General features: G+C 51.4%; 5 protein-coding genes across 10 annotated transcripts in view; 4 read left to right on the plus strand and 1 right to left on the minus strand.

Annotated features, from left to right (window-relative positions):
- The first annotated feature begins 801 nt into the window (after positions 1 to 801).
- Positions 802 to 4543, plus strand: DNAJB1 (DnaJ heat shock protein family (Hsp40) member B1). The gene is made up of 3 exons (XM_045853079.1): positions 802 to 1112; positions 2298 to 2878; positions 3155 to 4543. The coding sequence occupies exons 1-3, from the start codon at positions 902 to 904 to the stop codon at positions 3383 to 3385; spliced, it is 1023 nt and encodes a 340-aa protein (XP_045709035.1). The 5' UTR covers positions 802 to 901; the 3' UTR covers positions 3386 to 4543.
- Positions 4544 to 14942: 10399 nt separating this feature from the next.
- GIPC1 (GIPC PDZ domain containing family member 1) lies at positions 14943 to 25808 on the plus strand. 3 transcript variants are annotated; one of them, XM_045853082.1, is made up of 9 exons: positions 14943 to 15154; positions 15474 to 15519; positions 19973 to 20061; positions 21994 to 22314; positions 23129 to 23314; positions 23386 to 23566; positions 24308 to 24420; positions 24788 to 24869; positions 25002 to 25808. In XM_045853082.1, the coding sequence occupies exons 4-9, from the start codon at positions 22027 to 22029 to the stop codon at positions 25151 to 25153; spliced, it is 1002 nt and encodes a 333-aa protein (XP_045709038.1). In that variant the 5' UTR covers positions 14943 to 15154; positions 15474 to 15519; positions 19973 to 20061; positions 21994 to 22026; the 3' UTR covers positions 25154 to 25808. The 3 variants fall into 3 exon arrangements, with proteins under 3 accessions (XP_045709038.1, XP_045709036.1, XP_045709037.1); XM_045853081.1 differs by lacking the exons at positions 14943 to 15154; positions 15474 to 15519 and adding exons at positions 16169 to 16309; positions 18467 to 18522; XM_045853080.1 differs by lacking the exons at positions 14943 to 15154; positions 15474 to 15519 and adding an exon at positions 16086 to 16309.
- A 145-nt stretch (positions 25809 to 25953) lies between these two features.
- PTGER1 (prostaglandin E receptor 1) lies at positions 25954 to 31231 on the plus strand. 2 transcript variants are annotated; one of them, XM_045853074.1, is made up of 3 exons: positions 25954 to 28058; positions 28878 to 29838; positions 30434 to 31231. In XM_045853074.1, exons 2-3 carry the CDS (start codon positions 28897 to 28899, stop codon positions 30698 to 30700), a joined length of 1209 nt encoding a protein of 402 aa, XP_045709030.1. In that variant the 5' UTR covers positions 25954 to 28058; positions 28878 to 28896; the 3' UTR covers positions 30701 to 31231. The 2 variants fall into 2 exon arrangements, with proteins under 2 accessions (XP_045709030.1, XP_045709029.1); XM_045853073.1 differs by having other exon boundaries at positions 25954 to 29838.
- A 154-nt stretch (positions 31232 to 31385) lies between these two features.
- PKN1 (protein kinase N1) lies at positions 31386 to 53905 on the minus strand. 3 transcript variants are annotated; one of them, XM_045853053.1, is made up of 22 exons: positions 53666 to 53905; positions 49257 to 49560; positions 47728 to 47879; positions 46273 to 46408; positions 43682 to 43827; positions 43178 to 43391; positions 42191 to 42385; positions 40190 to 40299; positions 39956 to 40099; positions 38159 to 38234; positions 37938 to 38079; positions 37753 to 37846; positions 35156 to 35235; positions 35004 to 35079; positions 34826 to 34917; positions 33306 to 33482; positions 33044 to 33106; positions 32840 to 32916; positions 32545 to 32687; positions 32172 to 32279; positions 32006 to 32086; positions 31386 to 31658 (listed from the first exon to the last, which is right to left on the minus strand). In XM_045853053.1, the coding sequence occupies exons 1-22, from the start codon at positions 53684 to 53686 to the stop codon at positions 31455 to 31457; spliced, it is 2835 nt and encodes a 944-aa protein (XP_045709009.1). In that variant the 5' UTR covers positions 53687 to 53905; the 3' UTR covers positions 31386 to 31454. The 3 variants fall into 3 exon arrangements, with proteins under 3 accessions (XP_045709009.1, XP_045709008.1, XP_045709010.1); XM_045853052.1 differs by lacking the exon at positions 53666 to 53905 and adding an exon at positions 50359 to 50480; XM_045853054.1 differs by lacking the exons at positions 47728 to 47879; positions 53666 to 53905 and having other exon boundaries at positions 49257 to 49436.
- A 9475-nt stretch (positions 53906 to 63380) lies between these two features.
- The window catches only part of DDX39A (DExD-box helicase 39A), an 8035-nt gene continuing 4179 nt past the window's right edge, over positions 63381 to 67236 (plus strand). The window contains exon 1 of the mRNA XM_045853075.1: positions 63381 to 63513. The gene's annotated coding sequence lies outside the window, so the exon portion shown is untranslated. The remainder of the gene's footprint in view (positions 63514 to 67236) is intronic.

Consider the following 67236-nt stretch of genomic DNA (forward strand, 5'->3'; position numbering starts at 1 on the left):
GGAAGCAGATACATTCAAAACAGCTAGAAATATTTAGGAAGCATCCATTACAACTGGGTGGCAAACACTGTTCAAGGTACTAGAGACCCAGTACTGACAGGACCCAGTCCCCGCCCTGGTGGGGATCACAGGCTGAGAGACAGGTGACATTTAGCATTAAAATCAAGGGACAAGATAACTTCAGATTTCAGTGGCATGTGTTCTTGAGAAAACGGTAAAGTGCAAAGCCTGAGGAGCAGCGGGACTGGGGAGATCTACTTCTCTGGGAGGTGAGCTTTCGTCCCAAGCCCTAACCTCGCTTTACAGGGACCTGTCTGGTGAGGACAGAGACAGTTTTGGGGTCCCAAATTGCCCTCTCCTCACTGCCGGAAGAAGAGGGGGGTGGGTATTTTTATTCACAGAAAGGGGAATGTGGGGTAGAAGGAGTTTAAGCAATTTGCTCAAGGTCACCTGGCAAGACCCGACCCTGTGAGCTCCCGACGCGCAAGTTTACGTTCGTCACAGCAGCTTGTCGTGGCAAGGTATGGGAAGGTGTGGGAAGCGCTGCAGACCCGGTCACCGAGGGCGGCGACACAAGTTCGCGACGGACTCCCCGTGGAGGAGGGGCGAGGCCTCCGTCGCCAAGCGCGCGCGCCCAGGAGAGGCGTTGCGGACAGTGGTGCGGGAAGAGGTGTGGCCACACGAGGGCGGCCGTTGGCGGCGTAGGCCCGCCCCGGATGTCGCGCGCCGAAGGCTGGGAGACGGCGATTGGTCGTTGCCGTATGGAGGGCGTGGCGGAAGGTTCTGGAGAGGGCTGGCGGGCTCTGGAAGCTTCCGCCGGACGGGTATATAGAGTCCGGGACGGGGCGGCGGCAGCGCGGGGGGAGGTAGACAGGTTGGCGGTGGGCCGCAGGCGGGGGCCATGGGGAAAGACTATTATCAGACGCTGGGCTTGGCCCGCGGCGCGTCGGACGAGGAGATCAAACGGGCCTACCGCCGCCAGGCGCTGCGCTATCACCCGGATAAGAACAAGGAGCCCGGCGCCGAGGAGAAGTTCAAGGAGATTGCCGAGGCCTACGACGTGCTCAGCGACCCGCGCAAGCGCGAGATCTTCGACCGCTACGGAGAGGAAGGTTCGTGCGCGCGCGCCGCTGGGGGCGCGACCTCGCCGTTTGACAGGCGGGGAAACCGAGGGTCCGCAGCTTGGCCGCGGAATCCCGGGGGAAGTGGGAGTGGGACGCCGGGTGCGGCAAGCAGTCCCCGCCCTCAAGCCACGCGGGCCTACGCCCTCGGGTAGGCGGCCGCCAGATGGGAGGAGGAACCTTGGTCTGGCAGCTCACCCCGAAGCTTCTAGCATGCCTGGGGCTGCCCCTCCCTGGGCGCCTTCACCCGCCTCCTTGGTTGTGGGTGCCGAAGGGGAGGGGGACGGACGTTTCCTCGGGTGTTGGCGCTGCAGGCCCAAAGGTCCCAGTTGGCTTGGGAGAGGTTGAGGGCCGTGCTGTCCAAGAGTGCAGGCCAGGGATTCTGGCCGAGCACCACCTGAGTGCACTGAGCCTGCAAAGGGTAGGGCCAGTTTTCGTCCACCTTCCTCTCGGGCTCCTGGGAGGGTGGAACGAGCTAATCCTTGTAAAGTGCTTACCCAGACAGAGCCAGGCATGTAGATGGCAGCCAGCGTCCACTTCGGGCTGCCCAGGTAGAGAGATATCAGGGGCCTGCCTCTAACGCATCCTCCCTGGGTAGCTGTCCTCAGGGAAAGAGAAAGCAGCTTTCTTGTTTGTCCAGTTGCTTGTGGATAATTCAAACTGGTTTCGGGGCTTGATGTTAAGAAATTAATTGATTTTTTTTATATAAGGATGATGGCAGTTTGTGCCAGGATATGAGAATATGAAAATACACGTGTATGGTTTTACCAACATTTTTTTATTCTTCCCACACACGTCTCCAGCCCTAAGGTACTTAAGAGTGAACACTAAAAGCTGACCCTGGGTTGGGGGTTTTTTTTTTTATCTTTTTTTTTAGTGAATTCTTTTAATTTGTTGTATCCTTGCTGGAGAGTGAGTCAGTGAAGAAGTGGCAGGATCTGGGTGGCCCCTGGAGAGGATCCTCACGGAGCTTGAGGCCCCTTGCTACCTTTATGCCAGACTAAAGTACCTGGATGGGGAGTCTGCCTCTGCTACTGTAGTGGAAGGCAAAAGCTCAAGCTCCTCCTTGTTCTCTAGCACACTAAGTAAAACTCATCGCTTGTGGCTCCCAAGCTTTTTTTTCCTTAAGGAAAGTCCCCAGGCAACCATCTGACTTCTTTCAATTCTGCCTTTCAGGCCTAAAGGGCGGTGGCCCCAGTGGTGGGAGCAGCGGTGGTGCTAACGGCACCTCCTTTAGCTATTCATTCCATGGAGACCCTCATGCCATGTTTGCTGAGTTCTTTGGTGGCCGAAACCCCTTTGACACCTTTTTTGGACAGCGGAACGGGGAGGAAGGCATGGACGTTGATGACCCGTTCCCTGGCTTCCCCATGGGCATGGGTAGCTTCACCAACATGAACTTTGTCCGCTCCCGCCCTGCCCAAGAGCCCACCCAAAAGAAGCAAGACCCCCCTGTTACCCATGACCTTAGGGTCTCCCTTGAAGAAATCTACAATGGCTGTACCAAGAAGATGAAGATCTCCCATAAACGGCTGAACCCTGATGGGAAGAGCATTCGCAATGAAGACAAAATCTTGACCATTGAAGTGAAAAGGGGGTGGAAAGAAGGGACCAAAATCACCTTCCCGAAGGAGGGAGACCAGACATCTAACAACATTCCAGCTGACATCGTCTTTGTTTTAAAGGACAAGCCACACAATATCTTTAAGAGAGATGGCTCTGATGTCATTTACCCAGCCAGGATCACCCTTCGGGAGGTAAGGCACTAGGCAGGGCAGTGTCTGTGGAGAAAGAGGTGGTTGCTTTTCGAAGCAGTTTGGTATAAATCTGACAGATGTTTCTGCGCATTTGGTGCCTGCTATACTTAGAGGGTGCAGCAGGAACAAGGCTAATCAGGACTCCGTTTTCCTAGAGTTTCTGAGCTGGTGATTCGGGTAGGTCTGGAGCAGGGTCCTACTTCAAACAGCCTCTGGACAGGATTGGAACTTCCTAAGGTACCCTTTATCTAATACTGTTCACTTTTCCTTTCCAAGGCTCTGTGTGGCTGTACTGTGAATGTCCCCACTCTGGACGGCAGGACCATACCCGTCGTGTTCAAAGATGTCATCAGGCCTGGCATGAGGCGAAAAGTTCCTGGAGAAGGCCTCCCTCTCCCCAAAATGCCCGAGAAACGTGGGGACCTCATTATTGAGTTTGAAGTAATCTTCCCCGAAAGGCTGCCCCAGACATCAAGAACCGTACTTGAGCAGATTCTTCCAAAATAACCATCTGTGTTCCCCCAAGGACTGACCAGGGACCTTTCTAGAGCTCAAGGATTTCTGGACCGTTCCACCATTTGTGGACCCATGAGAGGGCGGGAGGGCCCAGGGAGGGCTTGCGTACTGCTGAATGTTTTCCAGAGAATATATTACAATCTTTCAAAGTCGTGCATTAGACTTCAGTGGTTTTTCGAGCGATAGGGCAACAGGTGGTGGTGATAGCAGGAGTCAGCATTCCCGTCTGCTCCATTGGGTCCTGCAGCCCTCCTGGGATGGGCCCACCCCTCCTCCTCTAGGCCCCGCACAGAGCCGAGAGGCAGCCCTGCAGCTGGACTTGAGCCCTCTGTCATCCCTTTGCTTGCGGCTGTTAGGTGATGTCAGTCTGCCATCCTGGTGACCAGGCCTTCCGTGTGTACTACTCAGTTTCTGTTGTGTGACCAGTTCGTGTTTTATTCTGTATTTGTCTCCCATGTCTTGCTCTTCCTCTGAAGAAACCCATCTTTCACCATCTCAAATTGAGAACCTAGACTGTTTTTGCAGACCTGCTGGGCCAGTGACCACAAGCAATACCTCTTGTTCTAGCAGGACAAGGGAGCCAGCCTCAGTGAGTGGGAGTGACTTGGACAGCCACCTCTCTCCCTCGAAAGTCAGGAGCCCTTTCAACCTCTGGCTCTGAGGCCAAGTGTGCTCACTTAAGGTCCTTTCCTGTAAGGCAATCTCTGGCACACCAGGGCTTCCTAGTAGCCTGGGTTATTTTTTTGACTAATGGACTCTGGACTCTTTTAAAAGGATCTGATCCTTTTGAATTTTGCACAGCCCTAGATATAATCCCTTTTGATAAAAGGGTCTTTGCTCCTGATTATAGGAGCACTGTGGAACGTCTGTAAATACGTTTTTATAATTCCTTGTAAAGTTGGTGTACACCCAAATGAAACCAGTCTACGGCAGCTGCTGCTCTCTGTACAGACCCATGATGGAATTCAGAAGGAATGGTGGGGCAGGGGTTGGGGGGGCAGGGATTGGAATGAGTGTCTGTTCCCTGAAGGGCAGTCTGGTGCTCAGACCTTTAGACTCATTGTTAAGTTGCCACTGCCAACACAAGACCAAAGTGTGTGACTTGTCAATGTGCAGCGTGACAGCATTAAAGACTGATGCTAAACCTCAGGGGAGCAGTCTCGCGACTCTGTTTGAGGGCTCTGCTGACTGGGGCTGGGGTGGGAGCTTGGCCATTCCTCCAAAGACAGCCAGGGCTGGAGGTGGGGCCTGCGTTGGAAGCAGGATTCCTTTGTGAAACAACATACCAAACCAGAGTTAGCATCCAGAGACTCCAATGGATTCAGAGCTTGGGTTTTTCGTGTGTGTGTGTGTGTGAAGGTTGGGGCCCAAGTTAAGCAGTTCCCCTTCCTATATTCCGGGTCCCAGAAGGCAGTGTGTGGTCCACCCTCTTAATTATCCTTCACTCCTCTCTTGCTGGAACAGGCTGGGTGTCAGGCAGGTCCTGGCCACGCCTGACCAAGAGTCTGCCAGATGCTGGCTGCCTGCCCTGAAGAAGAACATTTCCTGCCCTCGCTATTTGCAGGCCACTGAAGCTGCTTTTACTTTGTAACTTTTTAATAAGAAACTGATTTTACTACAAGGTAGGTAATTATACAGTCTGGAAACAATGTATTGCTACTTTGCTACAAAAAGTCTTAGAGTAAAAATTTAACACCATATTAAAGTCAACTTAGGAGTGGCTTTTACTTCCCACTGAAACAATTTAACCACTGATAACAGTCTAGGAACAGCACTGTCCAAGAAAACTTCCCAATGAAGTGAATGTTCTGTTTTTAAATGGAAATTGAAATTCAATTTCTCAGTTGCTCCAACCACATTTCAAGTCCTCAATAGCTACATGTGGTTAGTGGCAACAATTGGATAGCACAGAGCTAGAGGGCTTCTCACCAAATCTAAGACAGTTCCTCTTGAGCAGCCACATCAAGCCATTCTGTGGTTCAGAGGTGACTCCAGATATCAGAGCCAAAAAGGACCTCATCACAAGCGATTTTACTGAACTGCCTCAGGCACCAAGAAGACATTTAATGAAAAATTGAACATGGCCTTGGATGGGGTCACTATCCCCAGGGCTGCCAACCCCCTGCCTCCCAATCTCCATTATGTAGCAGGTCCCTGTGAATTTTATATCCAAAAGTGCTCAAAGGCTGAATGAACACAGTAATGGGAACTTCCAAAAACCTACAGTGATCATGGTGAAAAAGACAAAAGGACTCAACTGGACAGAAGGCCTGCTTCTCGGGTGTGTACTGTTTTACCCATGCTGGACCTGGCTGTATGTTGTGTCCAGAGGTGCTTAGTGGGTCCACTAGCAGACTGCTCCTCTTCCTGGGTTGCCCTTTAGGGATTTTTGGTTTTAATCCTCACCCAAGGACCTGCTGATTAATTTTAGAGAGGAAGAAAGGGAGAGAAATATCCATGTGAACCCACAACCTAGGCATATGCTCTGACCAGGGATCGAAGGTCAGACCTTTTGGATTAGAGGACAAGGCTCCAAACAACTGAGCCACACTGGCCAGGGCTCCAGATTCATCTTCCTGTTCCTGTGTTGCCTCTCTGAGCACATTTTGGAGTTCCTTTGCTGTCAGTACATGCAGAGCTACCCCATTGACCGACCTCATTTTAATCCACTGTAGCAGCACTGTCACATTTTTACATGATTTAAACACAGTGCAACACTCAAAATGTCATCCAGCCTACCCTGAGAAGTTGAGTCCCCTCCCACTTCTGAGCCTGCAGCTGCCTTTCCCTCTGCCACTGTGGACAAGCCGTGGCATCAGAGGTTTTTTTAAACATTTTTTGTGCATCCTAAGAAAGTGCTTATGTAAACTTATATAATTTCTAAATGTTCAGTTCAATTGTTGGCTGTGTAACCATAGTACTAAACTTGCAAAGGCACATAGAGTGAGAATCCTCCCACCCTCCTATTTGAGTCCACCCCCAGCAAATATCTCCAGTACCTCGTGTTTTTTCTGAGATGCTATGCAAATGCATTTTCTGTTTTCACACAAATGATACATATCATATACTCTGCATTTTTCCTCTTGCGTAGTGTATCATGGAAATAAAGAGCTTCCTCATTCCTGCTACTCTACACCTTTATTCTGCCATGCCTACTCACATGGGTGTGAGTACCCAGGTCAGTGTTTGATGGCCACCTACTCTCCCCTAGCCATTTTTTCTGCTTCCAGATTTGAGTCTCAGCTCAATCACTTTCTAGCTGTGTGACCTTGGACAAGTGACAACCTCCCTGTGCCTCAATTTCTTCAGCTGTATAATAATAGAGTAGGTCCCCTCCTTATCCATGGTTTCGCTTTCCACAGTTTCAGTTAACACCAGTCAACCACAGTCAAAAATGTTAAATGGAAAATTTGGGAAATAATTCATAAGTTTTCAACTGCACAACATTCTGAGTAGTCCAAGGAAGTCTGCTGCCAACCCACTCCATCCAGCCCATGGCTGCATCATCCCTTTGTCTGGCGTGCCCACACTGTATATGCTCCCCCCAGCCCGCTCATTAGTCACTTAGCAGCCAGCTTGATTATCAGATCAACTGCCATGGTATCACAGTGCTTGTGTTCAAATAACACATTTTATTTAATAATGGCCCCAGCATGCAAGGGTAGTGATGCTAACAATTTGTAGATGCCAAAGAGGAGCCATACAGTGCTTCCTTTGATAAAAAGGTGAAAGTCCTCAATGAGCGAGACCACGTTCACATAGCCCTTATTACAGGATATTGTTATAATTGTTCTAGTTTATTATTGTTGTTAATCTCCGACTGCTTAATTTATAAATTAAACTTTACTGTAGGTAAGTGCATACAGAAAAAAAAAACAGTATATATAGGGTTTGGTACTATCTGTGTTTTCTGATACCCTGGGAGTCTTGGACTGTATTTCCTGTGGGTGAGGGGGTGGGGGACCACTGCAATGCCTCTTCTAGGGTTGTAAAGCACTTTTAGATACAGATGCATACACCCCAAGGCCTAGCATAGAACCAGCACCGTGTGTCAGTTATTAGCATGACCATATCCTTCACAGCTCTCTTAGTTCACAGCCTGTGACCCAAAGGCTGAGGTGTGTCCCAGGTCTTACAGGTTAAGTGCTCTTCTTGGCTGAGCTTTAAAAAACAAATTCCCAGGCAAGTTGCTGAGACCCTCAGCTCAAGCCCTGGCCCCTGCCCAGCCCGAGGACATTGTATCTGCAGCAAGCTCACTCCCCTGCTCTCATGACAACCTGCTCAGTCAACTCCTGGGCTGAGCCACCCTGGCTCCGAATCCAGGCTCTGTCACTCTGCTGCTGTGGGTCCTTGAGCAAGTGACTTCACTTCTCTGAGTCCAAGTGGCCTCCTTTGACAACCAAGGGCAATGAAAGTACAAACTTCATAGGGGTGCTGTGAAAACTGGGCGAGGCAATGCATCAGGAGGCAAAAGGACACAGTGTGAAGAACTTGGTTTCTGGAGGCTGGCTGTGCTCAGGCTCAAGTCCTGCTCACTGCATTCTCGAAGAAAAATGATACAACCTCTCTGAGCCTTGATTTCTCCCCATGTGAAACAGAACTAATCATAGAAGTCACTCGCCCCTTCTCACTCCCCCAGAGCCAGAACTCAGCTAACTACAAGCCTGGCACAGATCAAGGGTATAATTAACATGGGCAGTCTTTCTAAAGCACTCAGCAGAAAACCTGCACCAGGTCTCCTTGAATATTACCTTTTCTCATTGGTTACTAATTATAGAAGCACACAGCATAGTGCCTGACACATCATAAGCACTCACCCATTCAGTAAACATGTATTGAATAGCTACTGCGTGCCTAGCCCTGTTCTTGATACTGGAGACACAGCAGCAAACAAAACTGGACAAAATTCCTGCCTTTGCAGAGCTGATAGCCAAGTTGGGGAAGGAATAATTAAGAGTAAATAAAACATTAAATATGCTAGATAGTGATGAGAGTGATGAAATATAAAACAAGTGGGTAGAGAGTGCCGAGCATAATTTCAAGTCACAAAGTCAGCAAATGCCTCACTAAGAAGGTCATATTTGAGCAAAGACTTGAAGGAGGTAAGGAGGAAGCCAGGTAGAGAGTGAGGGAGTAGTATTCCAGGCAGAGGGTGCATCCCATGCAAAGGATCTAAGGTAGGAGAGTGCCTGAGTTGTTTGAGGAACAGCCAGGAGCTCAGAGAGGCCAGAGCCCATGACTGGGGGGTGAGTGGGAGGAGAGGAGATGGGAGGATGTGAGGACCGTGGGTGTGATGGGGCAAATGGTGCAGGGTCTGGGGGGCTGCAGGGAGAACTTGGGCTTCTCCTCTGAGTAAGGAAGGTTTTGAACTTGCAAGCATTTTGGGTTTTGTTTTGTCTTAATTTTCCTTTGCTGGGGGTGAAGAGGTGGAGTGTCATTTAATTGTAAGAAAACTTCAAGTCCCCAAAACATATCATTATCAGTCTCTTGAGATTTCAATGCACCAACTTTCCATCTTAAAAAGCACAACACAAACAATAAGCATCTATAGTTTCTATTAAAATCTAGTCCTTAAAGTACATGTTCTCCTGTTCCCTCCCACAGACCTGGGAACACTTTCACAGGCTGCCAGTTCCAGGCCCTTCTGAGGTGGGGTGGGGAAGGGAGCCTGGAACTCTGTGATTATTCAGTCAGACGTCAACCCTCTTTGTCATGAGGGGAAGAGAGACAATCTCGGGAACACTCAAGAAGGTCCCCCTGCAGAGCCACAAATTTTCCCTGAGGTCACCACCATCTTTGCACCCCAAGTGCCCAGAGTGGCACCTGGCCCAGGAGTGACCCTCTGAGTGTCTGCTGAATGAGTCATTGAGTGACAAAGTGATTCCAACAAGAGGACCTGTGACCTTTGTTCCATGACCGCTCACATCAGCGAGTGTGCAGAGGAAGGACATCCTGGCTGTCCAGGCTGTGCACAGGCTGGGGATCTGCTGTGGCTCCCCAGCAAGGGCCCCCACACTTCAGCTCCTTCAACTCCCACCTGAGAGGAGTGGATGTTCTCTCTGGCTCCAGGAAAGCCCCTCTTTCCTGGGCCCTGCTCCTACTTCATGACTCATGTATTTGTCATTGGGCACAGCTCTTGAGAGCCAGCTCAACACTAGGCCCTGGGGACCCAGTGGGCAACAGACACAGCAATCTAGGGGTGCCCTGTGAAGCTCACTGTCTTCTGGGAAATATGGACCTCACACATGTCATCGGCTTCAGGGCCCACCCTAATCCACAATAACCTCATCTCAAGGTCTTTAATTACGTCTGCAAAGACCCTTATTCCAAAATAAGGTCACACTCACAGGTTTGGGGACAAGAACTATCCTTGGGGGAGGGGGATGCATCATTCAGCCCATTAAACTGAGCAAGGCACTTCCCATAACCAAAAAGCTCAGAGGGCAGAGGCCGAGAGGCCCTGGCACACAGGCCAGGGGACAGGAGCTTGTTAGGGGTCAGGGGTGGCCCATTGGAGCTGAGGCCCCATGCAGGAGGCCCCTAAGCAGGTGGCAGGTGTGGACCCAGCAAGCCTGGGGAGTGTGAGAGCTTGAGGCCTGGTGTGGTCTGAAGAGAGCTGGAGAAAATAGGGTGGGGCGTGCCCATGATTAAGACAGACCTGGTGTCTGGGCCCTGCTGAGACAGGCCTACATGCCCAGGGCGGGCAGAGAAGCTGGTTGAAAGAGTCTGATTCAAGAGAGACACTGTGTGATTTCCTTTTACCAGGAAGTTGGCACTGGGACCTGGGCGGTTTGTCTAACTGGAGGCCCAAGTTTCCTTGGGAAGATTATGCTGGACATCAACATAGCCAGGCCTGACTTCAGATGAAATACTTAAGCAAAGGGTGTTTTGAGGGCACAGGGCCTCTTGGTCGGGTCGGGGGTGATTAGCAGAGAAGGCTGGAAGTGGGGATAGGGGACGGGAACTTGACTTCCGTACTCACAGGCGCCCTCTAGCGGCTGTGGGGAAAACAGACACCGGGTGCAGCGAGGAAAGAGCCAGGAGACCAGAGAGAAGTCAACTGCTGGAGATGATGGGGCTAGACCAGGTGGGGCCAAGGTGTTGGCAAATAATTGGAGATGTTGTTTTGAAAGGAGATCTGCCCATCCAGAAAATAGCACTACTGCCAAATTTTATCATGACTTCCTAAAATCCACTAGCCAAGGGCAGGCGCCAGGCCAAGGCTGAGACCCAATGTCACTTAGGGCCACTAGCCTAGTCAGGGCCACTTACTCTGCTTCCCCTCTGGGCCTGTCCCTCTCATTCCAGTCCTGCCTGGCTACAAGAGGAGTCCAACCTACAGGCCACTAAGAGCCAGAAATCAGACTCTGAGATCAGTCTCCCAGGGCAACGTGCCTCAGCACCACCCTTCCTCAGTCCGCCCTGTCCCCCACACCTCAGAGTCAGGCTCCAAACTGAGGAAGATGAGACTCACACTCCCAGAGGGATGTCCCGTGTGCTGCGGTTGGAGCTGAAGTGCCACACCCATGCGTGTCTGTGCAACTTTGAGCCTGTGGATCCCCCTCTCTGAGCCTCTGTCTCCCTGTCTGTAGAATGGGGACAATATCCAGTGGGATTACTCCTAAAAAGCAGTCAACACAGGGCCTGACACACAGTAAGAGCTTAATAAGGGTTTCTATTTCTATCATGTTCCTTTTATGACATATGGTGTTTATTCTTTCCTGTGCCTTCAGTGCAGTTTGATAATACAGATGTTCACAGAGCACTTGCTACCCACAAGGCACCACTGTAGGCATTTGACACAAAATAGTTCATTGCATCCTATAGAATTGAAACAACTTTAGAATTATTATGCCCATTTCCTATGATGATGAACTCCAATTTACAGATGAGGACACTGAGGTACATGGGGGAAGGTGCTTGTCCAGGGTCGCATAGCTGGTGAACAGGGCAGGTTATGGAGGAATATGACTGTGTCCTATCCCACAACCCAAGGTGGACTAGAGACATGGAGAAATTAAAACTAGAGAATGAATAGAAGAAAATGAGTAAAAATACCTTTGTGATTTGAGAATAGAAAGGGCCTTCTTAGTTACATTTTACAGGTGCAAACCACAAAGTGGATGTTTTATTACACTGAAATTAAGAATTTCCTTCCAATGAAGAATGTCATGAGTAAATTGTCACATGATGGAATGGAAGAATATATTTGCAAAGCTGGACACTGTAGCCAGCTCAGAGGATCATTAGGAGAGTTAAATAGTTTAATAAATATAAATTTCTTAGAACAGTGCCTAGCATCTAGGAAACTCTATCTAAGCATTATCTATTATTGCTGAAACTGACAAGGGCTCTATATCCCAGTTCTATCCAATAGAACTCTGCAAGTGCACGTGTGATTTTAAATTTTACATTAAAATAGTAAAAAAAAGTTAAATTAATTTGAATAACATCTAATTTAGCCCAATACATCCACATTATTATGATGGCATGTAATCAGTATAAAAAAGCAGCTAATGAGGTGTGGTATTGTACATCCTCTTTGCTTTCCACTAAGTCTTAGAAATCCAGTATGTGTTTTACACCAACAGCACATCTCAATTTGTATTAGCTATTTTTAAGTTCTCAATAACCCCATGAGAGCAAAACGTTCAAGTCATATCAGATTGTATAGTGCAGATTTACACTCTACAAGAAACTCATGCAAATGAACAAGAAATGATAGCAAGATCAAGTGCAAACATGGCAGAAGCTATGAACAGGTATTTTACAGAAGAGGAGAACCAGAAGGCCATCAAGCAAATGAAGATATGCTCAAAATGATTAGAAATTAGACAAATATAAAATAAAGCAATGGTGATATTAATTTACAGTGAGTGAAATGGCAAGAATTAGTAAGCTGGATAATGCCAATGACTGGTGGAAATGTAGGAACATGGGACCCTCCAGTACTGCCAGTGGGTGTGATGGGGGCAGCTAGTTTGAGGGGCCACACAACAATTCACTCTGCCCTGTGACCCAGCATCTCTACATCCAAGTATCTCTAGGGAGATTTTTACCAGGTCCCTAAAGAGGTATGTCCATGGCTGTCCTCTGTGGTGTGGGAAGCTGGAGGCTGGCTGTCTGATGACCACCCTTGAGGGTAAAATGAATAAGTTATGAGGGAGGCAGCTCATGGAGCATTAAGGAGAATTTAGAAGAAAACAGAGTCAATAAATTAGCAATACAGATGGATATTCAAGGTACAGTGCAAAACAAGCAAACAAGCAGTACCATGCTGAGTAGGGAGAAAAGTAAGAAGCCCAATATAATAGAGCACCTACATAAAACAGTGCATATTTTTTAAAATTTTTATTTATTTATTTTTAGAGAGAGGGGAAGGGAAGGAGAAAGAGAGGAAGAGAAACATCATGTGTGGTTGCCTCTCATGTGCCCCAACTGGGGACCTGGCCTGCAACCCAGGCATGTGCCCTGACTGGGAATTGAACTGGCAACCCTTTGGTTCGCAGCCCATGCTCAATCCACTGAGCTACATCAGCCAGGGCACAGTGCATATATTTTTAAAAAGACACAAAAAAGAAGTTTGCCTCTGGGGATGGGAAAGAAATGGGAGTATTTTCCTGCAATGATTATTTTGAAAATTTCAAAGCTGTAGAAAACTTACAACAATAATAAAATAAATATCCATATATATATATATATATATATATATGGTATATATATATATGGTGTGTGTGTATATATATATATATATATACATATACACCACTCTCCTGAATTGTTATTTTGCCACATTTGCTTTCTCAATCTCTCTCTTTCCTTATATATTAATACTAATGTACACCATATTATGATACTGCATATAAAGTACTGTATACATAATTTTTTCTAAACTATTTAGCAGTTGCAGCCATCACAAATTTACCACAAAATAATGCAGTGTGTATTGCCCAAAAATAAGACCATTCTCTTGTGTAACCACAGTTACACAATGAAGTACAATGCTTGCCCTCAGGAAATTCAACGTGAACGTGATATTATTATTTAATATCCACTCAACACTCAAATATCCCCAATTATCCCAAGAATACCCTTTATAACTGTTTAACTGTTTTATCTTTTTTGAAATTTTTATGCAGGATCCAATTAAGGATCATACAAATTTTGGCAGTCGTCTCTCTTTTGCCTCCTTCAATCTAGAACTGTTCCCCAGATGGTTTTTTTTAAGACTTTATTTATTTATTTTTAGAGAAGGGGGAAGGGAGGGAGAGAGGGAGAGAAACATCAATGTGTGATTGCCTCTTGTGAGTCTCCTACTGGGGTCCTGGCCTGCAACCCAGGCATGTGCCCTGACTGGGAATCAAACCTGTGACCCTTTGGTTCACAGGCTGGCTTGGCACTCAATCCACTGAGCCACACCAGCCAGGGCTTTTATTCATTCATTTGATTAAGGGATTGATTTTGCCTTTTATGACATAGATCTGCTTGAAGAGTACAGGTCAGTTTTCTCTCTTTCTCTCTTTCTTTTTCTTCCTTCCTCTCTCTCCCTTCCTTCCTTTTTTCCTTCTTCCCCTTCTTTCCGTTCCTTCTTCCCGCCCTCTTTTTCTCCCTCTCTCTTCCTTTCTTCCTTTCATCCCAGAGTATTCCTCAATCATGATGTGTCTGATTCTTCTCAAGATTAGATTCAAGTTAAAGACTTTAGGCAGGGCAAAGGATTTTGCAGATGGTTATGTCCAGCTCCAAACATCACAGCAGGGGGCACATAAACATGGCCTGTGCCATCACTGGTGATGTTAACTTTGATCACTTGGTTAAGGTAGTGACTTCCAGGTTTCCCCACTGGTATCTTCAACCCATTATAATTAACAAGTAATCTGTGAGCTGGTTCTTTGAGACTGAATATCCACTTCCTCATTTATAAGCCTTGCCTGAATTATTTATTCATTTTCTGGCTGCAAAATGGTGATTTTCTAAGTCAACCTTTCCTTTTGCATGTAATAGTTGGCATTCTATTAGATTTTTTTCAAACAGATTTTTTTTTCCCCACAGGGACAGGCGTAATGCTCAGATTTGGGCTCCTTACCAGCTGGGTCTCACAGCCTGTTTTCAGGCATGCCTCTTGAACTCTAAAAGAGGGTAGGGGATGCCATGTGCTGCTCTGTGCCCTTGGGCAACTCCCTTACCCCTCCCTGGGCACTGCCTCATCAGTCAACATGTGGATTCAGGTGGATTCTGGCTCAGGACACTACTGTCGCTGTGGCCCTACATCCTGCCCTCTCCAGGTGTGTAGGGAGCAACTCAGATGTCAGGTGCAACAAGGGCAGTGGGCATAGTCCCACAGAAGCCACTGGACTGGCTGAGGCAAACAATGGATCAGTGGGAATGATAAAGGTCAGCAGAACAGGAAGGAGAGGACAATAGCTGAACCTGTTGCCATGGCAAGCTCAGTGTTTGCCAGCTGGGTGGGGCCCGAACAGGCAGTCCTCAGCAGCTAAGCCCAGGGCCCACTCTTCCCTTTCACTTTGCCTCTCTGCTGGGCCCCGGCCAGGCTAGGATGCACAGCAGCTCACTCCGGGAACTGCAAAGACCCAGTCACTTAAGGAGGCGTGAGCAGGGTCTTAGCAGTTAGAGGCCTCCAAGAACTACAGTTTCCAGGACACACAGCGAATTCCTGGCCTAGCTGCCCGAGTTGCCAGTTTTGAACTACAACAAGGAAATCTCTCGCCTGTCCTGGGAACTGAGCGTCCTGGCCTTTGAGAGGTGCGTTTGCATCTTTGTTTCTCGGATTTGCTCGCGCCTGAGCAATCCCGGTTACAAGCCAAACCCGGAGATGGTGAGATCACCTGGTCTTTTCATGCATACATGTGTGCTCTGTACAGGCTGAGGTGGCGGGTTTTTCCCAGAGGCTTGAGTTGCCTGGGTACCCTTTGAAATCTAGCATTTAGTATGTGCTTTATAAATATTTGCTGATCTAACCATCACGCTCTTGTCTTCCTTGCACCCTTTCACACTGCTTTGCTATCTATCTCCTATATATTACTCTATCCTAAAGTGGTTTCTCTCTCTGTCCGACTTCCAGGGCTTTGCACGCGCTGTTCTCTCCACCAGGTGGACACCGTCGGTGTGTAAGTAGAGACAGTACAGAGCCTGGCACCGAGCAGGGGCACATTAAATATTTGATGAGTGAATAAATGAATGAATGAATGTCCTTGTCCATTGTACACCCCAGGAAGCAGGGACACTCAGGACCCTCCCTATTCATCTCGGTCCCCCTCCCGCCAGCCTGGAATGAATGCATCTTTTTATCCGCTCCGAGGATGGCCGGGCTGGGGCAGAGCAGGCCGGGTGGAGAACTGGATTGAGGGCCGCCCTCTGCTCCTTCTCAGACCTCCTAGAGGGTTCGCTTTTCCGGACGTTGAGAGTTTGCCTTCTCTCCCCAAAACTCAGCTTTAGTCACGTGACTCCCATGACCAGCCCCACACCGCCGCTCACCACCCAATATCCGCATACAGACTCCCAGCTAACCGCACCGGGTCCAGAGCCCCCAGCTTCCTATTGGTCGCTCGTCTCCTTCCTTCCCCTCGATTGGCCGGGACCCAGTCGCAGCTCCCCCCTCCGCATCCCTGCGGTGGTACAGCCTGCAGCGGCTTAGGCGAGGCGGAAAAGTCCAATGTGTTACAGCGCGGGGGGGGTCTGGAAGAGCCGGACGAGGCGGAGAGATCCCTCTGGAATGTGTTCGTAGGACCCACCCGACCGGTTGAGGCGTGGTGCGGATTGGCCCTGAGCTCCGGGAGGCAACTCCTGATTAGCTGAACTCAGCCTCCAGCCCCGCCCCCTGTCCGCGGCTGCGGGAGAGGCCGGGTCTGGAGTTTGCGGAGGGCAGAGCTGGGTTCCCGCACGCAGGCGGCGGCGCAGGTGAGTGATCCCAGCAGGCGGGTCACGGCGCTGCCGCTCCGGGGACCCTGTCGCGGACCTGCGGGGATCCGGCTGATCGTACGGGGTGGGGCCGGCCCCATAGACGCGGTTGGAATCAGCTGGGCGGGCGAGGGCATGCCCAAGGCCCCTTCCCAGTCGGGCGTGTCCCTTCCCTCTAGGTGCCGGGGGCCAAGCCTCCCACCGCTAGGATGGGGCCTCCAGCCGCACCCCTGTCCCCTGCACCCCTCTGGACAGCCCTCATCCCCGCGGGGACAGACGTGGGGTTAATACTTCTAAGCCCTACCCAGGCATCTCCCTGGAGGTGACCGTACCCCAATCCTCCAGGGCCCAGGGAACCTTGGTAAAGACCGAGGTCCGGATAATAATAATGAAAAAACAATCATCCGGCTGGCATTCATTGAACACTTCCGTGTCAGGTATTTGCCATGCAGATCATTGAATTTAAACACCTCATGGAAGCTACTGTTAACTTCTTTCATGAGTGAAGCAGCAGACCCAGAGAGGTGGAATGATTTGTCTAAGGTCACAGAGCTAGGATGTGGTAGATTGGGAACTCAAACCCATACCTCAGAGGCCAGAACTGGAGTCGCAACCAGTAGACTACATGTTCAGTGGCTCCATGGCTCAGATGTTCTTGAACAGCTCTTCTACCTGCTGTTGGCTGCCCAGCTTCCCCTCTTCATACCCTTTTTCCACCTCCCTCACCACCACCACACACACACACACAAACACCACACATACTACCTGGGCCACACCTGCAGGTCTTCTCCCCACACCCCCTTCTTCCCTGAGCTGGAAGGCAAGGCTGAAGTACCTGGGTTCTGAGAAGAAAGTGACATCTTTAAGGGAGATAGGAGGTCAGGATGTTGGGGTCCCATGCCTGCTGGGCGCCCCTAGGAAGCCTGGGCCCATGCCAAGGCAGTAGGTGTTCTCCCGGGAAACACCCAGGAGCTGGTTTTTCAAGATTGAATCAGAGGCCTCCCGCCCTCCTCTCCAGAGCATTACCCTGATGGACAGGGGAACCTGGGTGTTTCCTGTCCCTGAATTTGTGTGAGCTCCCAGGAACCCCCTTCACTGCTTCCTCATCCCCCCATTCTGTGTGGCTGCAGGATTGCTAGTTTCAGGCCCTTCACAAGGAAGAGAGGGTGGGGATGCTAGAATTCCAGCTAACTCACTCAGTGCGGGGGCTGAAACTCCTCCAGCCCTGTTTTCAGGTTTGAGGGGAGCCTGAAAATGAGGGGAGAGGGTGGCAGTTAGCAGCCTCACAGCAATCTGAGGATTAGGGGGCTCAGAGAACACTCAGAATGAAGATATAAGATACATTCATTCATCTACAAATATTTACTTAGTACCTACTCTGTACCAGGCACTGTTTTGGGCACAGAGGGTTCAATAGTGAACAAGACAAAAATCCTTGCTCTTGCAAGGGGAAATGGGCAACAAACAAGCTAACAAGTAAATAAAGAAGATACCTACAGATGAGGATAAATGCTATGAATGAAATATGAGGGGGCAGCATGATAGAAACTCTAGGCAGGAGGGCTGTCAGAGAATATGACTTTGGAGCTGAGGCCTGAGTGACAAAAAGGAGCCAGCCCTGAAAGATCAGGCAGAGGGCACAGCCAGGACAAAGGCTCTGAGGCTGGGCCGAGCTTGCAATAGGGTGGCTGGGCAGGAGATGCGACCAAAGTGGCAATTCTGTGAGTCAGGGGGTTGCATTAAGGAGTTTGGAGCTTTTTCTCCATGAGGTGGGAAATTGTTTTAAGATTTGAAGCAGGAGAGTAACATGATCTGGTTTACATTTTAAAATAGAGACATGGAGTTAAATAACAGCCTACGACTGGAAGACAAGAGTTCTGCTAGGGCAACATGTAATTAAGTTCATGGGCCTGTGCCGTCTGGACCCCGGGGCTGATTCTAAGAGGCTGGGGCAAGCTGAGGAGGCTGCCTGGAGGAAGTGGAGTAGGTCCTGGCAGGCAGAGAGGACTGAGATGTTCCTGGACAGGACAGGGAAGAAGTCAATATAATAATGGCAATAATAACAGCTTCCTTAAGTTGACTGTGAGGCAAGTTACGTGCATAATTTCTTCGAATTCCCACAAGCACTGTGAGACAGGAATTCTGTTCGTTTTTCAGTTGAGGGAACTGAGGCCCTGTCAAGTGGAGTGACTTGCCATACAGCTGCACAGCTGGTAAGTGGCAAGGATGGGATTTGAACCCAGGCCACCCTGCCTCTTCTGGCCTGGAGGACAAATTCATTAATCACCCACTTCCTTCACCATCATTATTCCCCTCTCACAGGTGAGGACACAGCAGGCAGCCTGAACCAGGGTAGCAAGTGGACAGAGAGAGTAGGAGGTTGGGAATTGGGGAATAGAACGCAGGGTCCTGGGAAAAAGAGGAAGTTTGAATCTTCTATATTTATAGATGAAAATAGTAATAATCAACATTTATGGAACCCTTATACTGTGTGCCAGGAACTGTTCCAGGCATGTGTTCCTTAGGACTCAGAGAGCTTGAGACAATTGCCCAAGGCCACACAGCTGTTAATTGGGGAAGCCAGATTTCAGACTCATGTTCTTAACATTCTGCCTGTTGTAGTGTATGGTGGGGGAGGAGAATCGGGGGAGGTGATGATGAGGGTTTGTTTGTTTTTTTTTTTATCATCGAGTGTAATGAAATAACTTGACAAGGCAGTATTGGTTTATTCATTCAGAATTTATTTTTTGTCAAATATCCAATTAGTGCCTACTGTGTGCTAGGTCCAATGATGGGTATCAATGGAAGTAACCAATAAAAGACTAGTATTCAGAATATGTAAAGAGTTCCCATAAATCAATAAGAAAAAAGACAGGCTGTGCAATTTTTTTAAATGAGCAAAGACTTAAACAGGAAAGTTACAAAAGGGTAAATCCAAGTGGTTAATAAATGTATTAAAAGGTATTCCACATTATTGATTATGAGGAGAGTGAAAAAAAAAAAAAAACATGATGAAAGGTAGAGATACAGCACCTGTCTCCATGGCTAGATGAAGCACTTGCCCTGTGCCCAGCTCTGTGCTGGGATGCAAGGGGTAGGGGACTACAGCGGTGGGGCTTGTGTTTTTGCTGGGGAGACAAGACCCTCTTGAGGGCAGAGACTATAGACTGTAGTGCCCCTTTGTCTCCCCAGAGCTGGACACAGGGTCTGGTGGGCTGGTGAATATTAGGATAAATCATTCAACAAATATTTACCAATCACTTGCTATGTGCCATGCACTGTTCTCTGCACTGAGAATATAAGGATGAATAAGACAGACAGAATTCCCTGCCCTTTCAGGAAACAGATAGTGAGCAAGATAAACGAATGAAATATATTTTCCACGTGAAAGAGGTGAGAGAATGAGTTGTATGGTTACCAGGGAGCACAACCAGTGCAAAGGCCCTGAGGCTGGACGAGGCCTATGTGTTGGGACGAAGCCAATGTGACTGAAGGGGTGAGTGAGGGGGAGAAAGAGAGCAGAGGAGGGCAGGGAAGTAACAGGGACAGATATTTGGTGGCCCATGGGCCAAGGGGAGGATGTTGGCTTTTACTCCAGTTGAGTGAGGAGCCCTGGGAGGATTCAGAGCAGAACATAGTTGTGATATGGCTTATATTTTACAGGACCACTCTGGCTGCTGTTTTGACAAGAGACCGTGGAGGGGCAAGGGTGGAAGCTGGAAGACCCAGAGGAGGCTACTGCACTAGTCTAGGTGAGTGATGATGGGGCTGGACCAGGTGACACCAGAGGAAGTGTTGGAGAATGATGAATGAATGAATGAACAAATGGATGGATACAGGAGAATGGGAGCAGCCCACTGGGCTCAACTGAATCCAGGACAGCTCCCAGAAGAGGCAATTTAAAGGGAGGGAACAGGAAGTCTTTTACACAGAAAAATATAATTTGGTATAATTTGATCCTTGCCACAACCTGGCCAGGGATAGATACAGTGTCCCCATCCATAGGCCAAGCATCTAAGGCCCAGGAAGATTGAGCTGCTTAGGAGACAGCTTTGTGGTTATGAACTTGGACTTGGAAGTCAAACCTGAGGATGCAGCCAGACTCTGTGACTTTGGACATGTGATTGAAAAATGAAATCTCAACTCTTTCCCAGCCTGTAAGGCCCCACACAGTTGGCTAATGTCACCTCTTTTACCCTTCCTCTTCATGCCTTTCTATTGCTTACTCCACTCCATCCACACTGGTCTCTAGCTGCTCTGTGAGCTTGAGTCTGTAAGTCTCAAGAACCCTCCACACTGCCCATCTCACTCAGAGCAAAAGCCCAAGTCCTCCCTGCAGCCCTCAAGGCCCTGCTGCATCTGCCTGTCACCTCCCCACCCTTACCTCCTCCTGCTGTTCCTCCTCTTTATTCACTCTGTTCCAACTACACGGGCCTCCCTGCTCTTCCTCAGGTATGCCGAGCACCTCAGGGACTTTGTACCAGCCGTTCCCTCTGCCTGGAACATTCTTGCCTCACATCCTCATGTGGATGCTTTTGTCCATCAGTCAAGTCTCAGATTCAGCTATAACCTGCTCAGAGAGGCCTCCCTGACCTTGTCTATAGAACTTTTCTTGTTTTATTGTCTTCATGGGATTATGAAAACTTGTATTAGGTATTTGCACCTCCTCCTCCGAACTGCTTGCTCCTGGACATCATGGACAGGGCCCCATCTGGCCAATGTAGCACCTAGGAGTGACTTAGAAAAAGGCAGCCCTTCCTCCCAGCACACACATCACCACACCAGGGTCTGGTGCTTCTGCACAGTGTCACTGCGTAACTGCACATGGTGGCCCTAGTCAGGGACCTTGCTTATTGAAGGCAGTATCTAAAATGGTGTGTGGAATTCTGTAAATACTAAAAAAAATATTTGTTTGGAGGGAGGGAGTAAGAGAGAGAGAAAGAAAGTATGGGGAGAGACGAAAGAAAAATAGTGTATCAGCCAGGACAGGTTGTGCGGCAATAACAGACAACTTACTGGCTGAACAAAAATTTGAGTAGCTGAACTCAATAAAGGTTTTAATTTTCATTCCTGCTCCATGTCCATTGCAGCTCAGCAGGAAGTTCCATTCACTGTAGTTACTCAGGGCCTGGCCTGATGGAGCCGCCACCATATCAATTGTGGCTGGTCACCCTGCCAGGGAGAAACAGACCTCTGAAGGCTCTTGCTCTAGCAGTTAAATGCTTCAGTCCAAAAATGACATGTGTTACTTTCTCTCACACTCATTGGACAGAGCTAGTGACATGTCTGCCCAGTCATAAGGAGGTCAGTGAGTGCCATCTGCCTATGTGCTCTGACAGGAGAGTCGGAAATATTTTGCACAGCATTAACGACTGCGACTGATAGAAAAACAAAGAGAACTCTAACCACTCTGAGCCTCCATTTTCTCATCCTTTAAGTGGGTGTAATCATAACATAATATGATCCCGACATCACAATGTGGTGTAAGGTCATGGAGCAGTCAGCATGGGGTCGTAATAGGTATTAGCTGCTAATATTAGGTATGAGTGTCAAAGTCTTGGGACAGAGATGCGAACAGAGGCTGTTTGATCCGACTGTGTCATTGGGCCTGGGGAGTGGTAGTGGTGGGGGAGAGATGGCCTGGAACCATTGCCCTGGCCCTAAGCCCACTCCCCACCCTGCAGATCTCCTGGGCGTGCTCCCTCTTCCCACCGCTCATGCCGCTGGGACTGGGGCGGCGGAAAAAGGCGCCACCTCTGGTGGAAAATGAGGAAGCTGAGCCAGGTCGTAGTGGACTGGGCGTTGGGGAGCCAGGGCCCCTGGGTGGAGGTGGGGCAGGAGGGCCCCAAATGGGCTTGCCTCCCCCTCCCCCGGCCCTGCGGCCCCGCCTCGTGTTCCACACCCAGCTGGCCCATGGCAGTCCCACTGGTCGAATCGAGGGCTTTACCAACGTCAAGGAGCTGTATGGCAAGATTGCCGAGGCCTTCCGACTGCCAGCTGCTGAGGTATTTACCAGGGAGCCCCCAGGGTCATGATGGTGGGCTAGAGGCCTGGACATGCATGCTGGTCCTGAGCTGGTGCTGACGCTGCAGATACTGAGGCCTGCACCACACTGAATGATGGGGAACTAGAGGCCAGGGCTGGATGCTGAGTTCCCATCAGGCATTGGGGGGCCTGGGCACCAGTGAATCCTTGGGACTGATGTCCATAGCTGGATGCTGAGTTCCAAGGAAGCATTGGGAGACAGGCACCCCAGTGAATTATGGGGACCTGGAGGCCAGGACTGGGTGCTAAGTTTTCATTGGGTTTTGGGAAACCTGTGCCCCAGTAGATTATAGGAACTGATGTTCAGGACTGGATGCTATATTCCCATCATACATTGAGAGGCTTGCACCCCAATGGATTGTGATGGCTGGAAGTCTGTTGCAAGATTCACTTCTCCATGATGCATAGGGAGGCCTGATCCTAAGGACTTTGGGCACAAAAGAGAGCCTCAGAGGGCAATAGTGGGATTGAGCAAGAAGTAGCTACAGGGGTCTCAGTAGGCTGGGTAGGTGTCTGTGCCCTTCATTCGTTACACAGGCATTTACCAGGCACCCACAGTAGGCCAGGTTCTGTGCCTGGACCAGCAGGGATTTTTTGCTAGGGCAGAAATTCCAGCTGTAGCAGAGCTGACATCCCAGCTCTGGCTCTGGAGGTGGTCAGGCACTGGGATGGGGACCCCTAGGCCTTAACAAACTCTCCTCCCTTCTCCATCAGATCGGTTTTGCAAAGGGTGAGGGAGGGAAGATGAGAGTTGAGTGTGTCCCACCTCTGCAGGTGATGTTCTGCACCCTCAACACCCACAAAGTGGACATGGACAAGCTCCTGGGGGGCCAGATTGGGCTGGAGGACTTCATCTTTGCCCATGTCAAAGGGCAGCGGAAGGAGGTGGAGGTGTTCAAGTCAGAGGAGGCGCTGGGACTCACCATCACGGACAATGGGGCTGGCTACGCCTTCATCAAGGTGCCTGAGGTTAGGTTGGGCCTTAGGATCAAGGGGCGGAGCCACGGGGCTAACAGCTCCTTTCTCTCCAGCGCATCAAAGAGGGTAGCGTCATTGACCACATCCAGCTCATTAGCGTGGGTGATATGATTGAGGCCATCAACGGGCAGAGTCTGCTGGGCTGTCGGCACTATGAGGTCGCCCGGCTGCTCAAGGAGCTTCCCCGAGGCCGCACCTTCACACTGAAGCTCACGGAGCCCCGCAAGGCCTTTGGTGAGGGGGCTGCTGCCTGTACTACCAACATATACACTCCCTGTTCTCTTGGGCCCAGGCTGCGGTGTCATGGTTCACCAGAAGGTGGCGCCCAAGCCCAGCTGGCTGAATTGGAAAGAGGGACTGCTCCACCCTGCCTTGTGGAGAGGGTGCTGGCTCTCTGCCCAGCTTGGACAAGGAGGAAGTTGCCCCCACACCCAACTTCCAGGAGCCATTAGCCCAGCCAAGCGCCCCCAACCCTGGCCAGCTCCCCTAGGCCTAATAAGCCAGGCTTGGCTGACCTGTGCCAGCCCCCACTCCCTTTTCAGTCTGGCTCCACTAACTCTCAGGAATGGGCTGCAGGCCCCTAGGGTGGGGGAAGGGGATTCTGAAACACTTCCCCAGGCAGATAGGGCTGGTCCGTGGCCCAGAAGCTATACCCCTTTAGCCCTGGGAAGAGCAGCTAGAGATCAAGGCCCCACCCCCTTCCTGTCCTGCAGGCCTGGGAGCAGATGTGGCCCACTTCAGTCTCCCCCTTCAGCCTTTTCCTTTCCCAGTGCTGGCTGTCCCTCCCCCATCCATGCCAAGTCTGAGGCAGGAGTCCTGCTCTCCTGCTGTCACCTCAGCTCCAACTATCCCTGGAACCTGAAGGAGCTTGGAGGAGATAGAGGGGGACAAGGATGTCTGGATTCCTGTCTAGAACAGGCTGGATTTGTCGCCCCCCGCACCCCCTCCCCACCATAACTCCCCTGCCTTTCACAGACATGATCAGCGTGCGTTCAGGGGGTGGTCGTCCTGGCTCCGGCCCCCAGCTGGGCACTGGCCGAGGGACTCTCAGGCTGCGATCCCGGGGCCCTGCCACAGTAGAGGATCTGGTGAGTGTTCTAGCTGGGCCCCGCTCTGTGCACTCAAAGTGGAGACCCCTTCCCTGCACACTCATAGGCAGCAGCACTACCTGGTTAGCTGAGGGGCTCCAGGCACTGGATGCAAACCCACCTCTGCCTCCTCCCAGCTCTAGGGCCTTTCTTGGATAAGTGGGCCTTCCTTAGTAGTTTCCTTATCTGTAAAATGGGGTGGTGGTGGTGGTGGTGGTAATAATACTGATAAATGTCAGGGTTGTCATGAGAATGAACTGTGGTTTAATATATGAAGTGGCAAAAAGAGACCTGGCACTTAGTAAACACATTTACAGTTATAGTCACATTATATGATGCTGCTGTTTGTCCTCCACCCCACCTCTAGCCCTCAGCCTTTGAGGAGAAGGCAATTGAGAAAGTCGATGACCTGCTGGAGAGTTACATGGGCATTAGGGACACAGAGTTGGGTGAGTGGCTGGCACTTCAATCTGGGTATGGGTGGGAGGCTTGGGGAGGAGGCTTCTAAGTCCTGTGGACTGAGTCTACCTGAACGAGCACCTCTACTCTCTGTGCCTCCATTCTGCTCCCCCCACCCACAGCGGCCACCATGGTGGAGCTTGGGAAGGACAAGAGGAACCCAGACGAGCTGGCTGAGGCCCTAGATGAGCGGCTTGGTGACTTTGCCTTCCCTGATGAATTCGTCTTTGACGTCTGGGGTGCCATCGGGGACGCCAAGGTCGGCCGTTACTAGGCTTCCTACTGGACCTTGCAATGACCTGAGCCTGGCCCGGCGGGAACCCCTGGGGTGGGAACACCAGGGCCCAGACTCCAGCATCTGGCTTGGCCCAGCCTTCGTCCTGGCCTTGGCCCAGCAGTCCCAGGATGATGTGGCCAGGAGGTGGGGCTGAGCCCCTGCCCTACTCCAGTTGGTACCGCCCCCTCCCTGGTTCCCAGCCTGGCTGGGGTCCCCAGATCCCCTGTACTCCCGCCCTGTTCCCCACCTACCTCAGCCAGGTCAGGCTCTAGGAAGGACCAGCCAGATTGGGCAACTAGTCCCCCCGCCCCCAGTACTTTCCACATCAGCTGCCAAACTGGTGTCTCTGTCTCTCTGGGGCCTCGGGTTTTGTTTGGGGGTCCTGACCTCCCTGGTTTCTTAATGTAGGGGATCCAAAGGGGGGGCTTTCCCCCTCAGCAAATGCAATAATCCCCCCTTTCTTCCACCCCCCTCCAGAGGAGCTCCCTACCTCCACATTTGAAACATGAGTCTGCTGTGAACCCCCCAACGTCCCCACCCCACACCTGTGTCTCCCTCAGCCCAGTCCCAGACAGACAGGGCATGAGGGATGGTGGCGATGGGCTTTTGTATCTGAATTTGCTGTCTGAAACATAAAGACTCTGCTGTTGGACCTGTCTGGTTGGCCTTGGGGTGGGTGTGGGGGGTAGGCCCAGGCTGGGAAAGAATGTAGCAGCTGAAATCCATCCTCCTAGGGCTCCAAATTGAATTAGGAGCTGGCCTGGCTGCCTGCCCCCTCCCACCCGTTCCGCCTGACAAGGCTCCTGGCTGTGGGCCACCAGGCTTCCAGGCAAGGTCTGAGCATTTTGGCCTACTGAGGGTTCAAGTCTGGCTCCCTTTCGAACAAGGCCTCCTGCCACCTCAGCTTGATGTGAACACTGAGCACAAGCTGCTGGCTGTAGCCCAGGGTTTCGGGGAGTCCCAGGGCTGGGAAGTGTGGAGGCCTGACTTGTGGTAAGAAAAGTGGGGGGAGAGGGCCCAAAGGGAGCCTCAGGCCTGCTGGGGCCAGCGCGCTGGGGAGGAGTCCGCCCTGAAGCTGGGGGAGCAGTCGTGATACCACTGCACACAGCCTGCTGGACGTGCAGGGTTTGCGGGTGTTCATGGCGGGCTGGGCCATGCACTGGACATAAGCCCGGCCTGCTTGTTTTGACAACCTACTTCATCCTTGAGGATTGAAGGGGAATTGGGCAAGGGGGGGTCGGTGGGACCTTGGCCAGACTTGGAGGGAAAAGCCAGGATTGAAGGGAGGGGAGCCAGCTAGGCCGGAGGTCCCTGCAGGAATGTTTGAGGGTGAGCTGAGGGAAAATGTGAGCCTAGTCCGTTCCCCGTTTCTATTGGGTGGGCGATTGGCCCCCGGGGTAGGGGAGGTGGGAGGACCACTGGGCTAGGGTACGTGTTCTCTAGTGGGACAGGGGCAGCGGCTGTTGGGGTTACTCTGTGCACTCTTGAGCACCGGTGGGTGTTGTGTGTGTGCCAGTAGAAGGCTCTGGTTTGAAGGGTGTGGTGTATGTGTTAAGAGTAGGGCTGTGTGTATTGGAGTGTTTATGATTTGTGACCGTACTGAGCACTGTAACTGTTGAAGAAACCGGGTGCAATGACTGTGTGCCAGGGTGTTTGTGGGTGTAACTGGCAGTGTCTGCATGGAGTGGGGCTGTGACTGCAGAACTGTGAACGTGTGTGTCTGGCTGTTCTGGTTTCTAGGGCAGGGGTAGGAGGTAACAGGCAAAGATCTCGGGGTGTCCAGGGACTCCTTGTACTGGACTGTTAGGAGGTATCTGGGTGATATGGATGTGGGTAAGGGGTTGTATCAGCGATAAGGATCTCAGGGGGCTGCATTTCAGGGTGTTGAGAAGGGTGGCCAGTGTGAGTTGGTAACTATGGGGATGTCTCTGGTGCTGGGGGTGCAAATATCTCTCAGTTCAGGGGTGTGACGATGGCTGATCCCAAGGCTCTGAAGAATGTGACTGGCTGGGGACAAGCTGAGATGGTGGCTGGTCTCAGCGTGTTAGGGGATATACTAGTGTGTCTTTAGATGTGAGACTGTGTGTGTGCCCCTTCTCAGAGCAGGAGGTGAGGCTGCAGCTGTATGTCCACAGGTGTGTCCCAGGTGTCGCTCACCACATCCTGAAGTGGGACCTAGGAGAGTCTCCCCCATCTCTGGGCCTCCTCCTCCTTCCCTCCATGGGTATGACTCTCCACTGCCCTGGCCTGGGCCTTAAGCCCCTGTGTAAATAGTGGGCGGATCTTGTGGCCTGCTGGGTCTGACCCAAGCTAGTCCACCAAGGCCACTGCTCATCACCACCCACCCAACATGCATGAAGGCTCTGGCAGGGTAAAAGCGTCCTACTGCCTCCACCAGGGTTAGCCTCTCAACCTCGCAGCCCCGTGGGTGCAGCGGCACCCCCTGCAGCCACCCCAGCCCGCCCCTGGTGACGCTCACATTTTCCAGTGTTTAGATTTTATCCACTTTATTAATGAGGCAGGCGAAAGGCCTGAGCCTGGGGGGAAGGGGGGTGCTCCTGCCCGACTGGCCAGGCGGAGGGGATCACAGGGGGCCAGGACAACGCTCTGGGAGCACCTCCTTATAGGGGAGCTGGGGCCCAGAGTGGTCTCCACCCATTGCCAGGAGCACCGAGATGGGGTCTCTACAACCCTAGGACCCCAGCAGGCTGGTGCTGGGTGGAACAGCCCCCTGGAGGCCTGAGTGGGCAGCGGGGGGGACAGGGGGGAGGCAGGGAGCTGAGGAGCCGCCCCTGTAGAAAGGGAGGGAGGAAGCGGCCTGCCAGAGAGCTCGGGCGCAGCAGGAGGTGCAGCAGGCAGCAAGGAGCAGGCGATGGGGACCCGGCGTCCCAGGCACCACCAGGTAAGGAGGCTGGGGTGCAAGGATCTCAGGTGGGGCTGGAGGGCAGGAAGGGCGGGGCCATGGTTCCCTCTGCCTGTCCCAACCTGTGCTCCTTGACTCTCAGCCGCATCTGTCCCTACCGCTCTTCCCATCTGTCCATTCTCCCTTCCCGTCTGACCCAGGGGGCAGTTCTGTCCTCTCGGCCCTCACCACCGGGTATCAAGGAGTGGGTGGTCCTGGGTCAGCCTGGAGGCCTCTTGGGCAGGAACATGGATCTGGCAAGAGTGGAACCCTGGGCATCCAGGGTGAGGCAGCTGTGGTCAGGGGTAGAGCCTTAGTGAGAGACAGCAGTGGAGCTCAGAGATGGGCATGTGAGGGACAGAAGTGGGTCTGTGGGGACTGTAGTGGGACCATGTGGATAGAGACAGTGCATTGGGGAGAGAGGGGTCCACAGTGGCAGAAGTGGAGCTGTGGGCATCGCACATGGGACTGGAGTAGAGGTGACATGACTGTCCAAGATGGGGCAGTGGGGCCTTGGGATCAGAAATGGGACCAAGGACCAGGAATTTAATGTGGTGTAAATGGGAGGTGGGTCTGTGAGGCCCAGAGGCTGTGACAGACAGGAGGGCTAGAGCCAGGGGAGCCACAGGGAGGCTGGGAGCAAGAGCTGGGATGGTGAGAAACCAGAAAGGAGTAAGGACCTGGGCAGCAAGGGTCATAGGAGTTGCCACAGGCCCACATGGGCTCTAATGCTCTGAGAAGGGACCATAAGCAGGTCCCAGCCCAACAGTGGGTTCTGTGCCCTGAGCCAGTCTCAACTTTCCCTTCTCTTCTCCCCAGCCCCACCCCAGTACCTGACATGAACCCTTACGAGCCCCTCAACCTGAGCCTAGCGGACGAGGCGACCACATGTACAGCGCTTGGGGCCCCCAACGCGTCCGCTGGGCCGCCGTCCGGCCTCGGGGGCGCCTCGCCGGCGCTGCCCATCTTCTCCATGACACTGGGCGCTGTGTCCAACGTGCTCGCGCTGGCACTGCTGGCTCAGGCTTCGAGCCGACTGCGCCGCCGCCGCTCGGCCGCTATCTTCCTGCTCTTCGTAGCCAGCCTGCTGGCCACTGACCTTGCAGGCCACGTAATTCCAGGTGCACTGGTGCTGCGCCTGTATACAGCTGGACGCTCACCGGCCGGAGGCGCCTGCCACTTCCTGGGCGGCTGCATGGTCTTCTTTGGCCTGTGCCCACTGCTACTGGGCTGCGGTATGGCAGTGGAGCGCTGCGTGGGGGTCACGCGGCCTCTGCTGCACGCGGCACGCGTCTCGGTGGCCCGTGCGCGCATTGCGCTGGCCATACTGGCCGCGGTGGCCTTGGCCGTGGCACTGCTGCCGGTGGTGCAAGTGGGTCACTACGAGCTGCAGTACCCCGGCACATGGTGCTTCATCGGCCTGGGCCCAGCAGGTGGCTGGCGCCAGGCACTGCTCGCCAGCCTCTTCGCCGGCCTCGGCCTGGCCGCGCTGCTCGCGGCGCTCGTGTGCAACACGCTCAGCGGCCTGGCCTTGCTGCGCGCCCGCTGGCGCCGCCGCTGCTCTCGACGGCAACTCCCGACCTCAGGCTCCAACAGCCACAGGCGCTGGGGCGCACGCAGACTCCGCTCGGCCTCCGCCTCCTCCGTAGCTTCGGTCTCTGCTGCCCCCGACATCCTAGGCCGTGACTCAGCGCGTAGAGCCCGCGCCCACGACGTGGAGATGGTGGGCCAGCTCGTGGGCATCATGGTGGTGTCATGCATCTGCTGGAGCCCACTGCTGGTGAGGGGCACACCGGCCCTTCCAGCCAAACTTCTCCCTTCTCTTCCGCTCCCGCCGTGGCCCTGCCTGCCCTTTTCCATCTGAGAATACTTGGGTCCTCCTTCCCTTCCCCATCCAGGGCCCCGCCTCCTCGAAGCCCTGCCAGACAGGAGAGCCTGCCCTTTGCCCTCTCCCTCTGTCATCCCACCCCCTCCTCCCAGCCCCTTTATCTTTAACTTACTCCTTCTAGGTCTTTGTAGTTTACCCCAACCCACACATGCCCGCTCCCCAGCCCCACCCCTCTAGGTCCGATGCTTCATGCCAGCCGCCTTCCTCCACCCCACTCCGTTTTTCTTCTCCCCTCCAGTGCTGCCCTTCCGCACACCGGGACTTCTTTCTAGCCCCCACCCAATGAAGGCCTTTGCTTTTGCCACGCCCTTTAAGCTCCGCTGGTCTTTCCAGAAAGACAGCCTTTTACCCTTGTGATGCTCCGCTCCCCCTCACAGCCCCCTTACCTTCTGGTCATGTTCCCACCCCTCTCAGCCCCACGCTTCGCTGATCCCCTTCTCTCACACCCACCGCACCTCTCACAAGCTCACACCGGCTTCTTCCGCAGGTGTTGGTGGTGTTGGCTGTCGGGGGCTGGGGCTCCAGCTCCTTGCAGCGGCCGCTGTTTTTGGCAGTGCGCCTCGCTTCGTGGAACCAGATCCTGGACCCTTGGGTGTATATCCTGCTGCGCCAGGCCGTGCTGCGCCAACTGCTTCGCCTCCTACCCCCGAGGTCCAGTGCCAAGGGCAGCCCCGCAGGGCTGGGCCTAACCAGAAGTGCCTGGGAAGCCAGCTCACTGCGAAGCTCCCAGCATAGTGGCCTCAGTCACTTCTAAACACACCTGGAGGCCCAGCAGCTAAGGTAGACCACTCTGGCCCAGGCAAGGTCCGCAGCGCAATGCCTTCCAGAAATAAAGCCATATTGCAGACCAGCCCAGGGCGACGTGTCCGGTTGGGGCTGCAACACGCATGTGACTGCGGGGGGGGGGGGCGGCGGGACAGTGGCTGGCAGAGGCACAGGGTGCTCCTCTGGGGGTACAGTTCCGGGATTTGCCACACGGGGACCCAGAGACGTCCCACACGGAGCCAGAGACTCAGGACCCTGTGCAAAATGAGGGACCGCAGCACCAGGATCCGGGCTCCACCGGGAGCGCAGCGATAGTTGTAGAGTGCTTCTTGCCCCTGCCGCTGCCAGGACTGGCTCCCGCAGCCATTTGCCTATTGTGGCTCTGAGCTCCCCAACACAGCCCCAAAGCCGTACCGCCAACCAACCACGCCCTGTCACTGCCTCTAATTCTAGATGTCCCTCAACACAGCTCCGAATCGCCTCCCTTCTTGGCCTGTCCGTGCTCCCCGCCATAGTGACAGCCCCGAGTGCCCACTCTCCCTTGACCCTCTTCAAATAACCCCTCACCATAACCCAGGACGTCTCATCATTCCCGACGCTCCCATCCCCCTCCCCATCTCTGATCGCGGCCCTCCATTCCCATTACTACGAACAAGAAGAGCCGGGGATGCATGGAAAGAGCAAACCCCAAAGGCATTTTTTAAAAACTAATAGCTGGGTGGGAGCAAGGACAGGGGGCAGGGCTAGCAGCCCCCCGCCACAAAATCGAAGTCCTGGAAGGCCGCCTGCTCCGCGGCAGTGAGGGGCCGCGCATCTCGGGGCGGGCTCAGCGTGGGGGCCTCCCCTGTGAATTCCTCGTCGAAGTTGCTGACATCCGTGCGACCCGACAGCGTGGGCACGAAGGGCGGCGGCAGGCGGCGGGCCAGCAGGGCGTCCCAGCCCAGGGTCTGTATGTGGCGTGGGGGAAGGTCAGCGTGAGGGTTGGGGCACGGGTGGCTTGGGGAGCCAGTCCCATGCACCCATCCAGCCCTGGATCTGTGGAGATCTATCTAATGAGTCACAAGATAAAAGGGCAAAGTAGGGGAAACTGAGCTCAGGAAGGGTCACAGGGTGATCGGGGGAGAGCCTGGGCTCACACACAGGGCAATGGCTCGGACCAGGGCGGCCTGGAGTAGGCGTGGGTATATGAGGGTCAGTGGGGTGCCAGCGTTGGAGGTAAAGCAGTGAGCTGTTAAGGGGAGATGACCAGGCCCTTGCAGAGTGTGTGTGCGGGGGTGGGGGCGGGGGTTCTCACCCTGAAGAAGGGCTGTTTCTTCACATCCTCTGCATCCCGCTCGCTGGACCCCAGCCTCCGCTCTGGATTCCTCCGCAGCAGCTGGAGCGGTGGGGCACTGTGTCAGTCTTCCCCTCTGGACCCCAGAACCCCTCCCCAGGCCCACCCCAGCTTGGAGGGTCCTCACCCTGCGCATGATGCCAATAGCTTCAGCTGACAGGAATCGGGGGTAGCGAACCTCATCATTGACGATGCTGTCAAATACTTCTTCCTCATCATCCCCTGGGAAAGGGGACTACGGACAGGAAGAACAAGGTAAACGAATTGGGCAACTGGGCCATGCCATGCCCAGACCCACCCAAACCCTCTGCTCTGGCTGCACTTCATGTGAAGGGTAAGTCCCCATTTTACAATTTGAAAACTGAGGCCAAGGAAGAGAAACCACCTGCCCCTGATCACACAACATGTGGTGGAGCCAGATTCTGATTCCAGCCCTGGGCACATGCAGGTCCCAGTGCCATCCCCAGAACAAGCAGGGTGGGGGCAAGCTGGGGCCTCACCTCACCAACCAGCATCTCATAGAGCAGCACGCCCAGCCCCCACCAGTCCACAGCCCGCGTGTACGACGTGTCTGTCAGCACCTCGGGTGCCAGGAACTCCGGGGTTCCACAGAACGTGCTGGTCCGGTCCCCATAGCCCATCCCTGGGGCAGCAGGGACATGGGAGGTTATTGAGGAGTGGAGTTAGTGTCCCAGGATCAACGGCGGGGTTGTGAGATAACCTTGGTAGGGCTGGGAACTCCATCCCCCACCCCAACTCTGTCTAATGCCCGCAGATCCCCACCCCACCCCTCACCCTCCTTGCAGAGGCCAAAGTCTGCGATCTTGACATAGCCCTCAGTGTCCAGGAGCAAATTGTCCAACTTCAGGTCCCTGTGAGGGGTTGGGGGGATGTAAAAGAGGGATGAGTGGGAATGGGGGCCTTGCCTGAACACCTGTGGGCAGAGCATGCATGCACAAGCACCTGCACGCACGCACGCACCTCCCCACATACACACACCTGTAGACAATCTTGTGTTCGTGGAGAAACTGCAGCCCCAGCACCACACAGGCTGAATAGAAGCTGCAGAGAGAGGCTGGCATGAGGGAGCCAGGCCTCCCCCCAGGGAAGATCATATAAATCTGGTTATCAGATCCTCAAAGTCCCCTGTCGCCCCAGACTCCAGGATCTGGGGGCAGGGCAGGGTTTCCAGGGGAAGGAGCAGGAAAGGGACTGAGGCATGGGGTGTCCGGGGGCGGGAGGCCAGGGGAGCTAGGCTCACACGGCACGGGGTTCGGAGAAGACATCGCTGTGGATGTGCAGCATCAGGTCCCCGCCAGCTGAGTACTCCATCACGAAGCACACGTGCTCTGGTGTCTGGAAACAGCCAAACAGGTTCACCAGGAAGGGGTGTCCCGCACTGGTCACTGCTGCCAAGATCCTCTTCTCACACATGAGGCTGGGCGGGGGGGACAGGGGTCAGAGAGCACCACAGCTCCCTACCCCCCAACTCTCACACTCCCTAGGTCCTCAAGAATCAGATATTTGTTGAGGGCCTCTAATGGCTGTAAAATCTTGGGCAAGTTGCTCAATATCTCTGAACCTCAGCAGCCTCCTCTGCTAAACAGGCACCTAGAATCCATCTGTCATCCTAGTAACAGACTCCCAACTTCCTTTATGGGGAGGTTCCAGGGGTAAGCTGATTGGAGCACCCCCTCTCCCTGGCCAGGAATTGATCAGGAATGAGGAAGCCAAGCCAGCAGGGCTCACTCTGCTGCAATTTAAAAAAAAATGATTTTATTTATTTATTTTTAGATAGAGGAGAAGGGAAAGAAAAAGGGAGAGAAACATCGATTGGTTGCCTCTCATACGCACCCCAGCCAAGGACTGAACCTGCAACCCACGCGTATGCCCTGACTGGGAATCAAGCCAAGCTACCTTTCACTTTGTGGGGTGATGCTCAACCAACTGGGCCATACTGGTCAGGGCTCTGCTGGAATTTTTAAGGAAGAAGGGCTAAAGCTGGTGGATGAGCCTAAAACTGCTGGGGTGGGGTGGAGTGGGGATGTCTCTGTTCTCTGTCCCCACGAGGGGTCTGCAATCAAAGCCCATACACAGGAAACTAGAACAGAGACATCTGAGCACCTGGATACAGCCATGCCTGAAGGTAGACACCCCTGGATGTTTCTGATCCAATGCAATAAATTCCTCTATTTGCTTAAGCCTGTCTGAATTGGATTCCTGATTAACAAAAGGATGTCAAGGTGATCAGTGTTCCCATCAAGCATTTACAGGGGACCAGGCACTGTGCACAATGCTCTAGATTTGGTCTCTCATTTAATCTACCTGATTACCCTTTAAAAGAAAGGCATTATTATTCCTCTTTTATTGATAGGGAGGCTGAGGTTCAGAAGGGCCTGCCCAGGATCTCTAAGTATGTCTGTGGCAGAGATGGGGTTTGAACCCAGGGCCCAGACCCCAAAGCAGAAGAAATGCAATGGCACCATTAAGAGCACAGCCTTCAGGGCCTGAGTCCCTAGATCTAAATAATCCTGGACCTGATGCTTACTGGCTGTGTGACCTCACTGGTTGTGTGAGCAACTTGCTCACCTTCTCTGTGCCATCAGCAGAATGGGAGCAATAACAGTATTTACCACCTAGGGCTGTTGTGGGGAACAAATGAGTTACTAAATGTAAAGTGTAGAGTGAGTGTTTTCTAAGGGTTATTATTATCTTAAGTGCTAGCTTAATTTCCCAGGAGAGAAGACTGATGTTCTCAGAGGGCCTGAGCAGGGTCCCTACCTCTCAACCTCATCTCGAGCCACAATGTCCCCTTTCTTCAGAGCCTTGATGGCGAACAGCTCCCCGCTGGGCCGGAACTCAGAAAGCAGCACCTGGAACCACAGTGGGCAGAGGTGGCCTTAGCAGCTGGTCCAGGGGTGTAGACTCCCAGCTCTTCAACCCCTTGCCCCCATCTCACCTTCCCAAAGTGACCCCGGCCCAGGACTGCCAGGAATTTGAAATCCTCCAGGGTCAAGGGTGACTTCCTGAGAGGGCTGTGGAGAGAGGACACTGGTGGGGATGGGGAGAGTGGGCAGGGGTGGTAGGTGGTAGACAGGGGAGGGGTGTCACCTGCACAGGGTGGGGCCTGGGGTCTCCTGGGTCTCTGAAGGCAGCTCAGATATGGTGGTTGTGTCCTGGATTGGTGTACTCTGTGGCAGAGAGGAAGTTAGAGTGAGGGAGGTCAAAGGTACCCCATAACCACAATAGCCACCAAGGCTCTTGTCACCTCTCTGACCTCACTTCTCCTCCTGCTTGCCCCCTTGTTCCCTGCCCTCTAGTCACAAGTTCCTCTCGCTGTGCCCTAAACAGACCAGGCATGTTTCCACCTCAGTACCTTTGCACAGGCTATTCCCTCTGCCTAGACCTCTCTTTTCCAGGCATCTGCCCAGCTCCTCCTTTAGGCCTTTATTCAAACGTCACCTTCATAGGAGGTCAGCTGGCCACTCCATTAAATAAGTAACAGACTCCCCCCAGCACCAACACCTTGTCCACCTTCTCTGCTTTGTTTTTCTCCCCAGCACATTTTGTGCTGTAAACATATTTTATCATTTATCTACCTATTCCTTTATTGGTATTAGCCCTTTGGAGCCACCTAATTTTTTTAAATTTAAAAATACATATTTATTGATTTTGGAGAAAGGCGGGGGAGGGAAGAGAAACATCAATGATTGGTTGCCTCCAAAAGGCACCCCGAGTGGGGACTGAACCTGCAGCCTAGTCACACGCCCTGACTGGGAACTGAACCCCCAACCTTTTGTTGTATGGGACAATGCTCCAACCAACTGAGCCACACCAGCCAAGGTTGAAGCCACTTAATTCTTTATACTACATGTATACGTAACTTTGAAAAGGATCAAAATTAACAGTTTTATAGGAAAAAAGTTACCTACTGGTCCATCATCCTCCACTATCGACACTATTCCAAAATTTCAATTAGTGCAAACAGGGTGAAACAAGGTCCTTTCCCACCTCAGCTGCCCTCCCTGGAGCCAGCTGCTATTAATGATTTCCTAAGTATCTGTCTAGAAATATTTTTATACCCACATGAGCAAAAGTGTCGGTACAGGCTCCGTTTTTCTTGCAGCCACTATTGACAATACTCCGATCTTGTCTCTCCCACTGGACAATGTCTTAGAAATCATTCTATTCTGGCACACCAAACCGATTTCATTGTTCACAGCTGTGTACTATTCCACCTTGTTGCTTATTTAGCACCTGTTCCTAAGGGTGGACCCTGAGTTGTTTCCACTCTCCTGCCCTCACAAAGCTGCTGTGGCACACGTCCTGCTGTGTGTGTGTGGAGGTTCGGGTAGGTGTCCAGGAGTGGGATTTCTGGATCGGGACAGTGTCCATTTCTACCTCAGTCAGGCAGGCCCTCCCAAGTGGATGCAGTGACTGGCACACCACCCACGGGCTGCCTGTTTTCCTGCCTCTTTCCCAGCTGTGGGTGTTATTTGTCGTGTATATATCCCCATGCCTACACCATGGGTGGGTAAATTCTGTTTTTTCTATTGTCTGTGTGCTAAGGATGGTCTTTAAGTTTTTAAAGGAATGGGAAAACAATAAAAAGAATAGTTCCTGATCTATGAAAATGAAGTAACATTGAAACTTTAGTGTGCATCAGTAAGGTTTTCCCAGAACACAGCCATACCCATTTGGGTACGTAAGTACTGTGTGTGGCTGCTTTCTACAATGGCAATGTTGAATAGTTATGATTGAGACTATCAGGCCCACAAAGCTGAAAATATTGATTATATCACCCTTCACAGAAATATGCTGACCTCTGACCTAGATCAAGATGCAGAATATTCCCATCAGTTGGCAGGCTCCCCTGTGTCCCCTCCAACAATAACCACCTCCCTCCATCCGGGCTGAGTTGCTCAGCTGATTGGAGCACCATCCCATACACCAAAAGGTCATGGGTTCGATCCCTGGTCAGAGCACACACCTAGGCTGAGTGTTCAACCCCTGGTTGAGACTCGTATAGGAGGCAATGGTCAACATTTTTCACACTGATGTGTTTCTCTTTCTTTCTCTTTGTCTCTTTCTCTCCCTTTCCTCTCTAAGCATATCCTTGGATGAGGATTTAAAAAAAAAATAAAACCACCCCAACCCTGCCCAGAGAAAACCACTATCTTGACTTTTTTTTTTTAATTTATTTTTTAGAGAGACGGGAAGGGAGGGAGAAATAGAGGAAGAGAAACATCAATATGTGAGAGAAACCTAGGTCAGTTGCTCTCGTACACGCCCCAGCTGGGGACCAGGCCCACAACCCAGGCCTGTGCCCTGACCAGGAATTGAACTGGTGACCTTTCACTTCGGGAGGTGATGCCCAAGCAGCTGAGCCACACTGGTCAGGGCTTGACTTCTATCTTTGTCATTGGTTTTTAAACATGCTCATTTTTACAGGGCAGTGCACTGAGCACAGAGAGGTGAGGTGGCTTGGCATGGGTCACATAGCTAGAAGGTAGCAGATCGGGATGGGGACCCAGGAGGCCTGACTCTTGAGCTCAAGTTTTTATTGATTATAAAGAACTGGACACAGGTTTGGCCATGGAGTGCTGTGTGACCCAGGAAGCTCCTGGTGGTCTCTGAGCCTTCAGCTGGTAAGGAGGCACCCCGGTGCTGCCTAGCCAGGCCTAGGGGGGGAAGAGAGAGACGCTTACCAGACTCAGTGGGCTAGAAGGAGGGCCCAGAGGGCTCTTCTGGGGTGAGCTGTCTGAATCAGCCCCAAGGTTCAGCTTCTCCACGGATATGTCGCTATAGTACAAAAAAGGAGGTTGTATTTGGACCCAGCATCCTGCAAAGCAACTGGGGCAGCTGGGATCCCCCCACCACCTTCTATCCTTACCCTGTGGACCGGGCCTCAGATGCAGGAGAAGCCCCAGGGCTGAAGGTGCCTGTGGCTGTGGCATTGGGAATGAACCTTCGAAGCAGCCGCACCCAGGTGGCGACATCAATGTTCATCTGCCTAGCACGCTGGAATGCCTTTCCTGGGATGACGGGCAGAGTCACACTCTGTGATGCTCCAGGGGCCTCTGGCCTCTCCCCTGCCCTGACCCACCCACTCACCTTGCTGCTTGGAGAAGATTTTCTTCTGCCGTCGAAGCCGGGGTATCCTCTCAATGACAGGATTGTGGAAGGTGACCTGGGGAGAAGGGTCAATGAGTAAGGACCTTCACCCACCTCCAGGCACCTTGGTGGAAAAGCTCTCAGGAACACAGGTATGCACACCCATGTCTTGGGGGTTCCAATCACTGTGGCATTGCATCATATTAAGGGGTTACAAAACCAATCCATCACTTGGCAGGGCCACCCCCTAAAGTGCCATATTGGAAAGATAAGAAGCAGGAACCCAGGTTTTTCTTAAGGGGTGGGGAAGGAGTGTGGCTCAACAAGATGCACATTCAATTCTAGCAAATAGGTGCTACATCATCTAATGCCCTGATTCCCAAGGGCAGTCCCAGTACTGCAGATCAGCGTTACCTGGTAAGGTGCTAGAAATGCAGATCCTTGGGCCCCTGACCTGGACCCATGGATTCAGAAACAGTGGGGGTAGAGCCCAGCGGGCTGCATTTTAATAGCTCTCCAGGTGATACTAGTGCCCACCCAGGTGGGGCAACCACCAGTCTAGTTGAATTTGCCCAACATCAACGCATCTAGAAAGTGCTGAGTCTCAGAACAGTGTCACTTTATGTGTCCAATACGGCTGCCACTTGCCACAAGTGGCTATTCAAATGAAATATAACTTAAGTAACATTAACATTTCAGTTTCCCGGTCACACCAGCCATGCTTCAAGTGGCTAGTAGGCTGGTAGCTACTATACTGAACGACGCGGACATAAAACATTTCCTTCCACAACAGAACGCAACTGTTGTTGGCTCGTCGACAACAGAACTGCATGAAGCTCTACCCAACTGCATTTGGGAAAAACATAAAACAAAATCAAATGCTGTAGTTAAACCTTGAAGGCTTCAGAATTTGCCCCCAGGGCCAACCCCCACCATTCTCACTTGGTTTTAGTTCCTGACGGGAGAAGTGGCCCTGTCATTGAGGTTCCTTCAGTGGGCTGCACTGTGAGATCGTGTGGGAGCTGTCACATGGTGACAGGGCTCTGGGAGACATGTGCGTGTACATAACACAGGGCCCATGGTATGTTACAGGCAAATTTTAAAACATTTTTAGGATAATTTTGACTAAAAGAAGGGGCCAGGGACCTTCCCTTTCTGTGCCTCAGTTTACTCTTCTGTCATCTGTGTATTGGGTTGTTGTGGAGACTGACAAGTTAATGTCAACAAAACACTTGGGACAAAGCTTGACTCATACTACAAGTGGTCAGCTAGACCATGGCTTATCAACCAGGGGACACTGACAATGTCTGGAGACAATGTGGCTGTCACAACAGGGGGGCTGCTACTGGCATTCTGGAGGTGGAAACCAGGATGCTGCTCAATATCCCACCATGCGCAGGATGGCCCCTTCAGCGAGAAGGATCCCCGATCCCCACCCCCCACCCCCCCCACCTATAGTGCTCAGGGCGGGGTGGGGTACCTGATTTGCATCTAACACCCACTTGGAAGGAATCTCTCTCTATGAGACTGTGGCTCTGGTAGCACATGTTGCCATGTACCACGACATGTTGCTGAGTTATGTTTGTCTTTTGTAGCTGGACAAAATTTTGTGATTTTAATTTTTTTAAAAATCTTGCCTCAAAACAAAACCAATCCAAGCATAAGTCGTGTCACTGATGTGACTAATTATATGTGCTTTTCTTTAAGGTTCTGAGACCAATTGAACATATCTCTTCTTTCTAGAAAACTGGGAGCTGGAGAAGAAGGATTTTTTCAGGATTGGGGGTTGGGCTGTACCTCAGCCACCAGGCAGCCTTGGGGTTCCATATCCAGCTGGACCTCATGCCTCTCGTTGTCCAAGAAATCTTCCAACTTAAGGAATTTGAGGGCGCACAGGCCCCGCTGGTCCCGCCAGAACACAGCCAGTTCCAGTTCCCGTGCCTCAGGGGAAAGGAAGAGGGCCATCATTTGGTGTGCCCGAGGCCCAGAACCCTCCTCCATCACACCCCATCATCCCCGAAGCTAACTCACCCTCTCCAGCTCCAGGGTGAAGTTCTGGTCCCAGGCGTTGGGGCCACATGGCTTCCAGGACGTCTGTCCCACCACTGTGTTATCCAGCTTGAGCACAGTGCTAACCTCACCTGGAATGGGATGCGGGCGGGGGAGAGTCAGGAAATGCTGCAGTGGAAATATCTTACACCTTATTAAATATTTTTATCACATTATTTTCTCTCATAATATTCTGTTATGCTATCTTAACAAAGCTTTACGGTTCTACCTTTCACATTAAGGCCTTTAATCCACCTCTGGTTAATTTTTGTATATGATGTGAGGTAGGGATCCAAATTAACTTTTATTCTATATGCGCATTCCAGCAATAGACTCCCAAATATTTACCCTAGAAAAATATATGCAGATATACATCAGCAGATGCATAAATATGATGCTTATATAATGGCCCCAAACTAGAAACATCTCCCTGTCCACTAACAGAAGAATTAATATATAAATGACAATTTAGTCTTATTAATTGAACCAAGAACTTGTTGATATTCAACTATTTTGACCTAAAAAAAAGATATCACTTTGATATGGCTCAGTTTAAGACAATGGACTATTAAACAGGAGTACAAATGAATGAATGAACTATAGTTCCATATAACAATATGGATCTGTCTCCCAAACAACATCGACTGAAAGAAGCCACTGCTGTGAAATACATTTTGTATGCTTCCACACACGAGAAGTTTGAACATCAGGCAAAATTAAACTATATTGCATACGTAGGTGCTAAAATTACAAAGCAAAAAAAGAAAAGATAACCATAAAGTCAGAAGAGTAGCAACCTCTAGGACAGAAGAAGGGGCTGGAATTGGGGAGGGTGCCTGGGGGGTCTCACAGAGAGTTCTAGTTCTCAACCTGGGGGTGGAAACATGAGTGTCTGCCCTATTGTTATTCTTCTTTGATACACACTATTTTGTGTGTATATGTGTGTGTATGTGTATGTGTGAGTGTGTATATACATATATATATATAAATATAAAAGTTTTTAAAACTGTGGTAAAATTCACATAAGTTACCATTGTAATCATTTTTAGGCGTACAGCTACATGATATTGAATTTGTTCACACTGTGACCACCCCTGGAACTCTTTCATCTGCTGATACCGAAACTCTGTCCCCAGTACACATCAACTCCCCATCCTCCTCCCCTAGTCACTGCGAAACACCGTTCTCTCCATCCCTATGAACGGGACTACCCTAGATACCTTGCATAAGTGGAATCATACAGTGTTTGTCTTTTTGTGACTGGCTTACATCACTGAGCATAATGTCCTCAAGTTCACCCATTTTATAACATGTGTCAGCATTCCCTCCAAGGCTGGATAACATTCTATCATGTGGTTACACCACACTGTGTTTATCCATTCATTCACCAGTGGACATTTGGGTTGCTTCTACCTGTTGACCATTGTGAGTTGTGCTGCTGTGATCGCAGTGTACAAACAATCTCTTTAAGACCCTGCTTTCAACTCCTTTGGGTATACACTCAGAGGGGGGACTGCTAGGTCGCATGGTAATTCCATGTTTAACTTTTTGAGGATCTCTCATGTTCTTTCCCGCAGTTGCTGTGCCATTTTTCACTCCAACCAACTATGCACAAGAGTTCTAATTTCTCCACATCTAATACCTGATGTTTTGTTTTGTTTTATAGTATCCATCTTTTTTTGTTTTAAACTTTTTATTGATTTTAGAGAGAGAGGAAGGGAGGGAGAAACATCGACTTATTGTTCCACTTATGCAATCAGTGGTTGATTGTTGCATGTGCTCTGACTGGGGATTGAACCTGCAACCTTGGTGTATCAGAGAATGCCCTAACCTACTGAGCTACCTGGCTATAGCCTATAGTATCCATCTTAATGAGTATGACATATTTGTTTGTTACAGTGTTACAAATGTGGGGCATCCTAGGACCCTGCCCCCCCCCCACCTCATCCCCCCCCCCGCAAAGGGTTCTTGACACCCACTCACTGGTGTTCTCAGCTTCTGCTTTGAGACTGCTCCGGCCACTGAGGCTTCCACTTCTGCTATAAAGGCCCCGGGCTGGGCGGCTCAGGAACGGGGTGCGGCTGTCCGGGGTCCCAGGCCCTCCCGTTGAGAATGAGGAGTTCCAGGGGATGGTCTCCGGAAGGTCCTTGCAGCCCACCACACGCACCTCCAGGGTCCCTGAGGGAGGGTCAGGATCGGGGGGATCACATTTGGGCAGGTTGAAGGGAGGAGACCCCAGGTGAAGTGAACATATACAGAAGCAGCCAGCATGCAAGTAGGAGCTGGTGAGGGATAACCAGAGTGAGGCAGGGGGTCTGATGCAGAAGTGGCTATGGCCATTAGAAATATGGGACCAGGGAGAGGGGATGAGGTTGTCATGGGCTGTGCTGGGGAGGGGCTCCAGATGCTGGGATTTAAGGGAAGAAAAGAGGTTCAGGGCATAGGCTGGAAGTCCAGGCAAGGAGAAGCAGAGTAGAGCTAGGGGGCCCAAGTATGATCAAGAGGGCTGATCTGAGGTCGGGGAAGGTGCTGAGGCAGGTGCTGGGGTCTACTGTAGGGCTGGTCTGGTGAGAGAGCGGCTGAGGAATCTAAGGGGGCTGGGGTTGATGCTGGGTCGAAGGTTCAGCGTGATGGTTCTGAGAGTGAATGGCTGGACTGGAGGACTATGGCTGCAGCAAAAAGAGCCAGGTAGGGAGGGTGGGGGAAGTGAGAGTGGGGGTATAGGGGACAGAAGTCCAGAATCACAGGGCAGGGAAGGACAGGAAGTCCAGGGTGCAAGCAGCTGTCTGGATTAGAGAAATGGGGACCAGGCTAGAGGAATGGGGTAAAGGGGAAAATGAGGGAACAGTGAGATGGAAGTCTGGAAATCCGGGTGGGGTTGAGGGGTGGGGATCTTGGGGCTGGAGACACTGAAAGGTCGGGAGTCTAGAGCTGCCGGGGTGGGTTCGTGTAGGAGCGGTCGGGACCCACCTGTGAGGGGCGCGGGCTTGCATAGGGTGCTATAATGCGTAGCAGGGAAGGGCCCGGCCAGGCGGGCACTGAAGGCTGCGGAAGAGGCTGCCACGAGCTCTTCACGCAGCAGCCGCCCCTTGGGGTGGTCGGCGGGCAGCTCCCCAAGTCGCCTCTCCAGAGCCTCTCTAAGGAGCCCCAGCTTCTGGTTAGACTCGGTCAGCTTCAGCTGGGCCTGCAATGGGACGGGCTGGGCTGGGGATGCAGCCAGGCCGAGGGTACCCTTTTCCAAGCGGAGATCCAGGCCTTTCCACCCACTAAGTTCTCCCTAGGGCTCCTTTTCCCTGGAGACCCCAAACACAAACCCTCTTGGTCCTACCCCTGAGCTCTCTGAAAACGAGGCCCAGGCACTGCCCGCCCCGCACCCGGCTGAAGCCCCACCCATCGCCATGGCCAGCCCAGGCAAGGCCCCTCCCCCAATTGCGAGGTCCCCCGCCCTTCACACTAGTAAGACTTGGGGCTCACCTCACCGACCGCCTTGCGATCCGGAGCCTTAGCGGAGCTGAGCAGGCGCAGCACGTTCTTGGCGCCCTCCGCCACCGCGTGCTCCACTCGGAAGTGGTGCCGCAGCTCCTCAATGCGCAGCTCCACGGCGCCCAGATCTGGACTCCCTGTGGGCACAGGACATGCGGCAGTGAGGCCAGCTTGGGACCCAGGGCCAACCCAGACCCAGACACACAGCCCCTCCGCAAGAACAGGTACTGGCCACAGACATACGGGCACTGACATTTATCAAGTTTCACCCAAGGGGTGGTCAGCCTCTTTTATCCAAATACTGTCACCCACAGAGATGGTCCCACAGACAGCCATATACACAGGCATGCTGCAACACAGGCTTAGGGACAGAAACGTTGCCAGGTCCCACTTCATCCCCAGGGACTGTCACAGGGACACCATGGACAAATGGACAGCCACAAGGCTAGAGTCACACAGACACAAGGACACTTTTTAAAAAAAAATAACTTTTATTCATAGCTGATGGGAATACAAGTTGCCTTCCAATGGAGGCAGTTTGGCCACATCCATCAAAATCACAATTGTATTTACTGTCCAACCCAGCAACCCAATTCCAGGGCTGTGTCCCATAGGAACACCTCTGCACTTGACATACACACACGGTTACTCACGGTAGCCTTTTTTCTAAGAACAAAAGACTAGAAACAACCCGATTTCCCCTGGCAAAGGGACACTGTCACAGGGGCAGATAGACATGATCATAAGACCCTTACGAGACACAATCACACCATGGCAGAACTCCCAGGACTCTAACTCCAGCCCAAGGAAAAGCAGAAGAACTTAATCACACTGCCACATAGATACGACACAGATTTGGGCAAAGAAATGCCATCACAGGCAGGACAGTGTCACTGATACTGCTAGGGATGGAGAAGCCCAATGTCAAAGGGAAATAAGCTGGCTGTCACACCCAGTATGACACAAGAACACAAGAACACAGCCATGGCCTGACACAAGACACAGCCAGTCACCCAATGACACAGGAACAAGCACAAGGACATACTGCCACAGAGGTGTGTAGGAAACGTGTCGCCCAGAGGCAAAAGGTCACAGACACACTTATCCATGGCTGTGGGTTCCAGGGACAGTCTCACTGTTCTGTATAATGACCTGCACTCACACGCTGGCACTCAGTCACAGAGAGTCATACTGTTACCCACAGGTGTGTGGCACTCACCTAGACACCAACAATATAGACAGTGTTACAGAAACCCTGATAGTCAGAGGCATGCTGTCTTACAAACATAGTCACACCCTTGCTTCTAGCCCTGCTTTCACATGGCACTCAGACAATCACTGAGACTTTAACAGTTACACAGACAAAGTCACACGGTCACAATGGTCATGATATCACCCAGAGACACATAGCTGTGATCATACCATCACACACCATCACTGAGAAACCCACAAGGATATTCACAACACAGATGGGCAATCACACAGTCACACTGACACCCCTCCAAAGACACGCACATTGTCATCGAAGTTACAAGCTGCACTGCTATGGTCTGAGTGTGTCTCCCTAAAATTCCTAACTTGAAACCCAGCCCCAGTGTGGCAGTGTTAGGAGGTGGGACCTCTGGGAGGCGATTAGATCATGAAGGTAGAGCCCTCATGAATGGGGTTAGTGCCTTTATAGAACAGACCCCCGAGAGCTCCCTCGCCCCTTTCGCCACATGAAGACACAGCTAGAAGACACCATCTATGAACCAGGAAGTGGGCTCACCAGACACCTGAACTGCCAGCACCTTGATCTTGGACTTCCAGCCTCCAGAACTGTGAGCGGTAAATTTCTACTGTTTATTAATCCACCAGTCTACGGTTCTGTAATAGTGGCCCAAACACCCTAACACCCACCAACAGCTGACTCTCCTCTGTCGTGGTGATGCACACATTATCGCAGTTACCAGGGCACATAGTCTACCACTGGTCCCCACAGTCACGCTAACACTGACACACATCAGCAGCACAGACACAGTCACACAATTCAGCAAGACCCTATGCCAAATTCAGGTTGACAATCAGGCTGAGATACCCCCAGACTTTCACAGAAGTCCACAGGCTGTGGAACCCCACAATTCTATACACCAGGAACAACATGACAAAGCACCCACTCAGTCCAGGTGGCTGCAATTTTTTTTTATTAAGAGGTAGGGAGTAAATTATTTTTTACTTTGCAGATCACACAGGCTCTGTTGCCACTCACTACTCAGCTCTGCTGTCCCAGTACAAATTGGCCTTAGATAATAGTAAATGAAGGGGTATGGATGTGTGCCAATAAAAAATTTTTTTTTACCAAAAAAAGAAAGCAGTAGCAGATTTGGCTTGTGGGCTACAGTTTGCCAATACCTGATCTAGTACAAACCTTGAGTGGGACAAAATGGGAAACCAAAGCCCAGAAAGGGTTGGGAATGGGTTCTAGTCACAGAGTGAATCACAGCACCCACCTCCCCACCACAGAAGAGGATCCCTCACAGGGCTGGGAGCTGAGCTCCACAAATCTGAATGCAGGCTAAGCTGTCTCAAGGCAAGGGACTCACCTTGGGCCTCGTCTGGGGCTGCCTGGCTCTCCAGCTGGCAGGCCTGCAGCGCCCGGCGGAGCTGCATGCGGATGATGTCAATTTTGGTCTTACTGTCCTGTAGCATCTGCTGGGCCGTCAACAACAGCTTCCGGTCCTGGGGGCACAGGTGGACTGTGAGAGGATGGCTAGACAGCTGGGGTCCAACCACTGGTTCTGCTGTCCACACAGTGCAGGCCCTGGGTGACCGTGTGACAGAGTGTTTGTGTGTGTGTGTGTGTTCCTGGATGTAGAGGGGTGATGTAGCCCATGGGGCTTGAATCCTGGCTCTGCCACAGCTGTGTGACTTTGGGCAAGCCACTTACTTCTCTGAGCTTATTTCTTCAATCTGCAAGAATGAGGATTAAAGGAGCTGATCTGCATGCAGTACTCAGGGCTGTGCCTGGCACCGGCAGGCCCTGTATCTGCATCACCTGTAGCACACATACCCATCCCCACGGCAGGTATAGCACTGACTGCAGCCACACGGTGTGTCTCCGAGGGTGACTGGGGGTGTGTGTGAGACAGTCTGCTATAAATGGGGCTCCGGATGTTTGTGTGTGCAGTTCGAGGCATGGTAACAACTGGGCATAGTCCGGGGGACCCCTTGTGGACACTGATTTTGGGTTTTTCCGTCTACTTTGTGCTGTGGTTCAAAATCAGGCAAAGCTAACCTGTGGTGACAGAGGCCTGGGGATTGACTAAAGGGGGCAGGAGGGACCTTTCTGGGTGACTGGAAATATTCTGGATTTTGATGGGGGTGGTATGTACACAATAAAAATTCATCAGGCTGTACACTTCAGTTTTCCACAAATTATGCCTGTATGTTATACCTCAATAAAAGGTAGAAAAAATAATCTGTGTGGTCCGTGTCCTCACATTTAATACTTATGCTTGTGTGTGTACACAAGCAAGAGTAAGTAAGTGTCTACAGCAGCAGGTCTGTGTGAGTGTCTCTAGGTGTCAGTCCAGACCTGTGACTGTGTCTCCCCTGTTGGTATAACTGGGGGGGAGGGGGTGTCTTTGGGATAACTCCGGTCACTGGCTGTGAATTTAATGGTGTCTATGTGTGTTACAATGGTGTGTGCATCTAGGTGTTGCTATGACTCTGTGACTCTAGATGTTATGACCATGGGTGTGTTTCTATATGTTAGGGTGATGTCGTGATGTGTCAGAGATATGACAGTAGCAGTGAGCGGTCGCACGGTGACCTGACCATGTATACCCTTAAGTCCCTGGGTGGGTAGGGGGGTGACTAGTGTGGGAGTACAGTCTCTGCTGTGCGTCTGACATCACACACAGTCACCCTGTTTCCCATATGCCCCTAGGAGCTCTCTGTACCCCAGTCCTGCCTCCCAGCCACCGACCAGCCCCTGTCCTCCCCCGCTTGCTGTCCATGGGCATGCAAGCACATGGGGTACCTGCTTGTGCCCCCACCTTGGTGCTGCCGTTGCTGTACGTCTGGATCATGTTCTCTGCCCCCTGCTTCACCTTCAGCTCGATGGCCAGCTGCTTCTCCAAGCCAGCCACACGACTCAGGTTGGTGGCTGAGCAGGCCGGGCCACCCTCACCAGGGGACTGGGGGGCTTCTGCAGAGGATGGATGTGACAGTCACCAGGGCCCTCACCTCCAGCTTCCTGGGAGGTCTGGCTCAGCTCAGAGGACCTGCCCTCTTCCCAGCCTGGATTCCATCACCAGAACAGGGCCCTGAGGATCCAACCACCCCAAACTCACAGGGAACCCCCTCAGGGCTGGGGCGGGACCAGCATGAATGAGCAGGTGCTAGTGTCCAGGTGTGCATGAGTCCTCAGTGTTGGTGGGGCTGTGAAAAGAAACCCCTAACTCTTTACAGAGCTGTGTGTAGTCCATGGGTGTGCTGTGGTTATAGCTGTAACTCATGGGGTGTTAGCAGGATGAAAGGAGTGTCTCCGGTGCATGTGCAACCACGTGAGACAGCAGGTGTTAGAGGGGCTGTGTGAGATTCTGGGTGCTAGGGCAACCCTGTGTGTGTGTTTCCAATTGTGGCACAACTATGGGTTCAGATCTCAGGTGCTGGTATGACCGTGTCTGAGTGTCCGAGTGTGGGTATGGCCTGATATTCAGGTCTCTGGCTTCTGGCATGGCTCTCTGGAGAGTCATGTGACTGTGCGGGAGGAGGCTCCAGGTGTAGATGTGACCGTATGAGATTCTGGGTGTTGACCAAACTCTCTCACTGCCTTAGAGTGTTGACAGGACAGTATGGGCCCCTGGCTGTTGATATGCCTATGTGTATGGAAAGGCTGATAGTGTAAGTGGCATTGAACCTTCAGGCCTTGTCCCATTGTGTGTATAAGTCTCTGGCTGTAGGTGGGACAGTGTACATCTGAAAGAGCCGGGCAGCTGTGTGTGTGTGAACCTGTGAGGGTTGGTATAACCATGTGTGAGTCTCTGGGTGTGGTCTGTATGTTGGGGTGACTGTGTACATTTGTTTGGGTGCTGGGTGGCAGTATGGAAGTCTCTGGGTATTGTAGTGACTCTGAGACTTTCAGGGTATTCGCATGATAGTGTCTAGGTCCTTGGGTGTTGTCTGGGTATTGGTGTAATGTTGCGAGTCTAAATATTAGTGTGACACTATGTAGATCCTTTAGAAGTTGTCTAGGAGTTGGTGCGTGCTTCTAGCTATGGCATGACACTGGGTAGGTCCTTTGGTGTTGTCCAGGTGTTGGTGTGACTATGTGTGTCTTTAGGTACTTGTGTGACACTGCAAGTCTCTGGATGTTGTTTGGGTGTTGGTGTGATCACGTATAACTTTCTCTGGGTGTTGGTTTTGATGTCTGTTCTAACTGTTTTGAGGCTGGAGGCTGTTGTGATTGTGTCTCCCTAGGGGTCAACAGAGATGGGGCTAGCCTTGTTCTGGGGACCTGTGGCTGAGCCCCTGGCAGTGGCTCCCCTGCAGTTCCACCTCCCCTGCGGAAGGCCCTTCTCACCATGGGTGGCAGCCGCAGGGTCAGGCAGCACCACGTGGGCATGCAGCTCCTGCAGCTGCTGGTGCAGCAGGTCGAGCCGGCGCGAGGAGCCACGCAGCAGCAGCTCCACAGGTCCAAGGCTGCGGCCCAGGTCAGTGGTGGCCCGCCGCAGGTTCTCGGCACCTTCCTTCAGCTTTAGCTCCTTGCGGATCTCTCGTCGTAGCCGCTCCCGCTCTAGTTCCAGCTGCTGTTGAACCCCAGGGGCTGCCAGGTCCGCGCCCGCCAGGCCCAGCTGCTCCAGTAGGGACCAGCTGCGGGGCTCACTCTGTGGGGGATGGAGCAGGGTCAGTGGGGCCAGGAGGATGTAGGGTGCAAGCCGCACTCGGCCAGCCAGGCCTGGCCTCCTCTCAGCCCAGGGCTCCCAAGACAGGACCTGCTCCACATCCTCTGACCGCCGTATTAGGAGGTGAGACAAAGCCCTGTCTCAGGGGCCCCACAGATACAGTCCCATCTCCCTTCATCTGTTTCTTACACAGTTCCCATTGCCCACTGTGCTCCCCAAACTACAGGAGTTCCCTAGGACAGGCCCTGTCTCCCTTCCATTGCCCTCTAAGTGACAAAGTCCTAAGGGCAGACCCCTTATCCCCTGTGCTGTCCCTCCAGACTAGCAGCTTCTAAGGGCAGGCCCCACCTTCCTCCTGCTGCCCCCCAAACAAGGAAGTATCAAGGGCAGGCCTCTGCTGCCCCCCAAACTATGCAGTTGAGGTCCCAAAAGCAGGCTCCTCCTCCTCCTCTTGGCTAAATCTCAAACTACAAGGTGCTGAGGGAAGGCCTCACCTTCCCTTGGCTATACCTCTATCTAGGAGGTCCCAAGGACAGGCCCCATTTCCCCTCCTGTCATCCTCTACAGCCTGGACCCTAAGAAGCAGAGCCCCGTCTCCTCCTTCCTCTGCCTCCCTGACATGGGAGCCTGAAAGGGCCCCGAGAGTTTCATCCTCCATACAAAAAACTAACCCATCTCCTCCCCTCTGTCCAAAACTGAGGGGTACCAAGGGCAGGGCCTCTCGCCTGTGCCACTTGGGGTCTTCTTCTGCCCTCCTCCCATAGGGACCCCAGCCCCCACCTCCAGCTCCTGGTCCAAAGTAGGATCAGCCTGCGCCATCCTGGGTCCCGGCTGAGGGCCCTGCCCTCTTCCTGAACCTCAGCCCTGCCAGGGCCTCTCACAGGCCACTTCCTCTTTCCTGCTAGCTCCCAGCAACCCCTGCGCCGGGCCAGCTCCAGGGCTCAAGTGCATCTAGGGAACCTTTCCCCTCAGCCCCCATCTGAGTGGACTTGAAGACAGACTCCCCCAGGTGTACACAGGCTCCTGGGGCTGACCCTGGGGTACACACATTCTCATATACCTACAGGTATGTGCACAGAACACGGGTGTACACTGATATGCAAATGTCCATGAGTGTTTACATGAGCCAGCCCCCTGCCTGCAGATGCAAGCCATCACAACTTCCGGCTTCCTCTCTGGGTGCTCATTGCTGCTGACCACAGCCTGGAGGCCTAGGGGGCGTGGCCCAGCCAAGGGCACCTCCCTGAGACCTAATCATGAGAAGACAGCACTGGAGGGGTGGGGTGACGGTACTCCCAAACCAGCAACCCTCTGAAGCTCAAATATGACTTGAGTAAGAATAACAGTAATAATAACAGTAGTTATTACAAGCTGCACCCAGGTCAACTAGAATTCCATGAGGCAGGTTCTATTATCACCCCGTTTTTTGAGATAAGGAAACCGAGGCCCAGAATGATTATATAACTTGCCCCACGTTCTCACAGCCAGCAAGAAGCAGAACCAGGATTTAAAACAGGAATGCCCAGAACCCTAGTGCAGGCTAGGTTGTCAGGTGCCCCCCCCTCCCCCGCCACTGAGAGAACCCACTTCAGAGGTAAATAAAGTCTTCCTTGACTTGGCTCCTGACCAACCCCCAGGGCAGCTGCTCCCAGGGAGGGTTTACAGCAGGCCAAGAGCCTCACTCCCACAATCCTACCAGCCACTCACATTAACCCTGAGCAGCTGCCATTATTCTCCCCCACTTTACAAGTGAGGAAACTGAGGCTCAGAAAGACGACAGAGCAGTCCTCAACGGGAGGGGGGATTTCCCACACCCCACCTCTGGGGGCATTTGACATCACCCAGAAATATTTTTGGTTGTCACAACTCGGGGTGGAGAGGGGGTACTACTGGCATCTAGTGGGTTGAGACCAGGGATTCTGCTCAATAACCTACAGTGCACAGGACAATCCCCACCTCAAAGAATGATTCAGCCCTGAATACCAATAGTGCTGAGGCTGAGAAACCCTGGGTTAAAGGACACAGACTGACACCCTGGGCTGCTGACCGTGACTGCCGGTAAGCCTTTCACAGCAGCCCTGCCTGCAGAGCACTGGTATGTCTCTCTCTACTGTGAACACCCTCGTAGTTTTCGAATGGCAGAACCGAGGCTCAGACAGGCAAAGGCACCTGGCCCAGGACACATAGCAAGGAAGTGACAGCACTAAAATTTAAACCCAGGATCATCTAATACCCTCACTCCCAACCAGGCCCTGCCCACTGCCCAGCCCCACCCAACCCCCAGCAGGCAGAGCAGGGGTACAGCCAGGAAGGAGCAGAACCATTTCAAATGGGGGCCCAGGCAGAGCAGAGCAAGCGCTCTCTGGCAGCTGAGGCCTGAGAATATGCAGAGCAGAAGGAAGGGAGGCCTGTCCTTCTGGGTTCTCCTCCCTAGAGTGACTCACTCCTGCCCAGGAGGCAGGGGTCACCTGAGGGCCAGCAGGGTGAACACTTGAATCAGGGGCCTGGCCCAGCCTTAAAGAATCCCTGCTCCTCAACCTCTCACTGTAAAGCAGGAGACCGCAGGGTCAGACGGCCAACCTCCCAGAATTCCCTCCTCTTCCAAGAGCAGCCAGGGACCTAGACCCTCATGTCCGGAGATTTCAATGCTTTGGGCGTTTCCGGAATCTGGACAGGACATCCGTCTCCCGGACACAGAACAGACAGGCACAAGTTGGACAGACAGAGGGATAGGGTGGCAGGCCCAAGCAGCCACGAGAGAGGGATGAACAGGGCGGGGGGTAGGGGGTGAAAGCGGGCAAGAGATGGGAAAGGGAACCAGGGCATGGGTTCAGCCTCGTTCCAGGAATCACAGCCTCCATCCAGGTCATATATGGTACACACCAAGCACATGCATGTGCTGGGGATTCCTAATCAGCCCTCCCAGGGCCAGGGGGAGAGACAGGAACCCTGGCCCTCCCCAGCCCCAAGGTCTGACCTTGTGTGATCTGCAACACCAGATACGCCCAGCTCCTCGGCAAGGCTGGCAGGCCATCAGCAGGACTGGGGTGGGGGACAGGGGGACATGGGGGAGACACAGAGGGGACGAAGGGCAGGTGCAGAAGGAGACGAGAACCTGGTTACACAGCACCACAGGACAACAGTGGAATGGTAAGGCACTAAGGGGGCACAGGACATGTCTCAGATTTGGGTTACTGAACCAAAGAAGGTCAGAAGTCACCCTGGCCGTGTTTGTCAAAGGTGGGGAAGGTGAGTTCAGGGCTGTCATGTCTACAAGGTGGCACAGGGAGAACATGGCTGGGCAGCAGATTGGTGCCAGTCACCTGTGCCCCTTTGTATGTGTATACCTGTGTGTGAGTGGGGGGGAGGGGCACGGGGGAGCGTTTTTTGACCCAGTCCTGCTACCCATGCCCAGGTAGGATTCCAGGTATAAGAGAATCCCCAGTCTGTTGATCCAGGTACTCCCACCTGGGATCTGGTTCCACCTGGCAGCCCAAGGGTGGCCCTGTGGGTTCCCCATCCCCCCACCTAGTGAGGTGACTCGGACACTTCTGCCAGCAGGTGCCAATCGGGGAGCGTTGGGGCCCTCGTAAAACTCAAGTCTGGAGGCGGGGCCGCTGGAGCTTTGTTGTACCGGGGAAGGTCACGTGCCGGGCCGGGTGGCCTCCTCCCCTCCCTAGGCAACAAGCCAGGCACCTGCCCCAGGTGGAGCGGCACCTGCGGAGAACCGAACGCTGAGGAGAACGTGGGTTGGGGAGAGTGACCAGGGCTAATAGGCACTAGGACGCAGAGCCAGTCTCAGACAACCAAAGTCGCGCCTCCACGGCGCCCCCTCAAATTCTTGGGGACGGGTGAAGTTTGGTGGTGCAGCGAGAGCTTCCGGGACCTCCGCTATCCCCGCGCGTTACCTCCTACCCGCCGAGAAGGGGGCAGTGCTGACTCCACAGGACCCGCCCAGAGAGGGGAAGCCAGGGGCTCTGGAGGCTCCCGCCGTGGCCGCCACACTCTCAGGGATCCCAGCAGCGCACGGACGGCGGTGCCCGGCGCCCGGCGGCCAAGGAGCAGCTGCGGGTGCAGGTGTGCTTACCTGCACGGCGTCGCTGGCCATGTCCTCGCGCCGCCCGCCAGGGGTCCCCGCACGGAGGGAGGGGTAGCAGAAGGAGCGCGCGTGCGCCCCGCACTGGGTGTGGAGAGCGGGGAGGGGGCGGGCACAGAGGGACCCAGGCCCAGCGAGCGGCCCTCTCCGGCCTGCTCTGCTCGGGCCCCGCTGGGCCAGGCCGCCGCGTCCACGCGCCGCGCCCTCCGGCCCCAGCGGCCGCCGGCCCCGTCACGTGACCGCCGAGGTCGGCGCCCGGGGAGGGGGCGGGGCAGAGGGGCGGGGCTCCCGGCGGCCCCTGGGGCTGCGGGGAGCCTTGCTGGCGCCCCTTCTGCTCTGCACTTCGTCCGCTACTGAGGCCCTTCTGGAGCCTCATTCTGCCCAGGGGTCCTCCATTTGAGTGCACGGAAACCCGAAAAGAGTGAGCCCGGTCAAAGCAGGGATTGGCGAAGGACTTTGGGCCTCCTGGGACCACTCAACAAATAATTCATCCCCCAGTGTTTGCAAGCTCAGGCTTGCTGGACCCATTCTGCCTCTGGGGCCCCGGTTCAAGTGAATGAGAGCTCCTCCATTGCCTGAAAACAAGCTCTGAGCGGATCTGGGTTCACTTCCAGAGCCCCATGCCTTGGGGGAAGCCCCAAACCTCTTAAGAGCTTCTCATCTGTGAAACTGGATTTACCCACCTATCCCTCGGGTGTTGATAAAATAAGATAGTACGGGCCCAGAGCTGAGAACTCAGTAAGCGCTCCATAAATGTTAGCTGCTATATTTTCTGTTACTCCCTTTATGAAAAAGGTTTGAATCCCAACTCTGTCACTGCCTCGCTGTGGGCCCTGTGGATTCTGTGGCTGCTGAAGCTGTATTCCCCTCTGTAAAATGCGAACCAGCCTCTTCTCAGAGGTTGCTGTATGCAGTTGGCGCTCCATAAATGCAGAATCGTGTCGGAGCGGAGGCGGAGGGTGGAGGCTTTTGCAGGCCTTCTCCGGGGTCTTCTGGAGTCTCTGGAGACTGGAGCTTGGCTCCTAGCCCAACCTGCACTCTTTACAACCGGTGACTGGGCCAAACTGCAGTCCCTGGGGCTCGAGGCTGGGAGCGCTCCCTGGCGGTGATGCCGGCACACTGGCGCCCTCCGAGGACCTGCCAAAGCTCGGAGAGTTGTGGGTACCTTGGTGACAGGTGGTTGTAAGTGGTTTGCGTAGCACCAGAGACTAGGGCAAGATGTTTTCCTTTTTTTCGCCCCTCTGCGCGACTCCAGAGAAATTTTAACAGAGAAAAAAAAAGAGAAGATTGGAGGAGAAATTATACCAATCCAGAGTCTGCCCACTTCTCTCCCCTCCCAAAGTCCCCATTGGGGCCAGTCTTCTTCCATCTTCTGTTAATGACCAGTGCCCATCTCCTCCTTTCAGATCTTTCATCTCTGCCCTTGACCTCACAGTCTGTTTTTCCCTAACAGGCCAAGGGTGTCTGCGAACAGCGGTGTCAACTCCTGTCCCTTTTCTGCTTAGATCCCTTTATGGCTCCCACCTTTTCAAAGTAAAAGCCAAAGTTCTAACCATGGCCCACAAGGCCCTGCACGATCTGCCCCCTTCACCTTCCCTCTCTCCTTTCCTCCCACCTTCCACTTGCTCACTCCAGGAGGCCATGTTGGTTGTTCCTTGAATATTTATCCATTCAATGAAAGAATCCTTTGAGCTAGTTATTTTGCTCCAGATTTACAGATGAGGAAACTGAAGCTCAGAGAGATGCCCCTCACCCAAATAATGGAGCAGGATGTGTATGGCCCTGGACCTGAAAGACAGGGTGTTTTCCTCTAATTCTCCAGCCCATCCGTTTTACAGATGGGGAGGATGTGGCAGAGTAAGGCTCCATGCCAGCCAAGGGAGTGGGCCACCCTGCCTAGGGATAGGCCTTCTGCTGCCTGCCAGGTTCCCTCCAGGGATGGAGCTGGGGAAACCTGCCAAATTCTCACTCCAACCTCCTGGCATTCATTTACTCAGTGATTATTTATCAATGCCCGCCCAGGTCTGGTGGCACCTGAAACAGAGTCACACTCCAGGCTTGAAACTTGAAGAGCAAGCACTAATTGTACAATTTCAACCAAATATGACAACTGCAGCTGCTCTGGCTTCTCTCCGTCCTCTCTGGAACCTTGGAAAGCCTAAATCACACCATACCCCCACCTCTGCCTGCTGTAAAACCTGTTCACAGTTCTCTGGAGTTCTTACAAAAACTTCCCACCCCTCATTTGGTCTACAAGGGGATCCTATCAAGCCTCTGCCCACCTGTCCATCCACATCCACCGTCACACTACTCATCCCTACCAAGCAACATGCCTTCTCTCTGTTCCTCAAATATTCTCACCTTACTTCCAACTTCAGGTCCCTTGCACAGGTTGTTTCCTGGTCTGGAATGCCCTTCCATCACATATCTTCCAGGCTGGACTCTGGACCGTTTAGGTCTCTGTTTAAACATCACCTTCTCTGCGAGACCTTCCCAGAGTACCCCCATGCCTCATCATATCTGAAGACCACCATAACATGGTCTTGTTTTATTATTTATTTATTTATTTATGCTTAAAGATTTATTTATTTTATTTATTTTTAGACAGAGGGGAAGGGAGTGAGGAAGAGATGGATAGAAACACCCATGTGTGGCTACCCCTTGCATGCCCCCCACCAGGGACCTGGCTGCAACCCAGGCATGCCCCCCAACCAAGAATTGAACTAGGACCCCCCAGTTTGCAGGGCAGCGCTCAATCCACTGAGCCACACCAGCCAGGGCCATTTGAAATGTCACTCTTTTCTGAAAGTGGTCAGTGTCTGGCCTATGCTCACTCAGTCTTTGTGGAGTGAGTGAGTGGATGCAGTGTGAGGAGAGAAGCATTCCAGGCCCATGGAGGCTTTGAGGAAGTAGTCACCCCACTGTGGAAAAGGCAGAAAAGCTGACACTGAAGTTGAGTTATGAAGGACAAACTAGGAATTTGCAAAGCAGATAAAAAGAAAAAGGGTATCTGGTGGAAGGAACAGCAGGAGCAAAGGACTAAAGGTGGGTGAGGGAGAACCTGACATGTCTTGATTCCTCTGCCCCCATCTCCCCTCACTCATTCCACTCTGGCCTCACAGCCTCTTCACCACTCCTCGGATATTCCTTTCCTTACCTCAGGACCTTTGCATTGCCTGTTCCCTCTGCTTGCAATGCTTCTCCTCATCTTAGCATTCTCTCTTCCTTACTTCATTTCCATCTTTGCTCACTTTCTTAGAGAAGTCTTCCCTGATTATACCTCCACCTAAAACAAACCCTATCCTCTCCTTACCAAATGCTACTCCTCACATAGTTTGATTTTTTTCTTCTTTGCAAGTTTAAATACATTTGACACTACTATTTTCTTTCTAGTCTGTTTTAACCAGGAAGATGAATGGTCTGTCTAATCTGTCATTTCGGCTAGGACAGAAATCATTATCTGTCTTGTTCACTGTTGAGTTCCTGGTTCCTAGAACAGGGTCTAGCATGTGCACACAGACATAGACACACACACATGCACACACATGCACACACATACAAAAGCTCAATAAGTAGTTGCTGGATATACAGATGAATGAACAAACAGGGCATCTTAAGGGGCATGGCTAGGGTTCCTGGTGCTGAGGAGACTGGAGTGGGGGCAGGCTCCAGATGGTGTGGATGAGTAGTGTGGTGCTCAGACTTGATCCTGAGAACTGTGGGAGCCAGAAAGATTCTTAGCAGGGGAGAAACAGAATAAGATTTGTTTCTCTAAAGATAAAGCTCTTGCCCTGGCTGGTGTGGCTCAGTGGATTGAGTGCCGGCCTGCAAACCAAATGGTTGCTGGTTCAATTCCCAGCCAGGGCACATGCCTCAGTTGGCCAGGTCCCCAGTAGGGGGCCTACAAGAGGCAACTGAATCTCTAGCACTTTGTACAAGAGGCAGCCACACATTGGCGTTTCTCTCTCTCTATTTCTCCCTCCGTTCCCCCCTCTAGTAAATAAGTAAAATAAAGATTTAAACATAAAGCTCTTTGCTAACCAAGCCTCCACCAGTAGAGGCCAGAGAAAGAAATGAGAGTAGATTTATCTACTGCAGAAGAACTACATAAATATGTTACAAGGCTAAGGTCAAAAACAATGCCTTGAGGAGGAATAAAAAAGCAAATAAAAATGATACCCTTGGGTATTGTTGATATCCACTAAAAATTCAGAAAGTAAAACTATGTATCAAGTTTGTGGATACCTATGGAGTGTGCCTTGTATCCTGGCTGAGGAGGGTTAGGCTACCTGGGTTCAAATGCTGGCACCATCACACACTAACAGTGAGATCCATAACAAGTTACTTCACTGTCCTGTTCCTCAGTTTCTTCAACTGTAGTAGGAGATGATAATAGCAGTGCCTACCTCATGGTTGCTGGGAAGCTTGATTTTTGTTAGGCACAGAAGAGGAGTGTGGTTGTTGTCTAGTATCATTGTTTTTATTGAGGATGCTGTTTCTGCAGTGGGGGAGGGGAATGGAGTTTGGGAGGTGAACATAAGTGACTTACACTTTAAGTATAATGTGTTGCCTTTTATTTTTAATTATCAATTATTTTGAGTGAGGTACAATTTATGATGAAGTACACAGATGTTTTGGTATACAGCTCTGTGAATTCTTATACTGGATATGTACACACTCCTGTGGCCACTCCCCTGATGCATAAATTTTCCTTGTGGCCTTTCCGAGGCAAACTTCTCCTGTAGATTCTATCATCATAGATTAATTTTGCCTCTTCTTGAACTTTGTACTGCATGGAATCATTTTGTGATATTTTTTCACACTGTTTTTTTAAACCTATATTTTAAAGATTTTATTTGTTTTCAGCAAGAGGGGAAGGGAGGGAAAAAGAGAGGGAGAGAAACACCAATATGTGGTTGCCTCTCATATACCCCCAACCAGGGGCCTGGCCCACAACCCAGGCATGTGCCCCAACCAGGAATTGAACCAGCAACCCATTGGTTCGCTCAATCCACTGAGCCACACCAGCTAGGGCTAATATTGGTTTATTTATTTTTTTTAAGAAGAGACTTTATTTTTATTTATTTTTAGAGAAAGGGGATGGGAGGGAGAAAAAGAGGGAGAGAAATATCGATATGCAAGAGAAACATCACACGTCCCCAGCCAGGGACTGAGCCTAAAACCCAGGGATGTGCCCTGACCCAGCAACCTTTCGGCCTACAGAATGACCCCTAACCTACTGAGCCATACCAGTCAGGGCTCATTTTTGAATCTTTGAATCTTTGGATTTTTAAAAAGATTTTATTTATTTTTTTAGAGAGAAGGGAAGGAGAAAGACAGGGAGAGAAACATCAGTGTGTGGTTGCCTCTCATGCAACCCCCATTGGGGACCTGGCCTGCAACCCAGGCATGTGCCCCAACTGGAAATCAAACCAATCATCCTTTGGTCACAGCCTGCACTCAATCCACTGAGCCACACCAACCAGGCCTTATGTCTGGATTTTTAATGTCTGGAATTCTTTCAACATGTTTTGTTTTTATTGAAATAGAATTCACATACTGTATATAATTCACTCTTTTTAAGTTTTTAAGTGTGCAACCTAGAGATTTTATCATCTTTTTAAAAAGGTTTTCTTCATTTATTTTTAGAGATAGGGGAAGGGAGGGAGAGAGGGAGAGAAGCATCAATGTGTGGTTGCCTCTCATGTGCCCCACACCAGGGGCCTCTCCTGCAACCCAGTCATGTGCTCTGACTGTGAATCGAACAGGTGACCCTTTGGTTCACAGGCTGGAGCTCAATCCACTGAGCCACACAAAGCGAAGGCTGATTTTTAGTATATTAATAATGAATACGATGTTTTTGACATTCATCCATAATGTCATGTCTATCAATAGCCCGTTCCTTTTAATTTCTAGTGTCATCCATGGTGTGGATGGACTAGAGTTTCTTTCTTCATTCACTTGTTAATGGACATTTTGGATTGCTTGCTGTTCAGGCCTATTATGCATAAAAAATAATCATTGCTCATCATCTTTTTATAGGCAAAAAGATCTCTATCTAGGAGGGTTGCATAATCATGATGTAGGTGCCTGTTTAACCCAATGGCTCTCATCTGGGGTGATGTTGTCCCCTCCCCCAGGGAGAACATTAGCAATGTCTGGAGAGATTTTTTGTTGCCACCAGTGGTGGTGAGGTAGTTGCTACTAGCATCTCCTTGTCAGCCAGGGGTGCTGCTGAACACCCTACAGTGGGACAGCCCCCACCACAAAGAATGATCAGGCCCAAATAGCAGGAGTACTGAGGTTGAGAAACCTGGTTAACCTTCTTACAAACTACTGAATCATTTTCCAAAGTGATTTTCTTGTTTTACATGTTCACGAGAGCTTGTCCAGCCCCTGGCACTGCCAGTGTTTTTCTTTTTAGCCATTTTGGAAGAGTAGTTTTAAATCTTTTATATCTTAAAATAATTATGAATTATTTTAAGCCAGTCAAGCCAATATGAAAGATGTTAGTGTTTATTAATTGTGGGTGGTTGGGTGGTGGGTGTACTTTAGGAGGCTCTGATCTTTTCCTTTTCTGGATTTGAAGTTTGGGGAAGGGTTATCTGTTTGTTTTTGGAACAGTAGAAGCTCTCCCTGGCTATATGGCTGTCAGGGTGCTGGAGTGTTTTCCAGTTTTCCCAGACTTTTCAGCTGGACTCAACTGGCTTCAGTGGCCTCCTCCACAAGTCATCTCAGATGATCTATTTACTCCCAAGCTCACCTCCCACCTGCTTTCCTGGGGCACCTTCTCTTTCCCCAGGAGAATGGTTTTCTCCAGGCTTGGGCTTCTGTCTCTATCTTCAGAGCATGCTGGCCAAGTCTAACGGAGGGAGATGACCTAAGCATGAACCACTGGCAGCTCTGTGACCTTGGGTCTGGGGTTAACCCTCTCTGGACTTCAGGTCACCCACCTGACAATGAATATGCTAAAGCATGCACCTCTTTGTGGGGTGGGAATTCAATCTGTGTATGTATGTATGTATCATAGATTTTAGAGAGCAATAAGCATTTATTTGTTGTTTCACTTATTTATGCATTTATTGGTTGATTCTTGTATGTGCTCTGACAAGAGATTGAACCTGCAACCTTGGCCTTTCAGGATGACATTCTAACCAACTGAGCTACCTGGCTAGTGCAATCTGTGTATATATTTAGATTTCTTAGGACAAAGCTGAGCAGTAGCACAGGACCTAGGGTAAGGAGAGTGAGTCAATTGCCTCAGATACAAAATTTAAGGGGGTTCCAGAAAACTCAAGATACACAATACTTTAATGTGATATATTTTTTAAATTAATGTAAAATAAATACAAATAAAGACAGGATCAGTAATCTTAATCTTTTTCTGCTACTTCAGGCACCACCATGGATTGGTGTCATGAAGCATGGTTACTGATTCCTGCCTTTACTTAAAATTTTGATATTTTATCTATCATAGATTTAAAACATTTGTTTTGAATTTAAAATAGTACATTCATATATTATTTATCTTAATGACTGAAAAAGATATAATTTATCTTGTTTTGTTTAGTGGTTGGTGCCCCCTTAAATTTTGCATGCCTCACCCTCATCCTGGCCCTGCTGGGCATACAGCAGGTGCTGTGTTATGGTGTAATTATGAGAATTACATACAGTATCGACCTTACAGTATGTAAGTCTCCCTCTGGATGGACTGATTTCCCTTCATTGGGTGTTTTGGCTGAAACGATACCTCTGGTGACATCAGCTTTATATTGGTTGTCTAGAGCACAGACCCCAAGATAGCCTACACTAACTGAAATTGAAATGCTAGAACCTTCTTGAAAAACAGTGGTAGAAGGGTTAACTGTTCTAGAAGGGTTAACTGTGTTAGGGGCTTAGGGAGACTCTAGTGCAGGCTTACCTCACCTCCCCAATCTCTTCCATATCCACAAATCAAAATAATAGCTGAGAAAAGACTGACTATACCAAGTATGGGCAAGGACTGAGAGCAACTGGAACTTTCACAGGATGCCTGTAGGAATGTGAGGAGGAACTACCACCTAGGAAAACTCAGAATCCACCTGAAACTAATATAAAATAATATTAAATGTAAACTGTACCAAGAAGAAACCCCAACTCAGGATCTACTAAAGCTATACACATGACCTAGGGCCCACCATTCCACTTCCAGGCATTTACCATGGAAAAGTGAACTTAAGTTCACAAAAATACCTGTACAAGCTTTATTCACGGTGGCCAAACACTGGAAAAAATCCCAAGTATCTGACAATAAGTGAATGGAAAGTTTATATTGGCTATACTGGGCATAACCACACAGTGGAATACTATGCAGCAATAGAAAAGAATGAAGTATTGGTATGTGCAGCAACATGGTCAAATCTCAAAACATTTTGTTGAACCAAACAAAATAGACACAAAAGACAATGTATTGAATGATTCTGATAGGGGACTCAAGACTTGGAAAATTTTAGTTTAAGATTAAAAGTTATAAGTCTAGCAAGTAATGTGTATGTAAAAGCTTTTGTTTCAGAAACTACAGATAAGGCCTGTCCTGCCTCCTGGGAAAACAGCCGACCTCCTGAGTCACTGCTGAAGATGACCACCTGGGAACAACTGGAGGCATCAGGGCCTTTGTGTTCCAGGGACAGACGGCCACCAGCCCCTGGGAGCAGCTAACTGCCCAGGACAGGAACGTTGCAGCTTCTATCACCTAATCCTCCCTGAATCTCAAAGCCCTCACTGCACCTTGTTTATTCTGTTATAAAAAGTCTGGCCTGGAAAGAGAAGGCAAGATGGTCTGTTAGGGTATGAACCCACCATCTTCTCAGATCACCGGCCATCTGAATAAAGAGTTCATGAAGATTGAATCGCTGTCATTGCTTATTGGTTTGATAGTGACAGGCAGTCCCAATGCCAGTGTCTTCTGGGTACAATTCCGTTCATTTGATATTTCTACAGTGATAGAAATCCACATGGTGGTTGCCTGGTGGGGGCGACAAGGAGGGTAGGGTGGTAAGGGGTGTGGCTGATGTGGGAGGGGCACAAGGGGACTTATTGAAAATGTGCCATATCTTCTCTTGGCAATAGTCACTTTGGTGACAATCTGTTCCTTTTACTACAAACTTTACCTCAGTAAAGTATTAGGGGAAAACATCCTGATTATGGGTTTGTGGCCTGAACTTGTATGGCCACTGGCACAGCGTCTGACTCAGGACACGACTCTCAGCAAACAGAAACTACTGTTACTAAGACCATTTCTTTCACTCCCGCGTTCTGAGGGGCCCCTTCCCCAATGAAGGTGCAAAATGTCCTCTCCACGCTGGAGTCATTCTAAGCTCCCAATCTTCCTTAGAGCCTCCCCACTGGAGGGCCAGGAGGTCGCAATTAATGACTCTACAAAAGGCCTAAATTCCGTGCGCTGCGTAGAGGTCGCATTTCCTATGTAACATAATAGCTACAGGTCAATCGTCCAGGATTCGACTGCCAGAGTCAAATATGGCGGCGCCCACCATGTGGCAAACCCTGACCACGTGAGGGTACGCAAACAGGCGCCGACCCAACCCAGGAGCCTATTTTTAGATTGACCAATGAACGCGAGAGGAGAGACACGCCCTTTTTCGTCTTTCCACCAATAGCCTCCCGAAGCCTTCAGCAGAATCCAATCAATGTTTCCTCTTCTCTTGACTGAAAAGCCAGCGGTCCAGTGAGCAGACCCTCAGTCGGACTGTAGAGGCCGGAAGCGCTGTGTTGGGGCGCGGGACCGGTAACCGGGTTTAGTCGGCTCTTCTCGGAGCACGCGGAGGAGAACAGGGAACCAGGTGAGCGTCAGGTCGGGTGCGCGGGGCCCTGGTGCGTGGACGTTGGACCTGCGGGTGACCGGGAGAGAAGAGATGCCGGGGGTTAAGGGGAGAAGGAATGGGGGGGGGCGAAACAAGGAGGGGCGGGGCAGTTGGGGCGCTTGCGCGCGCGGCTGTGACCGTTGGGCGCCGGGGAGCATGCGCCAGGGGCGGAACGGCAGTTGGCGCGCGGGACTCGGACCCTTTTTTGGGAGGTGCTGTCATGGCGCCCCGCAGGGAGGTCCAGACTTAGGGCGAGAACCTGCGTGTCGGAGATCTCGAGGCGTCTCGAGACTGTTTGGGGAGGTGTTCGGAGGGCGACGCCCTACCTGGTGCCGCGATGGGAGAAGCTGGAGCTTGCAGACGTGACGGGCTTCTCTGAGCTCGAGGGACTCGGCTCAGTTGTTGCTCTGAGTTTAGGGGGAGTTCGTGGTTCCAGAGATTTAGGGCAAAACCATGCTTTAGGGAATAAACTTTGAAGTGGATATTCTTTCTAGAATTTGAGAGTGAAGGTGGAGTACACGTGCATGTATGAGCTGTCACTTGTGGTATCAGCTTCCAAGTTCATCCGCTTCTGGGTCCTCAGCAGTCTGTCACCCGCCCTGGGCGGGACAAATCTCGCCAGATTGTCTCCTGATCTAACTTGTTTTGAGGTTTAGATCCTGGCTAGACACTTTTAGAAAATTTTGCTTCCCAAACTCTGAATGTGCCCAAGTCTATCTACCCATCAAAACAAAACGACTTTGTTTGACTCTTTTAAGTACTATCTCTTGTCGAGCTAGGTTTGCAGCCTAGCGTATCGTACGCTGGCTCTCATGCCTGCAGATTACCCAGGGCATTGGTTCCACTTTGTAGAGTGTTCCACTCTTTTTCCTACTTAACATGGCCCCTACCTTGGTTAGTTCTCTTTCCCTTGGTGACTGGTTTTCCCTGATGCCTGTCTCATCCCTTATTGCTCTTCCTAGTAACTTGCTCTTGGGCAAATGAAGGGCAAGTACTGATTGAGTCACTCAAATCTAAAACTAATCAGAGATTCCCTAGTACAAACACCCTGGACCTGCCCAGCTCCTTTACCTTTGTCTTCTGCCTGTGTCAGCCAGCCCGCCCTGCTCTTCATTCCCGGAAAGGGTCTGGTGCTTTTGGGACTGACCCATTTCTTTCTCCTGTTGTGCCTGCTGCCTGGGAAATGACCCCTTCTTGTCTTTGCCAGTTGGAATCCTCAGGGCTTGTATCAGATGACTTCTTTCAAGAATCAGATAATATATGCTCACTTTAGTCTCTAAACTCTGCCTTGAGGCTTTGATTTTAGTTTCATTTAGTGCTTACCTGGTATATGCCAGGTCCTCTTTTAGGCTCTTGCCTGGGGGGCTGGCATGACTTGAGGGGTACTTTTTAGATTGGGGCCAGTGGTAAATGCCTTTCTAGAGCAACATGCCTTAGGGAAGTGGAGGAATTCATGACCTTTCGCAGAAGCAACGTGTGTAAAGGAGCTGAGGGTGTTGGAGGCTCAGCAGTTAAGACCAGTGAGGGAAGGCAATGGGAGAGACAAGGTCTGACTTTAGAGGGGACCAGGTTGTATAGGGCCTGGTAGGATGGTGAGAACTCTTGAGTTTTATTCTGAGCACAGTGGGAGCCTGTGGAGGGTTTTTGAGCAGGAGTGATGTTCTCTTACTTAGCTTCTATAGGTTCCTTCTGGCTGCTCTGGGGAGAGTGGATGGAGAGTCATGGGGGATGGAAAACAGGGGGGCCAGTGAGGGGGCTGTTGGCATAACCCAGGCAAGAGATGATGGTACCCAGATTCCCATCACCTGACAATGAATAAACTGGTACTATGTTCTGTACAATGGAATGTTCAGTCATGAAAAGGAATGAATTACTGATATATGCTACAGCATGGATAAATCTTCAAAACATGCTGCATGAAAGAAGCCAGAAACAAAGGACCACATATTGTGTGATTCCGTTATATTAAATGTCCAACATAGACATATTCATAGAAAAGAAAGTAGATTAGTGGTTCCCAATGGTTTTGGGAGGATATGATAGTTACAGAGTAGTTTGAGGTGGTGAGATGTTCTATAACTGACTGTGGTGATGATTGTATATATCTGTGATTACACTAAAAACAATTAAATTGTACACTGTATATGGTGTAGCGTGTGAATATTTTAATGAACTGTTCTTTTTTAAGATTTAATTTATTTATTTTTAGAGAGGGAAAGGAGGGAGAAAGAGAGAGAGAAACATCATTGTGCAGTTGCTGGGGGTCATGGCCTGCAACCCAGGCATGTACACTGACTGGGAATTGAACCTGTGACACTTTGGTTTGCAGCCCATGCTCAATCCACTGAGCTACGCCAGCCAGGGCAGTAAAATATTTTTTAAAAGAAAAAGAAAGGGCCTTGGCTACGTAGCTTAGTTGGTTAGAGCATCTTCCCTATACACCAAGGTTGATGGTTTGAGCCTCAGTCAAGGCACATACAAAAATCAACCAATGAATGCATAAATACATGAAACAACAAATCAGTGTTTCTCTGTCTGTCTCTAAAATCAATAAATAAAATTAAAAAGGAAAGAAAGGTAATTGATACCTGCAAGGTAGCAGGGGTGAGAACGGGCCTGATTCTGGTGGAATTTGTTAGCTGATTGGACAGGACTGTGAGAAAGAAAAGACAGCCACTGAAAGAATGGAATTGCCATTTCCAAGATGGGTGAACAGGCCAGTGGGAAGAAATGAAGGGTTTTGCACTGGGCATTTTGAACTGAATTTCCAAAAGGAAATATGGAAGAGGTGGCTGGAAATTGAGTCTGGAGTTCAGGGGAGTGCTGTAGAGACACAAGTTTGATAGGACTCAGCACAGAGGTGGTGGAAGCCCTGGGACCAAATGAAGTAGCAGAGAGCATGAGTGACAGGAGGGCCAGAAGCTGGGCCCAGGGCCTTCTGCACCCAGCTTAGGAAGAGGGGCTCTTTCAGCACTTCTACCCACTAGTTTGGAGGGTGGGGTGGGGCAGGAGTGACAAAGACAGTATTGTCACATGTGGATCTCTATAACGCTGTAGCACCTCTTGCACCCAGAAAGTGCTCTGTGTGTATTGGATTAAGTAGAGCTAGAGGTAAGCTTTGTATTAATTCCATTTACCATCTTGGCTTCATTTTTAATAGCCCAAGCCCAGTGGGAGTCCTTTTCATGAGAGCACTTAATTATTCCCCAGTGTACACCATAGAGAGAGAGGATCTGGGGCTGGGTAGATGCTGCTCTCTCACAGACTCAGGTCTCTGCAGCATCAAGTGCAGGTTGGGTGGGTTCCTTGGGGATTGACAGGGACAGGCCTTCTGCAAGGTAGGTGGTCCCAGGTGGTTTATTAGAACTGAGACCAGAATGGTGAGAAGGAGGCATTTGTGTGAAGACCTGGAAGCAGTTCATTCTAGTGGCATCAGTGGGCCATATAAGCTTGGGGTAGGGGCTTGATGAGTCTGAGCAACCAAGCAAGGATGGGGATGATTTTAAAGGGGTGGTATGGAATGAGGTGGGCAGCGGCCAAGGAGGTGGGTTGTGAGGGCTGTGGGGAGGAATTGAGATATCACTCTGAGAGCAAGTGTGTGTACATGTGGATGTAGCTGACAGGGTATAGGGAGAGCTGAAGTGGCTTGGAGAGTGGTAGAGATATGGCCACAACAGGCTGAAGCTGGGAGGTGCTACTAGA

This window comes from Phyllostomus hastatus, unplaced genomic scaffold, assembly GCF_019186645.2.
Source record: "Phyllostomus hastatus isolate PE091 unplaced genomic scaffold, TTU_PhHast_1.1 phas_contig_98, whole genome shotgun sequence".
Lineage (NCBI taxonomy): Eukaryota > Metazoa > Chordata > Mammalia > Chiroptera > Phyllostomidae > Phyllostomus > Phyllostomus hastatus.

What these genes read in the sequence shown, in the direction of transcription:
- GIPC1 (XM_045853082.1), top strand. Translation starts at nt 22,027, where the DNA reads ATGCCGCTGGGACTGGGGCGGCGGAAAAAGGCGCCACCTCTGGTGGAA. An exon ending in TCCGACTGCCAGCTGCTGAG is followed by an intron (nt 22,315 to 23,128) that starts GTATTTACCAGG and finishes CCACCTCTGCAG; the next exon opens with GTGATGTTCTGCACCCTCAA. An exon ending in CTGGCTACGCCTTCATCAAG is followed by an intron (nt 23,315 to 23,385) that starts GTGCCTGAGGTT and finishes CTTTCTCTCCAG; the next exon opens with CGCATCAAAGAGGGTAGCGT.
- DNAJB1 (XM_045853079.1), top strand. Translation starts at nt 902, where the DNA reads ATGGGGAAAGACTATTATCAGACGCTGGGCTTGGCCCGCGGCGCGTCG. An exon ending in CGACCGCTACGGAGAGGAAG is followed by an intron (nt 1,113 to 2,297) that starts GTTCGTGCGCGC and finishes TCTGCCTTTCAG; the next exon opens with GCCTAAAGGGCGGTGGCCCC. An exon ending in CCAGGATCACCCTTCGGGAG is followed by an intron (nt 2,879 to 3,154) that starts GTAAGGCACTAG and finishes TTCCTTTCCAAG; the next exon opens with GCTCTGTGTGGCTGTACTGT.
- PTGER1 (XM_045853073.1), top strand. Translation starts at nt 28,777, where the DNA reads ATGGGCTCTAATGCTCTGAGAAGGGACCATAAGCAGGTCCCAGCCCAA. An exon ending in TCTGCTGGAGCCCACTGCTG is followed by an intron (nt 29,839 to 30,433) that starts GTGAGGGGCACA and finishes CTTCTTCCGCAG; the next exon opens with GTGTTGGTGGTGTTGGCTGT.
- PKN1 (XM_045853052.1), bottom strand. Translation starts at nt 50,397, where the DNA reads ATGGCGCAGGCTGATCCTACTTTGGACCAGGAGCTGGAG. An exon ending in CTTTGGACCAGGAGCTGGAG is followed by an intron (nt 49,561 to 50,358) that starts GTGGGGGCTGGG and finishes CATCCCCCACAG; the next exon opens with AGTGAGCCCCGCAGCTGGTC. An exon ending in AGAAACAGCCCTTCTTCAGG is followed by an intron (nt 31,659 to 32,005) that starts GTGAGAACCCCC and finishes CGCCACATACAG; the next exon opens with ACCCTGGGCTGGGACGCCCT.